The 72,089-nt window shown below is 47.1% G+C and overlaps 1 long non-coding RNA gene across 1 annotated transcript; it reads left to right on the top strand.

Annotated features, from left to right (window-relative positions):
- Nucleotides 1-40,628: 40,628 nt before the first annotated feature.
- Nucleotides 40,629-68,533, top strand: LOC134985574 (uncharacterized). The gene is made up of 3 exons (XR_010191803.1): nt 40,629-40,718; nt 64,000-64,063; nt 68,431-68,533. It is a non-coding gene; the product is annotated as an uncharacterized LOC134985574 (long non-coding RNA).
- The last annotated feature ends 3,556 nt before the right edge of the window (nt 68,534-72,089 follow it).

Raw genomic sequence — 72,089 nt, 5'->3', positions numbered from 1 at the left:
CTCGAAGCTTGATGTACAACACGTACGGCGCGATGATACATGACCCCCCCCCCAAACATGGATTCATACACACATGCTTCTACTATCTCACTAGGTTATACCCTCTTCACACCTTCTCCACTCTCCTCCCTTACCCAACCATGGAAATGTATTAACCCCTGACATATATTTTTCTCTTTTTGAAATGTTTTAGAAGGTGGCAGTTATTGTTGACTGCCAAAGGGTGGACTGTCAAAGTCAGAAAAATATCTCTATGCACACTACCATATTTGCACCTCACACAGGTCCGTGCTGCGCATGCGTACGCTCTCCCGTACGTGCGCATACTCACAGTCGCGGGCACCCGCAGGCGCACGGTATGCGTATTTACTGTAGAGTTTATGTGATCGTAGCGTGCGACTCAATCGTTACATATTTCCACTATATAATGTATTTTGTAGATCATGGTCCCTTTGATAGATTCTGAAAGTTTGGTTAATGTAGAATGTTCATGAACAGAGAAATCCCTCTTTGTTTGATACGAAGGGTCAGACAGGAGTAATACAGTGGTGTTTAGTACCCATCGGAAGAGTATTTAATTAGCAATATTCCGGTGTTGGTTTGAAGCGGATTAATCGCTCGTGCGAATAGTTATGGACATAAGAAGTTTATGAACATTTACTGTATTTGCACTTACTTATCCATGCGGCGGGAAACCCAGTTTCCCTCCCACCTGAGCTGTTGGAAATAGTCACGGCCCACCTGTATGAATCAACCTATGACCTTTTGTTATAATGTGAGGAGGAATTCCTGTGTCCAATGAACAATGAGATTGTAGGGACCATTGAATTGTATTGTGTGTGGGGCATAAATAGACAAGCCGATCACATCCAGCTCTCACTCTTCAACGGTTATCATTGCTGAAAATCGGGAGCTGGATGTCCAGAGGCGCATGCGATCGTTTCCCCTTGTGCGTAAGTGTTTCTCCGCAACCATATTGTTCTTACTGTTATTGTGGGCCATTTCTCTCTCTCTTCTCCTCTTTCTCTCATTTTCCTTTAAAACGTAATTGTATTGTATTGTATTTCCTGTGTAGTTATCTGGTTAGGTAGTCTATGTTATATTGTAGTGTATGACTTGTATTGTGTTAATTCTTTTGCAAGTATATCATTCATAATATATATATATTAGGCGTTGGACCCTAAGCCCAGGTATCTGTGTATTTCTTATAGTGTTTAGTATTCTCAGAGCGTCGGTGACGCTCGAACAGCATTTGAGTTAATAAGGTTACACTAGGTTGCATCTACACCCTATTTCTACACTAAGGTTTTACTGCATTATATACTGTTTATGGTTTAGAGATAAAGGTTCAACATTGTGAGCGTCAGCGCCGCTGGTGATCTCCTCGTGGTCCCGAGCGTCCGCTACGCTATAGCGAATCATTACGTTAGACGGCAGCCAATAGCGTGCCTGCCTGCGATCTCTTGGCCGTGAGCGAACGTGACGCTTGAGCGTCTCGACTACGGCTAAGCGATTGCTACGCAACGAGCGTACCCTTACGGTACTCCATACGTGAATAGCGTACAGTGTTCTTAGACCTCACAAAGGGTTTTATATAAGATAAATATCTAGCTTTATCAATTGGCGGCTCGCCCGTCCTTCACATATCTGCACTAGGTAATTTCAGCAGACATTATCCAGCAGCAAAGGGCGGGAGGTCATATTCCTCGTAGTGCTGTTTGGATAAGCGTCTGCTTCGCTTAGTAAAGGGTGCTGAAGGAATCCGGGACCGGAGGTAAGAACAAAACGATAGTGTCTTTTTAAAACTGTTTATTTCTGTCTTGCGTACACACGCACGCATATCTGCATTTCTTTTCATCCGTGTATTTTCATATATCACTCTCCTGTTTGCCATTGTATAATTGATAAACGTACTAAGAGAGATTTGCCGCTATTCCATAGTTAAAAGAGTAAAGGTAATACAGTTAAGGTATAGAAATACACACAGCTCTACCTAAAGGTAAAAGGAGAGATTGGTGTGGTGTGCGGTAGATGATCGAGGATCATCTACATTGATAAAACGTGTTAGTTGTGTTACGGTAGACAAAGACTGGTGTACACGTGTCTCTAACAAAGGGAGAGACTCGCGTACGCAAAGGCCGACGCACGCAGCGTAAATTACGCAACGGAGCGTCTGGGTACGCCCACGTAACTCAAGTCACACGATAGTGTTGATTTTTAAATAACGCAACAGGCGATAAGTAGCGCAAATCTATTTTAAATTCGAAATTTAAATTAATAGATCCTTCTCCTAATTTGTAACACATCTGGTCTAAAGAGAAATTTCTGCGCAGAAATAGAAATAGAAACAAAAGTGTACATGTGGTGAGTGAGTGTTTTTACATACAATTTTGAGGTTGAACCAAAAGAAATCATCGAGTTCTCGTGAGGTACATACGTGTAAGTGACATGCACGGTGGCTAGGGAGGCATCCTTGGTTAAACATAAAAAAAAATGAGCATTAGAGTATAGCAGACCAGGAGGTCATACTGTAACAGACCAGGAGGTCATAGCAGACCAGCAGGTTCAGGTACAGCAGACAAGGAAGTCCGCTATACAGTCCACAGGCACAACACCAAAAAAAGGGTTGGTGCAACACCCATATAGGCCATACAAGCTCTTGCTGAAGGAATTCGCAGCCGCAATTTTCGATTCCGCTGGTCGCTCCGTACATAAGATTAGTTGCTTATGTGCTGAACGATTGTACTGCACGTAATTGTGTGCATTAGTAAACCTGACCGGTACTATTTGTGTACGAGGGTCATAAACGCTATTTGTACATTCTGACGTGATTTGTGTAATTTTTTATTTTTACAAAGGGAAGTTCGCTGGTCACTCAGGAATTATCCAACAACCTCACCTTTACTGGAAAGAGTAAGTGTTCTGCGGATATCCCTCGCATGTTCCAGTAAACAAAGGTTAATAGGTGCCCTGGGTCGAGTACGCCAGCACCATATCGGTGTGATCAGGTCGTATTGGTCGGCGTGGGCAGAGTGAGTAAGGTGCTCGGTAAACCTTACCGTCAACCTATCGTGAATATCTTGGTTTTTTGTAAGGGACCGTAACACCTGCAAATTATGGGGGCCAGTTGTTCAGGAAGGGGGCGATCAACCTCGGTTCGGGTTGATTCCATAAACCGACCAGTCGGGTCGGCAAGGTACGTAATGTGTGAAAAGTACGGAAGTCACACAGAAGCTTTATGTGATGAATGGGAGAGAATGACAGTACATGACGGGGAGAAATTCCCAAGAGTAGGTAGCTTCAGCACAGAAGTGTTAACGAATTTAAGGAGAAGGATATGTCTCATTAAATCAGCAAAGAGACGAAACAAGCATTATGATTATTTGCAGTTGTGGCAACAGGAGGGTGACATACAGAGAGGATTGGCTCAGGCGGCGGGATCTGGCTCGATCAGGAAACTGATAGCCACGGCCCCACCGCCACCATACATATCAGGAGAGAAATTGGTTGCGGAGAATGACGCACTAAGGTGTAACAAACAAACACTTAGCAACTGTGTAAATGTTAAAGATAATGTTAACCAATTAACCAATGCAAGTATTAACCCGTGCAAGTTGTACCCTGTTTTGAACTTTCCTCAGGAGTGTGATCAAGAGGACGAATCGGCAACAATTTCAGCGCTCTCTCTAGCAGCCACCATAGCAGAGACCACAGTAGGCACAGCTCCACCCCCGAGATTAGTAACAAAGGCCCCTAGCGGAGGGATAGGTGAGGTCGTATCAACGGGTAAGTACGGCACCATACACTATGCTGAAACTATTTTACCACAGCCTGTAGAATCTACACAGAATGAGGTTGTTAGAGTTAATCCTGTTAAGGTAATAGTAGTTCCAAATGGGAAAACAGACACTTCAGGAGTCACTCCTGTTAGGAACATTGCCATGTATAGCCCATTTTCCCGAATGGAATTAAGGACCATAGTGTCTGAATTCCCTGACCCTAGAAAAGACCTAGTTGCCAGCCAAAAATACATCAGAGACCTAGGTAACACGTTAGAGCCCAACAACAAAGACTGGCAGATATTGCTGAGAGCATGTTTACCCTCCAATGTTGACGCAACTCAATTTTTAGCTGACTGTGGATTAGATCAGGATGTACCTCTTACAGAAGTGTACAACAAAGACAATGTAAAAAGAATAAGCTTACAGTTAAAAGAGTATTTCCCAGCGGTAGTTAAATGGAACAAGATATTCTCCATTAAACAAAAGGAGTCAGAAACAGCTACAGAGTATTTTCACAGAGCATTATTAGAGATGGCAAAATACACAGGCATAGAGGACATTAAAACAAACATAAACCATCGAGAAGTAGCAGTATCGGTACTGATGGATGGTTTAAAAGAGTCATTAAAGACTAGGGTACAGACCACACAACCATGCTGGCGAGGTCTGTCTGTGGCTACTTTGAGAGAGGCTGCTATTGATCACGATAGGAACATCACCAGACACAGGGAACAACAAGGTGATAAGTTAATGGCAGTAAGTATACAGGCCTTGACCACAAAACAGCCTGTGTTAATATCACCAAACCCTGTGGGTAAGTCAAATGTGGTAACATGTTATTTTTGTCACAAACAGGGACACTTTGCACGAGACTGTAGATCGAGAAATATACAAAAATCTTATCAACCCCCTAGACAACGACACGACACACGACATTGGGATCAGGGTCCGCAGAAACGGAGTTATGAGCCACATGCAGGGGAAACAAAAAGATATCCCCCGAACAGAGACTGGCAAGCCTCTGGTAGCTCCCAATTAACTCCATCACAAGTAGTTGCTGCCAGCGGGATTCAGGGAGGTCACCATACCCAATAGGGGTGTGGCCATACCTGTAATCTGCAGCCAGTAAAATTGATTGCAAGTCTTGGGAGTGAACCAGAAATTGCAATCAATGTAGCTGGTAAATCATTAAACTTTCTTGTAGATACAGGGGCGGCCAAATCAGTGATAAATTCGACAGTGGGCATGAGAACCACTGGTAAGACAATTCCAGCCATAGGGGTAACGGGAGTAGTCCAGCATTACCCTGTTAGCAAACCAGCCGAGATTACAATAGGGCCTTTACATACCAAGCATTCCTTTTTGCTGGCTGCATCGGCACCGACTAATCTCCTGGGAAGAGACTTACTGTGTAAAATGGGGTGCGTCATTTATTGTACTCCTGAAGGTGTATTCTTGGACATACCTGAGAATCACGCTCAGGAAGTGCGAGACATGTTAGACTCCCCATCAAAATTAATGTCACATACCATTAGGACAAATAGGACTCCCTCCCAAGTAGAAGAAATGACATCTCAGATACCAGAGTCACTTTGGACTAAAGATGGACAGGACACTGGATTAATGGCAAACATAGCTCCGGTAGTTGTACAAGTAAAAGATGGGAGGATAGCTCCAAAAATCCCACAGTACCCTCTGAAGCCAGAGGTGGAATTAGGAGTTTACCCAGTAATAGAGCGCTTGCTACAACAGGGCATTCTGGTAAGAACGTCCAGCACTGCCAATAGTCCCATCTTCCCTGTTAAAAAGAGTGGGGGGAGGGGTTACCAGCTAGTGCAGGATCTAAGGGGGATTAACAAAATAGTTGAGAGTCAGTTCCCCGTAGTGCCAAATCCAGCTGTCATCCTAATGCAAATCCCTCCCACTGCGAAATTTTTCACTGTTATTGACCTCTGCTCCGCTTTCTTTTCGGTACCTCTGCACCCTGACAGTCAATATTTGTTTGCATTCACATACAGAGGAGTCCAATACACATGGACTCGATTACCACAAGGATTCATAGATAGTCCAAGTATATTTTCCCAGGCTTTGCATGATTGTTTACAGTCTTTCCAACCAGAGAGTGGATCAGTATTAATACAGTACGTGGATGATCTACTACTGTGTTCTGATTCATTGGAAGCATCCCTGAAGGATACGAAACAGCTCCTGTTTCATCTTTCAGACACAGGACACAAGGTTTCCAAAGACAAGTTGCAATTATGCCAAACTAAAGTAAAATATTTGGGACACTGTCTAACACAAGGACTGAGACACCTGACCGCTGATAGAATTCAAGCAATTAGAGACATGACTCTGCCTCAAACCCAGCAACAGATCAGAACGTTTTTAGGAATGTGTGGGTATTGCCGTAACTGGATCCCAGGGTTTTCCCTTCTAGCGTTACCCTTGCAGGAGATGGTCTCCTCAAACAAACCTGAGCGGATTTCGCACACAGACGAGTCCGAGATGGCATTTGAGAGACTTAAACAGTGCCTAACGCAGGCACCAGCATTAGGTATTCCAGACTATGGGAAACCCTTCGAACTATACGGAACAGAAAGTGCTGGTTGCGCGGCAGGCGTACTAACCCAAAAGCACGGTGATGCCAGCAGGCCAGTAGCATATTACAGCGCTCAGCTAGACACGGTAGCGCGATCCCTCCCCACATGCTTGCGAAGCGTTGCTGCGATAGCATTGCTAGTAACGAAAAGCGAAGATGTAGTGCTAGGTCACAACCTCACAATTCATACACCACATGCAGTGTCAGCCTTGCTGAATTCTGCCCAAACCAGGCACGTCTCATCAGCGCGGTTTACAAGATGGGAATTGGCACTAATGGCCCCCGTAAACATCACCATAAGGAGATGCAGTGCATTAAATCCTGCAACATATCTCCCAGGTGTGCCTGGACAGGCACAAAGGGTGGAGGATGAGAGTGGTGGGGAAGGAGGATTTAATACAAAGGAAGACACACATGATTGTATGGAATATTTGACCCAAAATTTTACCGCAAGGCCTGACATCAGTGACAACCCACTGGAAGATGTAGAACTTACGTTCTACACGGACGGTAGTTGTCATAGACAGTCAGACTCGGGAGACTTGTGTACTGGATACGCAGTCGTAGATGACCAAGGCACCATAGAAGCGGAACCGCTAGGCCCACCTCACTCAGCCCAGGTTGCTGAACTGGTCGCCCTAACCAGAGCATGTGAATTGGCTAAGGGCAAATCAGCCAATATCTACACCGATTCTAGATACGCATTCGGGGTAGTCCATGATTTCGGAGCCCTATGGCGCCTCAGAAACTTCATGACAGCAGCTGGTACACCGGTAGCGCATGCAGCTCACATAAAAAGGCTTCTAACAGCGATACAGGAACCCGACAGAGTGGCTGTTATCAAATGTAAAGCACACACATATAGCCAAGACCCAGTATCACTTGGTAACAGCCGAGCAGACGAAGCTGCTAAGTTAGCAGCTGGTACCCCCAGACAGACAGACACCACACAACTGATGGTATTTAATACCATCAACACACAGAAGTTGTGTGAGATGCAAAATTTGTGTTCCACACAGGAAAAGGCAGTCTGGAAGGCAAAAGGATATGGCCAGGAGTCCTCAGGACTCTGGACGGATGGACACGGTAAACCAGTGGCCCCCAGAGCATACCTTCCATGTTTAGCTGAGGCAGCTCACGGGCTGACTCATCTGGGCAAGGAAGGGATGTGCAAGTTGGTAAGAGCATATTGGTGTGCCCCAGGATTTTCATCTCATGCGAGTAAAAGAGCAATGTCATGCCTTACCTGTTTGAGAAAGAACATCGGAAAGGCAATACCTACAGAACCATCTCATATCCCACCTGCCGGCGGCCCTTTCCAGGTAATACAGATTGACTTTATTCAATTACCCCCTTGTCGAAATTTGAAATATGTACTTGTTTGTATAGATGTTTTCTCAAATTGGGTCGAAGCATTTCCGGCGGCCACAAATACCGCTATGTTTACTGCTAAGAAAATTGTGCAGGAATTTGTATGTAGATATGGTATCCCTAGAATTATCGAAAGTGATAGGGGTACCCATTTTACAGGTGATGTCTTTCAAGGAATGTGTAAATTGATGGGAATTGATAGCAAGCTGCACACTCCATACAGTCCACAGGCGAGTGCGAAAGTGGAAAGAGTGAACAGCACTATTAAAAATAAACTGAGTAAAGTGATGGCAGAGACAGGATTGACATGGCCAGAAGCTTTACCCATTGTACTGTACAGCATCAGAACCACTCCCAGGTCCCCTCTTAATCTGTCTCCCTTTGAAATCTTGTTTGGTCGACAACCGCATGTTATGATTAACCCTCAGGATGATTTGAAGTGTAACAATGAAGTGACTGTAAAATACTTGATTAACATGAGTAAACAGTTAAGGAATCAAAATGATAATCTGAAGTTAGTGATTCCTGATTTACCAGATAGTAATTGTCATGACATTGAACCTGGGGATTATGTAATGATACGGAATTTTCTACGCTCAGGTTGCCTTATTGACAGATGGGAAGGACCATACCAGGTCTTATTGACTAGCACTACAGCATTGAAGATTGCTGAGTGAGAGACTTGGGTTCATTCGTCCCACTGTAAGAAGGTTGCTGATCCAGAGAGGTCCCGTGATAAGGAACAGACGGTAGAGGTTGTATCACTGGAGTGTCTGTTCCAGGAGGATTGAGGCGGCACCTGAGCATTGAAAATCACAAGACCAAAAGCAGTTGTCGATCCCCTGTTCCCTTTTATTGTTTTTCTCCAACTTCCCATCCCCTCTCCCTCAAATTATTTTTCCCCCTTCTCATTCTTCTCCGTTTCCTCCTACAAGATGGACTTGCCCCAAGAGACTGTGATCCGGATTTTCCTGTTGACCATGATGTTGACCAGAGCAGTCTGTTCCGGCGAGAGTACCATGGAGGTCGAGAGAGGTTCTGGAATGGGTTCTGATGATAAAGATGGAGGCGTAGTTTTCCAAGAACAACTTAACCAACAAGTAAAGGCGAGTATCAGAAAACGATCCGATAGCATTGACCATAGAAGGAATTGTGAAGGATTGTTAGCTGAAGAAAACTGTATCTGTCGGCTCTGTAACAATGTCATTGAGGATGGGTGCATAAAGAAATGCCAATCCAGTTTTAATATCCATATGGACCGGCATCCATTGAGCGACTATCACTCCTTAGTGGGTAGAGTGTTAAATAAAACAGATTGTTGGGTATGCTCTCAAGTACCTCAAGGTCATAGCAAATCAGGGCTAGTACCATTTCCTTTAACGTTAGGGGAGGTACTTGAGTTAAGTGGTGGGAGACCGGTGGACAGGAGGTTTAATATCTCCAGCCCTCCTAGTTTGAAGCTCCACCAATACCATGTGGATAGGTCCCTATTATGTTTTAACATCTCCAATCCCCGAAAGCCGGGAAATTGGGAAGTGTCATGGAGTAATCAAACCATGACCTTTTCGCATAGAGCAGATAGAATGCCTACAGATACAGAGCTTATACGCCACATAGCCAGTAGAGGAAAATCTTTCCAATATAGGTATACCTTAGGAAATAGGATTACGAGAGTTGGAGAGGTATCACCAGGATACTGTGCACATATCGTACAACCTGATACGTGTACTAAGCAGATGGAAGAATTAGGGTTAGGAGATTTCACATGGAAGGTGTGTAATATGGTTATGTCCTACTCCGTCCCATATGTTCTCCCCGATGATGCATATTTCATATGCGGGAGAAAGGCGTATAAGTGGCTTGCCCCAAACTCTGAAGGATTGTGTTATATTGGAAAAGTACTGCCTGAAGTAATGACTGTATCACATGACAAAATGAAAGACATACACTGTGTTGCCCAAACTCCTTATACTCACACCCATTACGAGCACGTAGTTAAACGGCACCTGATAGAAAGAACAGAGCATCCGGCCTCTGACATGATCCATGAATCCACCGGGATTCAGTTTCTAATCGCGTTAGACATCACTCGCACCGCCAGAGGAGTGTTGAATTATAAATACATATCTGCGCTTGCAAATTTGTTAGATAATATCACTGAAATGTATGATGACACGTTTAGGTATACTGGAAGAGAACTTCAAGCTTATAAAACAGAACTGGTACAACATAGAATGGTTCTTAATTACCTCACAGCAGTGACTGGCGGATATTGTGTCACACTGGCAACACAATACGGCGTGAAATGTTGCACATATATTACGAATAGCACCGAGGATCCGGTCGAGGTCATAGACCAAAAGATGGACGATATTCTCCAACTGAAGTGGGAATTTCGCAGGAGACACAATCTCACTCTTGCTGCTGTAGGTAATGAGCTGACTGGTTGGGTGTCATGGTTGAACCCGCGAAATTGGTTCTCTGGTTTAGGAGACTGGGCTCAAGGAGTCATAATGGATGTTGGGAAGTTTCTTCTATGTATTTTAGGTGTTGTCATATCAATTGGTTTGATATTTAGATGCGGTCAGGCTTTAATGAAGTGCAATCGTCGTACTAGGGTAATGAGTCTGAGGAGTGAGGAAACTGTAATTCCAATGGATTTGATTTATGACCCAAATGTAGAAACAATGATGTGATGAAAATGCGATTTCTACGGTCCGTTTCTTTCACCTGTTTTTCCGTTTTCTCCAAGGTAAAAAGACCCACTTGGACGAGGAATTTGATGAGCCGATATACAGACAACAGATGGATTAAAGAAGAAGTTTTGACAACCTGATACACAGATTTTTGATGAACTTTGCCATAGATCCCCAGTTTCCCTAGAAATTTTAAAATTACGCTAGCCCAACACTTTTGTAAATCTATGGACATTGACAAAGCTTTTGCTCGCACCTTATGGGCAAAAGCACAAAGAAGACTGCATTCAACAGACACCAAACAAGACCTCAATTGACGAATGTACATTTACCTGACATAGAATACCACCGCATTTACCGTAATTATGTCTTTTCTTCATTTCTACAACCCTCAGGTAATGACACACATAGTCGATAGGGAATACAGGCACAGATATCAGCAATCACATATCTCCCCCATTCATGTATCATCAACTAAAATGTGCTCCCCCATTTTTTTTACAACCAAAGCTGAAAAGAGCTCGGTAAAGTTTGACAGCCCATCCACAGACCCGTACCACGGGATAAGAAGGAATTCAAATGTATACTTCGCAATGCCTCGAAGCTTGATGTACAACACGTACGGCACGATGATACATGACCCCCCCCCCCCAAACATGGATTCATACACACATGCTTCTACTATCTCACTAGGTCATACCCTCTTCACACCTTCTCCACTCTCCTCCCTTACCCAACCATGGAAATGTATTAACCCCTGACATATATTTTTCTCTTTTTGAAATGTTTTAGAAGGTGGCAGTTATTGTTGACTGCCAAAGGGTGGACTGTCAAAGTCAGAAAAATATCTCTATGCACACTACCATATTTGCACCTCACACAGGTCCGTGCTGCGCATGCGTACGCTCTCCCGTACGTGCGCATACTCACAGTCACGGGCACCCGCAGGCGCACGGTATGCGTATTTACGGTAGAGTTTATGTGATCGTAGCGTGCGACTCAATCGTTACATATTTCCACTATATAATGTATTTTGTAGATCATGGTCCCTTTGATAGATTCTGAAAGTTTGGTTAATGTAGAATGTTCATGAACAGAGAAATCCCTCTTTGTTTGATACGAAGGGTCAGACAGGAGTAATACAGTGGTGTTTAGTACCCATCGGAAGAGTATTTAATTAGCAATATTCCGGTGTTGGTTTGAAGCAGATTAATCGCTCGTGCGAATAGTTATGGACATAAGAAGTTTATGAACATTTACTGTATTTGCACTTACTTATCCATGCGGCGGGAAACCCAGTTTCCCTCCCACCTGAGCTGTTGGAAATAGTCACGGCCCACCTGTATGAATCAACCTATGACCTTTTGTTATAATGTGAGGAGGAATTCCTGTGTCCAATGAACAATGAGATTGTAGGGACCATTGAATTGTATTGTGTGTGGGGCATAAATAGACAAGCCGATCACATCCAGCTCTCACTCTTCAACGGTTATCATTGCTGAAAATCGGGAGCTGGATGTCCAGAGGCGCATGCGATCGTTTCCCCTTGTGCGTAAGTGTTTCTCCGCAACCATATTGTTCTTACTGTTATTGTGGGCCATTTCTCTCTCTCTCTCTCTTCTCCTCTTTCTCTCTTATTTTCCTTTAAAACGTAATTGTATTGTATTGTATTTCCTGTGTAGTTATCTGGTTAGGTAGTCTATGTTATATTGTAGTGTATGACTTGTATTGTGTTAATTCTTTTGCAAGTATATCATTCATAATATATATATATTAGGCGTTGGACCCTAAGCCCAGGTATCTGTGTATTTCTTATAGTGTTTAGTATTCTCAGAGCGTCGGTGACGCTCGAACAGCATTTGAGTTAATAAGGTTACACTAGGTTGCATCTACACCCTATTTCTACACTAAGGTTTTACTGCATTATATACTGTTTATGGTTTAGAGATAAAGGTTCAACGTTGTGAGCGTCAGCGCCGCTGGTGATCTCCTCGTGGTCCCGAGCGTCCGCTACGCTATAGCGAATCATTACGTTAGACGGCAGCCAATAGCGTGCCTGCCTGCGATCTCTTGGCCGTGAGCGAACGTGACGCTTGAGCGTCTCGACTACGGCTAAGCGATTGCTACGCAACGAGCGTACCCTTACGGTACTCCATACGTGAATAGCGTACAGTGTTCTTAGACCTCACAAAGGGTTTTATATAAGATAAATATCTAGCTTTATCAATTGGCGGCTCGCCCGTCCTTCACATATCTGCACTAGGTAATTTCAGCAGACATTATCCAGCAGCAAAGGGCGGGAGGTCATATTCCTCGTAGTGCTGTTTGGATAAGCGTCTGCTTCGCTTAGTAAAGGGTGCTGAAGGAATCCGGGACCGGAGGTAAGAACAAAACGATAGTGTCTTTTTAAAACTGTTTATTTCTGTCTTGCGTACACACGCACGCATATCTGCATTTCTTTTCATCCGTGTATTTTCATATATCACTCTCCTGTTTGCCATTGTATAATTGATAAACGTACTAAGAGAGATTTGCCGCTATTCCATAGTTAAAAGAGTAAAGGTAATACAGTTAAGGTATAGAAATACACACAGCTCTACCTAAAGGTAAAAGGAGAGATTGGTGTGGTGTGCGGTAGATGATCGAGGATCATCTACATTGATAAAACGTGTTAGTTGTGTTACGGTAGACAAAGACTGGTGTACACGTGTCTCTAACAAAGGGAGAGACTCGCGTACGCAAAGGCCGACGCACGCAGCGTAAATTACGCAACGGAGCGTCTGGGTACGCCCACGTAACTCAAGTCACACGATAGTGTTGATTTTTAAATAACGCAACAGGCGATAAGTAGCGCAAATCTATTTTAAATTCGAAATTTAAATTAATAGATCCTTCTCCTAATTTGTAACACATCTGGTCTAAAGAGAAATTTCTGCGCAGAAATAGAAATAGAAACAAAAGTGTACATGTGGTGAGTGAGTGTTTTTACATACAATTTTGAGGTTGAACCAAAAGAAATCATCGAGTTCTCGTGAGGTACATACGTGTAAGTGACATGCACGGTGGCTAGGGAGGCATCCTTGGTTAAACATAAAAAAAATGAGCATTAGAGTATAGCAGACCAGGAGGTCATACTGTAACAGACCAGGAGGTCATAGCAGACCAGCAGGTTCAGGTACAGCAGACAAGGAAGTCCGCTATACAGTCCACAGGCACAACACCAAAAAAAGGGTTGGTGCAACACCCATATAGGCCATACAAGCTCTTGCTGAAGGAATTCGCAGCCGCAATTTTCGATTCCGCTGGTCGCTCCGTACATAAGATTAGTTGCTTATGTGCTGAACGATTGTACCGCACGTAATTGTGTGCATTAGTAAACCTGACCGGTACTATTTGTGTACGAGGGTCATAAACGCTATTTGTACATTCTGACGTGATTTGTGTAATTTTTTATTTTTACAAAGGGAAGTTCGCTGGTCACTCAGGAATTATCCAACAACCTCACCTTTACTGGAAAGAGTAAGTGTTCTGCGGATATCCCTCGCATGTTCCAGTAAACAAAGGTTAATAGGTGCCCTGGGTCGAGTACGCCAGCACCATATCGGTGTGATCAGGTCGTATTGGTCGGCGTGGGCAGAGTGAGTAAGGTGCTCGGTAAACCTTACCGTCAACCTATCGTGAATATCTTGGTTTTTTGTAAGGGACCGTAACACCTGCAAATTATGGGGGCCAGTTGTTCAGGAAGGGGGCGATCAACCTCGGTTCGGGTTGATTCCATAAACCGACCAGTCGGGTCGGCAAGGTACGTAATGTGTGAAAAGTACGGAAGTCACACAGAAGCTTTATGTGATGAATGGGAGAGAATGACAGTACATGACGGGGAGAAATTCCCAAGAGTAGGTAGCTTCAGCACAGAAGTGTTAACGAATTTAAGGAGAAGGATATGTCTCATTAAATCAGCAAAGAGACGAAACAAGCATTATGATTATTTGCAGTTGTGGCAACAGGAGGGTGACATACAGAGAGGATTGGCTCAGGCGGCGGGATCTGGCTCGATCAGGAAACTGATAGCCACGGCCCCACCGCCACCATACATATCAGGAGAGAAATTGGTTGCGGAGAATGACGCACTAAGGTGTAACAAACAAACACTTAGCAACTGTGTAAATGTTAAAGATAATGTTAACCAATTAACCAATGCAAGTATTAACCCGTGCAAGTTGTACCCTGTTTTGAACTTTCCTCAGGAGTGTGATCAAGAGGACGAATCGGCAACAATTTCAGCGCTCTCTCTAGCAGCCACCATAGCAGAGACCACAGTAGGCACAGCTCCACCCCCGAGATTAGTAACAAAGGCCCCTAGCGAAGGGATAGGTGAGGTCGTATCAACGGGTAAGTACGGCACCATACACTATGCTGAAACTATTTCACCACAGCCTGTAGAATCTACACAGAATGAGGTTGTTAGAGTTAATCCTGTTAAGGTAATAGTAGTTCCAAATGGGAAAACAGACACTTCAGGAGTCACTCCTGTTAGGAACATTGCCATGTATAGCCCATTTTCCCGAATGGAATTAAGGACCATAGTGTCTGAATTCCCTGACCCTAGAAAAGACCTAGTTGCCAGCCAAAAATACATCAGAGACCTAGGTAACACGTTAGAGCCCAACAACAAAGACTGGCAGATATTGCTGAGAGCATGTTTACCCTCCAATGTTGACGCAACTCAATTTTTAGCTGACTGTGGATTAGATCAGGATGTACCTCTTACAGAAGTGTACAACAAAGACAATGTAAAAAGAATAAGCTTACAGTTAAAAGAGTATTTCCCAGCGGTAGTTAAATGGAACAAGATATTCTCCATTAAACAAAAGGAGTCAGAAACAGCTACAGAGTATTTTCACAGAGCATTATTAGAGATGGCAAAATACACAGGCATAGAGGACATTAAAACAAACATAAACCATCGAGAAGTAGCAGTATCGGTACTGATGGATGGTTTAAAAGAGTCATTAAAGACTAGGGTACAGACCACACAACCATGTTGGCGAGGTCTGTCTGTGGCTACTTTGAGAGAGGCTGCTATTGATCACGATAGGAACATCACCAGACACAGGGAACAACAAGGTGATAAGTTAATGGCAGTAAGTATACAGGCCTTGACCACAAAACAGCCTGTGTTAATATCACCAAACCCTGTGGGTAAGTCAAATGTGGTAACATGTTATTTTTGTCACAAACAGGGACACTTTGCACGAGACTGTAGATCGAGAAATATACAAAAATCTTATCAACCCCCTAGACAACGACACGACACACGACATTGGGATCAGGGTCCGCAGAAACGGAGTTATGAGCCACATGCAGGGGAAACAAAAAGATATCCCCCGAACAGAGACTGGCAAGCCTCTGGTAGCTCCCAATTAACTCCATCACAAGTAGTTGCTGCCAGCGGGATTCAGGGAGGTCACCATACCCAATAGGGGTGTGGCCATACCTGTAATCTGCAGCCAGTAAAATTGATTGCAAGTCTTGGGAGTGAACCAGAAATTGCAATCAATGTAGCTGGTAAATCATTAAACTTTCTTGTAGATACAGGGGCGGCCAAATCAGTGATAAATTCGACAGTGGGCATGAGAACCACTGGTAAGACAATTCCAGCCATAGGGGTAACGGGAGTAGTCCAGCATTACCCTGTTAGCAAACCAGCCGAGATTACAATAGGGCCTTTACATACCAAGCATTCCTTTTTGCTGGCTGCATCGGCACCGACTAATCTCCTGGGAAGAGACTTACTGTGTAAAATGGGGTGCGTCATTTATTGTACTCCTGAAGGTGTATTCTTGGACATACCTGAGAATCACGCTCAGGAAGTGCGAGACATGTTAGACTCCCCATCAAAATTAATGTCACATACCATTAGGACAAATAGGACTCCCTCCCAAGTAGAAGAAATGACATCTCAGATACCAGAGTCACTTTGGACTAAAGATGGACAGGACACTGGATTAATGGCAAACGTAGCTCCGGTAGTTGTACAAGTAAAAGATGGGAGGATAGCTCCAAAAATCCCACAGTACCCTCTGAAGCCAGAGGTGGAATTAGGAGTTTACCCAGTAATAGAGCGCTTGCCACAACAGGGCATTCTGGTAAGAACGTCCAGCACTGCCAATAGTCCCATCTTCCCTGTTAAAAAGAGTGGGGGGAGGGGTTACCGGCTAGTGCAGGATCTAAGGGGGATTAACAAAATAGTTGAGAGTCAGTTCCCCGTAGTGCCAAATCCAGCTGTCATCCTAATGCAAATCCCTCCCACTGCGAAATTTTTCACTGTTATTGACCTCTGCTCCGCTTTCTTTTCGGTACCTCTGCACCCTGACAGTCAATATTTGTTTGCATTCACATACAGAGGAGTCCAATACACATGGACTCGATTACCACAAGGATTCATAGATAGTCCAAGTATATTTTCCCAGGCTTTGCATGATTGTTTACAGTCTTTCCAACCAGAGAGTGGATCAGTATTAATACAGTACGTGGATGATCTACTACTGTGTTCTGATTCATTGGAAGCATCCCTGAAGGATACGAAACAGCTCCTGTTTCATCTTTCAGACACAGGACACAAGGTTTCCAAAGACAAGTTGCAATTATGCCAAACTAAGGTAAAATATTTGGGACACTGTCTAACACAAGGACTGAGACACCTGACCGCTGATAGAATTCAAGCAATTAGAGACATGACTCTGCCACAAACCCAGCAACAGATCAGAATGTTTTTAGGAATGTGTGGGTATTGCCGTAACTGGATCCCAGGGTTTTCCATTCTAGCGTTACCTTTGCAGGAGATGGTCTCCTCAAACAAACCTGAGCGGATTTCGCACACAGACGAGTCCGAGATGGCATTTGAGAGACTTAAACAGTGCCTAACGCAGGCACCAGCATTAGGTATGCCTGACTATGGGAAACCCTTTGAGCTGTACGGAACAGAAAGTGCTGGTTGCGCGGCAGGCGTCCTAACCCAAAAGCACGGTGATGCCAGCAGGCCAGTAGCATATTACAGCGCTCAGCTAGACACGGTAGCGCGATCCCTCCCCACATGCTTGCGAAGCGTTGCTGCGATAGCATTGCTAGTAACGAAAAGCGAAGATGTAGTGCTAGGTCACAACCTCACAATTCATACACCACATGCAGTGTCAGCCTTGCTGAATTCTGCCCAAACCAGGCACGTCTCATCAGCGCGGTTTACAAGATGGGAATTGGCACTAATGGCCCCCGTAAACATCACCATAAGGAGATGCAGTGCATTAAATCCTGCAACATATCTCCCAGGTGTGCCTGGACAGGCACAAAGGGTGGAGGATGAGAGTGGTGGGGAAGGAGGATTTAATACAAAGGAAGACACACATGATTGTATGGAATATTTGACCCAAAATTTTACCGCAAGGCCTGACATCAGTGACAACCCACTGGAAGATGTAGAACTTACGTTCTACACGGACGGTAGTTGTCATAGACAGTCAGACTCGGGAGACTTGTGTACTGGATACGCAGTCGTAGATGACCAAGGCACCATAGAAGCGGAACCGCTAGGCCCACCTCACTCAGCCCAGGTTGCTGAACTGGTCGCCCTAACCAGAGCATGTGAATTGGCTAAGGGCAAATCAGCCAATATCTACACCGATTCTAGATACGCATTCGGGGTAGTCCATGATTTCGGAGCCCTATGGCGCCTCAGAAACTTCATGACAGCAGCTGGTACACCGGTAGCGCATGCAGCTCACATAAAAAGGCTTCTAACAGCGATACAGGAACCCGACAGAGTGGCTGTTATCAAATGTAAAGCACACACATATAGCCAAGACCCAGTATCACTTGGTAACAGCCGAGCAGACGAAGCTGCTAAGTTAGCAGCTGGTACCCCCAGACAGACAGACACCACACAACTGATGGTATTTAATACCATCAACACACAGAAGTTGTGTGAGATGCAAAATTTGTGTTCCACACAGGAAAAGGCAGTCTGGAAGGCAAAAGGATATGGCCAGGAGTCCTCAGGACTCTGGACGGATGGACACGGTAAACCAGTGGCCCCCAGAGCATACCTTCCATGTTTAGCTGAGGCAGCTCACGGGCTGACTCATCTGGGCAAGGAAGGGATGTGCAAGTTGGTAAGAGCATATTGGTGTGCCCCAGGATTTTCATCTCATGCGAGTAAAAGAGCAATGTCATGCCTTACCTGTTTGAGAAAGAACATCGGAAAGGCAATACCTACAGAACCATCTCATATCCCACCTGCCGGCGGCCCTTTCCAGGTAATACAGATTGACTTTATTCAATTACCCCCTTGTCGAAATTTGAAATATGTACTTGTTTGTATAGATGTTTTCTCAAATTGGGTCGAAGCATTTCCGGCGGCCACAAATACCGCTATGTTTACTGCTAAGAAAATTGTGCAGGAATTTGTATGTAGATATGGTATCCCTAGAATTATCGAAAGTGATAGGGGTACCCATTTTACAGGTGATGTCTTTCAAGGAATGTGTAAATTGATGGGAATTGATAGCAAGCTGCACACTCCATACAGTCCACAGGCGAGTGCGAAAGTGGAAAGAGTGAACAGCACTATTAAAAATAAACTGAGTAAAGTGATGGCAGAGACAGGATTGACATGGCCAGAAGCTTTACCCATTGTACTGTACAGCATCAGAACCACTCCCAGGTCCCCTCTTAATCTGTCTCCCTTTGAAATCTTGTTTGGTCGACAACCGCATGTTATGATTAACCCTCAGGATGATTTGAAGTGTAACAATGAAGTGACTGTAAAATACTTGATTAACATGAGTAAACAGTTAAGGAATCAAAATGATAATCTGAAGTTAGTGATTCCTGATTTACCAGATAGTAATTGTCATGACATTGAACCTGGGGATTATGTAATGATACGGAATTTTCTACGCTCAGGTTGCCTTATTGACAGATGGGAAGGACCATACCAGGTCTTATTGACTAGCACTACAGCATTGAAGGTTGCTGAGAGAGAGACTTGGGTTCATTCGTCCCACTGTAAGAAGGTTGCTGATCCAGAGAGGTCCCGTGATAAGGAACAGACGGTAGAGGTTGTATCACTGGAGTGTCTGTTCCAGGAGGATTGAGGCGGCACCTGAGCATTGAAAATCACAAGACCAAAAGCAGTTGTCGATCCCCTGTTCCCTTTTATTGTTTTTCTCCAACTTCCCATCCCCTCTCCCTCAAATTATTTTCCCCCTTCTCATTCTTCTCCGTTTCCTCCTACAAGATGGACTTGCCCCAAGAGACTGTGATCCGGATTTTCCTGTTGACCATGATGTTGACCAGAGCAGTCTGTTCCGGCGAGAGTACCATGGAGGTCGAGAGAGGTTCTGGAATGGGTTCTGATGATAAAGATGGAGGCGTAGTTTTCCAAGAACAACTTAACCAACAAGTAAAGGCGAGTATCAGAAAACGATCCGATAGCATTGACCATAGAAGGAATTGTGAAGGATTGTTAGCTGAAGAAAACTGTATCTGTCGGCTCTGTAACAATGTCATTGAGGATGGGTGCATAAAGAAATGCCAATCCAGTTTTAATATCCATATGGACCGGCATCCATTGAGCGACTATCACTCCTTAGTGGGTAGTGTGTTAAATAAAACAGATTGTTGGGTATGCTCTCAAGTACCTCAAGGTCATAGCAAATCAGGGCTAGTACCATTTCCTTTAACGTTAGGGGAGGTACTTGAGTTAAGTGGTGGGAGACCGGTGGACAGGAGGTTTAATATCTCCAGCCCTCCTAGTTTGAAGCTCCACCAATACCATGTGGATAGGTCCCTATTATGTTTTAACATCTCCAATCCCCGAAAGCCGGGAAATTGGGAAGTGTCATGGAGTAATCAAACCATGACCTTTTCGCATAGAGCAGATAGAATGCCTACAGATACAGAGCTTATACGCCACATAGCCAGTAGAGGAAAATCTTTCCAATATAGGTATACCTTAGGAAATAGGATTACGAGAGTTGGAGAGGTATCACCAGGATACTGTGCACATATCGTACAACCTGATACGTGTACTAAGCAGATGGAAGAATTAGGGTTAGGAGATTTCACATGGAAGGTGTGTAATATGGTTATGTCCTACTCCGTCCCATATGTTCTCCCCGATGATGCATATTTCATATGCGGGAGAAAGGCGTATAAGTGGCTTGCCCCAAACTCTGAAGGATTGTGTTATATTGGAAAAGTACTGCCTGAAGTAATGACTGTATCACATGACAAAATGAAAGACATACACCGTGTTGCCCAAACTCCTTATACTCACACCCATTACGAGCACGTAGTTAAACGGCACCTGATAGAAAGAACAGAGCATCCGGCCTCTGACATGATCCATGAATCCACCGGGATTCAGTTTCTAATCGCGTTAGACATCACTCGCACCGCCAGAGGAGTGTTGAATTATAAATACATATCTGCGCTTGCAAATTTGTTAGATAATATCACTGAAATGTATGATGACACGTTTAGGTATACTGGAAGAGAACTTCAAGCTTATAAAACAGAACTGGTACAACATAGAATGGTTCTTAATTACCTCACAGCAGTGACTGGCGGATATTGTGTCACACTGGCAACACAATACGGCGTGAAATGTTGCACATATATTACGAATAGCACCGAGGATCCGGTCGAGGTCATAGACCAAAAGATGGACGATATTCTCCAACTGAAGTGGGAATTTCGCAGGAGACACAATCTCACTCTTGCTGCTGTAGGTAATGAGCTGACTGGTTGGGTGTCATGGTTGAACCCGCGAAATTGGTTCTCTGGTTTAGGAGACTGGGCTCAAGGAGTCATAATGGATGTTGGGAAGTTTCTTCTATGTATTTTAGGTGTTGTCATATCAATTGGTTTGATATTTAGATGCGGTCAGGCTTTAATGAAGTGCAATCGTCGTACTAGGGTAATGAGTCTGAGGAGTGAGGAAACTGTAATTCCAATGGATTTGATTTATGACCCAAATGTAGAAACAATGATGTGATGAAAATGCGATTTCTACGGTCCGTTTCTTTCACCTGTTTTTCCGTTTTCTCCAAGGTAAAAAGACCCACTTGGACGAGGAATTTGATGAGCCGATATACAGACAACAGATGGATTAAAGAAGAAGTTTTGACAACCTGATACACAGATTTTTGATGAACTTTGCCATAGATCCCCAGTTTCCCTAGAAATTTTAAAATTACGCTAGCCCAACACTTTTGTAAATCTATGGACATTGACAAAGCTTTTGCTCGCACCTTATGGGCAAAAGCACAAAGAAGACTGCATTCAACAGACACCAAACAAGACCTCAATCGACGAATGTACATTTACCTGACATAGAATACCACCGCATTTACCGTAATTATGTCTTTTCTTCATTTCTACAACCCTCAGGTAATGACACACATAGTCGATAGGGAATACAGGCACAGATATCAGCAATCACATATCTCCCCCATTCATGTATCATCAACTAAAATGTGCTCCCCCATTTTTTTTACAACCAAAGCCGAAAAGAGCTCGGTAAAGTTTGACAGCCCATCCACAGACCCGTACCACGGGATAAGAAGGAATTCAAATGTATACTTCGCAATGCCTCGAAGCTTGATGTACAACACGTACGGCACGATGATACATGACCCCCCCCCCAAACATGGATTCATACACACATGCTTCTACTATCTCACTAGGTCATACCCTCTTCACACCTTCTCCACTCTCCTCCCTTACCCAACCATGGAAATGTATTAACCCCTGACATATATTTTTCTCTTTTTGAAATGTTTTAGAAGGTGGCAGTTATTGTTGACTGCCAAAGGGTGGACTGTCAAAGTCAGAAAAATATCTCTATGCACACTACCATATTTGCACCTCACACAGGTCCGTGCTGCGCATGCGTACGCTCTCCCGTACGTGCGCATACTCACAGTCGCGGGCACCCGCAGGCGCACGGTATGCGTATTTACGGTAGAGTTTATGTGATCGTAGCGTGCGACTCAATCGTTACATATTTCCACTATATAATGTATTTTGTAGATCATGGTCCCTTTGATAGATTCTGAAAGTTTGGTTAATGTAGAATGTTCATGAACAGAGAAATCCCTCTTTGTTTGATACGAAGGGTCAGACAGGAGTAATACAGTGGTGTTTAGTACCCATCGGAAGAGTATTTAATTAGCAATATTCCGGTGTTGGTTTGAAGCGGATTAATCGCTCGTGCGAATAGTTATGGACATAAGAAGTTTATGAACATTTACTGTATTTGCACTTACTTATCCATGCGGCGGGAAACCCAGTTTCCCTCCCACCTGAGCTGTTGGAAATAGTCACGGCCCACCTGTATGAATCAACCTATGACCTTTTGTTATAATGCGAGGAGGAATTCCTGTGTCCAATGAACAATGAGATTGTAGGGACCATTGAATTGTATTGTGTGTGGGGCATAAATAGACAAGCCGATCACATCCAGCTCTCACTCTTCAACGGTTATCATTGCTGAAAATCGGGAGCTGGATGTCCAGAGGCGCATGCGATCGTTTCCCCTTGTGCGTAAGTGTTTCTCCGCAACCATATTGTTCTTACTGTTATTGTGGGCCATTTCTCTCTCTCTTCTCCTCTTTCTCTCTTATTTTCCTTTAAAACGTAATTGTATTGTATTGTATTTCCTGTGTAGTTATCTGGTTAGGTAGTCTATGTTATATTGTAGTGTATGACTTGTATTGTGTTAATTCTTTTGCAAGTATATCATTCATAATATATATATATTAGGCGTTGGACCCTAAGCCCAGGTATCTGTGTATTTCTTATAGTGTTTAGTATTCTCAGAGCGTCGGTGACGCTCGAACAGCATTTGAGTTAATAAGGTTACACTAGGTTGCATCTACACCCTATTTCTACACTAAGGTTTTACTGCATTATATACTGTTTATGGTTTAGAGATAAAGGTTCAACATTGTGAGCGTCAGCGCCGCTGGTGATCTCCTCGTGGTCCCGAGCGTCCGCTACGCTATAGCGAATCATTACGTTAGACGGCAGCCAATAGCGTGCCTGCCTGCGATCTCTTGGCCGTGAGCGAACGTGACGCTTGAGCGTCTCGACTACGGCTAAGCGATTGCTACGCAACGAGCGTACCCTTATGGTACTCCATACGTGAATAGCGTACAGTGTTCTTAGACCTCACAAAGGGTTTTATATAAGATAAATATCTAGCTTTATCAATTGGCGGCTCGCCCGTCCTTCACATATCTGCACTAGGTAATTTCAGCAGACATTATCCAGCAGCAAAGGGCGGGAGGTCATATTCCTCGTAGTGCTGTTTGGATAAGCGTCTGCTTCGCTTAGTAAAGGGTGCTGAAGGAATCCGGGACCGGAGGTAAGAACAAAACGATAGTGTCTTTTTAAAACTGTTTATTTCTGTCTTGCGTACACACGCACGCATATCTGCATTTCTTTTCATCCGTGTATTTTCATATATCACTCTCCTGTTTGCCATTGTATAATTGATAAACGTACTAAGAGAGATTTGCCGCTATTCCATAGTTAAAAGAGTAAAGGTAATACAGTTAAGGTATAGAAATACACACAGCTCTACCTAAAGGTAAAAGGAGAGATTGGTGTGGTGTGCGGTAGATGATCGAGGATCATCTACATTGATAAAACGTGTTAGTTGTGTTACGGTGGACAAAGACTGGTGTACACGTGTCTCTAACAAAGGGAGAGACTCGCGTACGCAAAGGCCGACGCACGCAGCGTAAATTACGCAACGGAGCGTCTGGGTACGCCCACGTAACTCAAGTCACACGATAGTGTTGATTTTTAAATAACGCAACAGGCGATAAGTAGCGCAAATCTATTTTAAATTCGAAATTTAAATTAATAGATCCTTCTTCTAATTTGTAACACATCTGGTCTAAAGAGAAATTTCTGCGCAGAAATAGAAATAGAAACAAAAGTGTACATGTGGTGAGTGAGTGTTTTTACATACAATTTTGAGGTTGAACCAAAAGAAATCATCGAGTTCTCGTGAGGTACATACGTGTAAGTGACATGCACGGTGGCTAGGGAGGCATCCTTGGTTAAACATAAAAAAAATGAGCATTAGAGTATAGCAGACCAGGAGGTCATACTGTAACAGACCAGGAGGTCATAGCAGACCAGCAGGTTCAGGTACAGCAGACAAGGAAGTCCGCTATACAGTCCACAGGCACAACACCAAAAAAAGGGTTGGTGCAACACCCATATAGGCCATACAAGCTCTTGCTGAAGGAATTCGCAGCCGCAATTTTCGATTCCGCTGGTCGCTCCGTACATAAGATTAGTTGCTTATGTGCTGAACGATTGTACCGCACGTAATTGTGTGCATTAGTAAACCTGACCGGTACTATTTGTGTACGAGGGTCATAAACGCTATTTGTACATTCTGACGTGATTTGTGTAATTTTTTATTTTTACAAAGGGAAGTTCGCTGGTCACTCAGGAATTATCCAACAACCTCACCTTTACTGGAAAGAGTAAGTGTTCTGCGGATATCCCTCGCATGTTCCAGTAAACAAAGGTTAATAGGTGCCCTGGGTCGAGTACGCCAGCACCATATCGGTGTGATCAGGTCGTATTGGTCGGCGTGGGCAGAGTGAGTAAGGTGCTCGGTAAACCTTACCGTCAACCTATCGTGAATATCTTGGTTTTTTGTAAGGGACCGTAACACCTGCAAATTATGGGGGCCAGTTGTTCAGGAAGGGGGCGATCAACCTCGGTTCGGGTTGATTCCATAAACCGACCAGTCGGGTCGGCAAGGTACGTAATGTGTGAAAAGTACGGAAGTCACACAGAAGCTTTATGTGATGAATGGGAGAGAATGACAGTACATGACGGGGAGAAATTCCCAAGAGTAGGTAGCTTCAGCACAGAAGTGTTAACGAATTTAAGGAGAAGGATATGTCTCATTAAATCAGCAAAGAGACGAATCAAGCATTATGATTATTTGCAGTTGTGGCAACAGGAGGGTGACATACAGAGAGGATTGGCTCAGGCGGCGGGATCTGGCTCGATCAGGAAACTGATAGCCACGGCCCCACCGCCACCATACATATCAGGAGAGAAATTGGTTGCGGAGAATGACGCACTAAGGTGTAACAAACAAACACTTAGCAACTGTGTAAATGTTAAAGATAATGTTAACCAATTAACCAATGCAAGTATTAACCCGTGCAAGTTGTACCCTGTTTTGAACTTTCCTCAGGAGTGTGATCAAGAGGACGAATCGGCAACAATTTCAGCGCTCTCTCTAGCAGCCACCATAGCAGAGACCACAGTAGGCACAGCTCCACCCCCGAGATTAGTAACAAAGGCCCCTAGCGGAGGGATAGGTGAGGTCGTATCAACGGGTAAGTACGGCACCATACACTATGCTGAAACTATTTCACCACAGCCTGTAGAATCTACACAGAATGAGGTTGTTAGAGTTAATCCTGTTAAGGTAATAGTAGTTCCAAATGGGAAAACAGACACTTCAGGAGTCACTCCTGTTAGGAACATTGCCATGTATAGCCCATTTTCCCGAATGGAATTAAGGACCATAGTGTCTGAATTCCCTGACCCTAGAAAAGACCTAGTTGCCAGCCAAAAATACATCAGAGACCTAGGTAACACGTTAGAGCCCAACAACAAAGACTGGCAGATATTGCTGAGAGCATGTTTACCCTCCAATGTTGACGCAACTCAATTTTTAGCTGACTGTGGATTAGATCAGGATGTACCTCTTACAGAAGTGTACAACAAAGACAATGTAAAAAGAATAAGCTTACAGTTAAAAGAGTATTTCCCAGCGGTAGTTAAATGGAACAAGATATTCTCCATTAAACAAAAGGAGTCAGAAACAGCTACAGAGTATTTTCACAGAGCATTATTAGAGATGGCAAAATACACAGGCATAGAGGACATTAAAACAAACATAAACCATCGAGAAGTAGCAGTATCGGTACTGATGGATGGTTTAAAAGAGTCATTAAAGACTAGGGTACAGACCACACAACCATGTTGGCGAGGTCTATCTGTGGCTACTTTGAGAGAGGCTGCTATTGATCACGATAGGAACATCACCAGACACAGGGAACAACAAGGTGATAAGTTAATGGCAGTAAGTATACAGGCCTTGACCACAAAACAGCCTGTGTTAATATCACCAAACCCTGTGGGTAAGTCAAATGTGGTAACATGTTATTTTTGTCACAAACAGGGACACTTTGCACGAGACTGTAGATCGAGAAATATACAAAAATCTTATCAACCCCCTAGACAACGACACGACACACGACATTGGGATCAGGGTCCGCAGAAACGGAGTTATGAGCCACATGCAGGGGAAACAAAAAGATATCCCCTGAACAGAGACTGGCAAGCCTCTGGTAGCTCCCAATTAACTCCATCACAAGTAGTTGCTGCCAGCGGGATTCAGGGAGGTCACCATACCCAATAGGGGTGTGGCCATACCTGTAATCTGCAGCCAGTAAAATTGATTGCAAGTCTTGGGAGTGAACCAGAAATTGCAATCAATGTAGCTGGTAAATCATTAAACTTTCTTGTAGATACAGGGGCGGCCAAATCAGTGATAAATTCGACAGTGGGCATGAGAACCACTGGTAAGACAATTCCAGCCATAGGGGTAACGGGAGTAGTCCAGCATTACCCTGTTAGCAAACCAGCCGAGATTACAATAGGGCCTTTACATACCAAGCATTCCTTTTTGCTGGCTGCATCGGCACCGACTAATCTCCTGGGAAGAGACTTACTGTGTAAAATGGGGTGCGTCATTTATTGTACTCCTGAAGGTGTATTCTTGGACATACCTGAGAATCACGCTCAGGAAGTGCGAGACATGTTAGACTCCCCATCAAAATTAATGTCACATACCATTAGGACAAATAGGACTCCCTCCCAAGTAGAAGAAATGACATCTCAGATACCAGAGTCACTTTGGACTAAAGATGGACAGGACACTGGATTAATGGCAAACGTAGCTCCGGTAGTTGTACAAGTAAAAGATGGGAGGATAGCTCCAAAAATCCCACAGTACCCTCTGAAGCCAGAGGTGGAATTAGGAGTTTACCCAGTAATAGAGCGCTTGCTACAACAGGGCATTCTGGTAAGAACGTCCAGCACTGCCAATAGTCCCATCTTCCCTGTTAAAAAGAGTGGGGGGAGGGGTTACCGGCTAGTGCAGGATCTAAGGGGGATTAACAAAATAGTTGAGAGTCAGTTCCCCGTAGTGCCAAATCCAGCTGTCATCCTAATGCAAATCCCTCCCACTGCGAAATTTTTCACTGTTATTGACCTCTGCTCCGCTTTCTTTTCGGTACCTCTGCACCCTGACAGTCAATATTTGTTTGCATTCACATACAGAGGAGTCCAATACACATGGACTCGATTACCACAAGGATTCATAGATAGTCCAAGTATATTTTCCCAGGCTTTGCATGATTGTTTACAGTCTTTCCAACCAGAGAGTGGATCAGTATTAATACAGTACGTGGATGATCTACTACTGTGTTCTGATTCATTGGAAGCATCCCTGAAGGATACGAAACAGCTCCTGTTTCATCTTTCAGACACAGGACACAAGGTTTCCAAAGACAAGTTGCAATTATGCCAAACTAAGGTAAAATATTTGGGACACTGTCTAACACAAGGACTGAGACACCTGACCGCTGATAGAATTCAAGCAATTAGAGACATGACTCTGCCACAAACCCAGCAACAGATCAGAACGTTTTCAGGAATGTGTGGGTATTGCCGTAACTGGATACCAGGGTTTTCCATTCTAGCGTTACCTTTGCAGGAGATGGTCTCCTCAAACAAACCTGAGCGGATTTCGCACACAGACGAGTCCGAGATGGCATTTGAGAGACTTAAACAGTGCCTAACGCAGGCACCAGCATTAGGTATGCCAGACTATGGGAAACCCTTCGAACTATACGGAACAGAAAGTGCTGGTTGCGCGGCAGGCGTACTAACCCAAAAGCACGGTGATGCCAGCAGGCCAGTAGCATATTACAGCGCTCAGCTAGACACGGTAGCGCGATCCCTCCCCACATGCTTGCGAAGCGTTGCTGCGATAGCATTGCTAGTAACGAAAAGTGAAGATGTAGTGCTAGGTCACAACCTCACAATTCATACACCACATGCAGTGTCAGCCTTGCTGAAATCTGCCCAAACCAGGCACGTCTCATCAGCGCGGTTTACAAGATGGGAATTGGCACTAATGGCCCCCGTAAACATCACCATAAGGAGATGCAGTGCATTAAATCCTGCAACATATCTCCCAGGTGTGCCTGGACAGGCACAAAGGGTGGAGGATGAGAGTGGTGGGGAAGGAGGATTTAATACAAAGGAAGACACACATGATTGTATGGAATATTTGACCCAAAATTTTACCGCAAGGCCTGACATCAGTGACAACCCACTGGAAGATGTAGAACTTACGTTCTACACGGACGGTAGTTGTCATAGACAGTCAGACTCGGGAGACTTGTGTACTGGATACGCAGTCGTAGATGACCAAGGCACCATAGAAGCGGAACCGCTAGGCCCACCTCACTCAGCCCAGGTTGCTGAACTGGTCGCCCTAACCAGAGCATGTGAATTGGCTAAGGGCAAATCAGCCAATATCTACACCGATTCTAGATACGCATTCGGGGTAGTCCATGATTTCGGAGCCCTATGGCGCCTCAGAAACTTCATGACAGCAGCTGGTACACCGGTAGCGCATGCAGCTCACATGAAAAGGCTTCTAACAGCGATACAGGAACCCGACAGAGTGGCTGTTATCAAATGTAAAGCACACACATATAGCCAAGACCCAGTATCACTTGGTAACAGCCGAGCAGACGAAGCTGCTAAGTTAGCAGCTGGTACCCCCAGACAGACAGACACCACACAACTGATGGTATTTAATACCATCAACACACAGAAGTTGTGTGAGATGCAAAATTTGTGTTCCACACAGGAAAAGGCAGTCTGGAAGGCAAAAGGATATGGCCAGGAGTCCTCAGGACTCTGGACGGATGGACACGGTAAACCAGTGGCCCCCAGAGCATACCTTCCATGTTTAGCTGAGGCAGCTCACGGGCTGACTCATCTGGGCAAGGAAGGGATGTGCAAGTTGGTAAGAGCATATTGGTGTGCCCCAGGATTTTCATCTCATGCGAGTAAAAGAGCAATGTCATGCCTTACCTGTTTGAGAAAGAACATCGGAAAGGCAATACCTACAGAACCATCTCATATCCCACCTGCCGGCGGCCCTTTCCAGGTAATACAGATTGACTTTATTCAATTACCCCCTTGTCGAAATTTGAAATATGTACTTGTTTGTATAGATGTTTTCTCAAATTGGGTCGAAGCATTTCCGGCGGCCACAAATACCGCTATGTTAACTGCTAAGAAAATTGTGCAGGAATTTGTATGTAGATATGGTATCCCTAGAATTATCGAAAGTGATAGGGGTACCCATTTTACAGGTGATGTCTTTCAAGGAATGTGTAAATTGATGGGAATTGATAGCAAGCTGCACACTCCATACAGTCCACAGGCGAGTGCGAAAGTGGAAAGAGTGAACAGCACTATTAAAAATAAACTGAGTAAAGTGATGGCAGAGACAGGATTGACATGGCCAGAAGCTTTACCCATTGTACTGTACAGCATCAGAACCACTCCCAGGTCCCCTCTTAATCTGTCTCCCTTTGAAATCTTGTTTGGTCGACAACCGCATGTTATGATTAACCCTCAGGATGATTTGAAGTGTAACAATGAAGTGACTGTAAAATACTTGATTAACATGAGTAAACAGTTAAGGAATCAAAATGATAATCTGAAGTTAGTGATTCCTGATTTACCAGATAGTAATTGTCATGACATTGAACCTGGGGATTATGTAATGATACGGAATTTTCTACGCTCAGGTTGCCTTATTGACAGATGGGAAGGACCATACCAGGTCTTATTGACTAGCACTACAGCATTGAAGGTTGCTGAGAGAGAGACTTGGGTTCATTCGTCCCACTGTAAGAAGGTTGCTGATCCAGAGAGGTCCCGTGATAAGGAACAGACGGTAGAGGTTGTATCACTGGAGTGTCTGTTCCAGGAGGATTGAGGCGGCACCTGAGCATTGAAAATCACAAGACCAAAAGCAGTTGTCGATCCCCTGTTCCCTTTTATTGTTTTTCTCCAACTTCCCATCCCCTCTCCCTCAAATTATTTTTCCCCCTTCTCATTCTTCTCCGTTTCCTCCTACAAGATGGACTTACCCCAAGAGACTGTGATCCGGATTTTCCTGTTGACCATGATGTTGACGAGAGCAGTCTGTTCCGGCGAGAGTACCATGGAGGTCGAGAGAGGTTCTGGAATGGGTTCTGATGATAAAGATGGAGGCGTAGTTTTCCAAGAACAACTTAACCAACAAGTAAAGGCGAGTATCAGAAAACGATCCGATAGCATTGACCATAGAAGGAATTGTGAAGGATTGTTAGCTGAAGAAAACTGTATCTGTCGGCTCTGTAACAATGTCATTGAGGATGGGTGCATAAAGAAATGCCAATCCAGTTTTAATATCCATATGGACCGGCATCCATTGAGCGACTATCACTCCTTAGTGGGTAGTGTTAAATAAAACAGATTGTTGGGTATGCTCTCAAGTACCTCAAGGTCATAGCAAATCAGGGCTAGTACCATTTCCTTTAACGTTAGGGGAGGTACTTGAGTTAAGTGGTGGGAGACCGGTGGACAGGAGGTTTAATATCTCCAGCCCTCCTAGTTTGAAGCTCCACCAATACCATGTGGATAGGTCCCTATTATGTTTTAACATCTCCAATCCCCGAAAGCCGGGAAATTGGGAAGTGTCATGGAGTAATCAAACCATGACCTTTTCGCATAGAGCAGATAGAATGCCTACAGATACAGAGCTTATACGCCACATAGCCAGTAGAGGAAAATCTTTCCAATATAGGTATACCTTAGGAAATAGGATTACGAGAGTTGGAGAGGTATCACCAGGATACTGTGCACATATCGTACAACCTGATACGTGTACTAAGCAGATGGAAGAATTAGGGTTAGGAGATTTCACATGGAAGGTGTGTAATATGGTTATGTCCTACTCCGTCCCATATGTTCTCCCCGATGATGCATATTTCATATGCGGGAGAAAGGCGTATAAGTGGCTTGCCCCAAACTCTGAAGGATTGTGTTATATTGGAAAAGTACTGCCTGAAGTGATGACTGTATCACATGACAAAATGAAAGACATACACCGTGTTGCCCAAACTCCTTATACTCACACCCATTCCGAGCACGTAGTTAAACGGCACCTGATAGAAAGAACAGAGCATCCGGCCTCTGACATGATCCATGAATCCACCGGGATTCAGTTTCTAATCGCGTTAGACATCACTCGCACCGCCAGAGGAGTGTTGAATTATAAATACATATCTGCGCTTGCAAATTTGTTAGATAATATCACTGAAATGTATGATGACACGTTTAGGTATACTGGAAGAGAACTTCAAGCTTATAAAACAGAACTGGTACAACATAGAATGGTTCTTAATTACCTCACAGCAGTGACTGGCGGATATTGTGTCACACTGGCAACACAATACGGCGTGAAATGTTGCACATATATTACGAATAGCACCGAGGATCCGGTCGAGGTCATAGACCAAAAGATGGACGATATTCTCCAACTGAAGTGGGAATTTCGCAGGAGACACAATCTCACTCTTGCTGCTGTAGGTAATGAGCTGACTGGTTGGGTGTCATGGTTGAACCCGCGAAATTGGTTCTCTGGTTTAGGAGACTGGGCTCAAGGAGTCATAATGGATGTTGGGAAGTTTCTTCTATGTATTTTAGGTGTTGTCATATCAATTGGTTTGATATTTAGATGCGGTCAGGCTTTAATGAAGTGCAATCGTCGTACTAGGGTAATGAGTCTGAGGAGTGAGGAAACTGTAATTCCAATGGATTTGATTTATGACCCAAATGTAGAAACAATGATGTGATGAAAATGCGATTTCTACGGTCCGTTTCTTTCACCTGTTTTTCCGTTTTCTCCAAGGTAAAAAGACCCACTTGGACGAGGAATTTGATGAGCCGATATACAGACAACAGATGGATTAAAGAAGAAGTTTTGACAACCTGATACACAGATTTTTGATGAACTTTGCCATAGATCCCCAGTTTCCCTAGAAATTTTAAAATTACGCTAGCCCAACACTTTTGTAAATCTATGGACATTGACAAAGCTTTTGCTCGCACCTTATGGGCAAAAGCACAAAGAAGACTGCATTCAACAGACACCAAACAAGACCTCAATCGACGAATGTACATTTACCTGACATAGAATACCACCGCATTTACCGTAATTATGTCTTTTCTTCATTTCTACAACCCTCAGGTAATGACACACATAGTCGATAGGGAATACAGGCACAGATATCAGCAATCACATATCTCCCCCATTCATGTATCATCAACTAAAATGTGCTCCCCCATTTTTTTTACAACCAAAGCCGAAAAGAGCTCGGTAAAGTTTGACAGCCCATCCACAGACCCGTACCACGGGATAAGAAGGAATTCAAATGTATACTTCGCAATGCCTCGAAGCTTGATGTACAACACGTACGGCACGATGATACATGACCCCCCCCCCAAACATGGATTCATACACACATGCTTCTACTATCTCACTAGGTCATACCCTCTTCACACCTTCTCCACTCTCCTCCCTTACCCAACCATGGAAATGTATTAACCCCTGACATATATTTTTCTCTTTTTGAAATGTTTTAGAAGGTGGCAGTTATTGTTGACTGCCAAAGGGTGGACTGTCAAAGTCAGAAAAATATCTCTATGCACACTACCATATTTGCACCTCACACAGGTCCGTGCTGCGCATGCGTACGCTCTCCCGTACGTGCGCATACTCACAGTCGCGGGCACCCGCAGGCGCACGGTATGCGTATTTACGGTAGAGTTTATGTGATCGTAGCGTGCGACTCAATCGTTACATATTTCCACTATATAATGTATTTTGTAGATCATGGTCCCTTTGATAGATTCTGAAAGTTTGGTTAATGTAGAATGTTCATGAACAGAGAAATCCCTCTTTGTTTGATACGAAGGGTCAGACAGGAGTAATACAGTGGTGTTTAGTACCCATCGGAAGAGTATTTAATTAGCAATATTCCGGTGTTGGTTTGAAGCGGATTAATCGCTCGTGCGAATAGTTATGGACATAAGAAGTTTATGAACATTTACTGTATTTGCACTTACTTATCCATGCGGCGGGAAACCCAGTTTCCCTCCCACCTGAGCTGTTGGAAATAGTCACGGCCCACCTGTATGAATCAACCTATGACCTTTTGTTATAATGCGAGGAGGAATTCCTGTGTCCAATGAACAATGAGATTGTAGGGACCATTGAATTGTATTGTGTGTGGGGCATAAATAGACAAGCCGATCACATCCAGCTCTCACTCTTCAACGGTTATCATTGCTGAAAATCGGGAGCTGGATGTCCAGAGGCGCATGCGATCGTTTCCCCTTGTGCGTAAGTGTTTCTCCGCAACCATATTGTTCTTACTGTTATTGTGGGCCATTTCTCTCTCTCTCTCTCTTCTCCTCTTTCTCTCTTATTTTCCTTTAAAACGTAATTGTATTGTATTGTATTTCCTGTGTAGTTATCTGGTTAGGTAGTCTATGTTATATTGTAGTGTATGACTTGTATTGTGTTAATTCTTTTGCAAGTAGATCATTCATAATATATATATATATATATTAGGCGTTGGACCCTAAGCCCAGGTATCTGTGTATTTCTTATAGTGTTTAGTATTCTCAGAGCGTCGGTGACGCTCGAACAGCATTTGAGTTAATAAGGTTACACTAGGTTGCATCTACACCCTATTTCTACACTAAGGTTTTACTGCATTATATACTGTTTATGGTTTAGAGATAAAGGTTCAACATTGTGAGCGTCAGCGCCGCTGGTGATCTCCTCGTGGTCCCGAGCGTCCGCTACGCTATAGCGAATCATTACGTTAGACGGCAGCCAATAGCGTGCCTGCCTGTGATCTCTTGGCCGTGAGCGAACGTGACGCTTGAGCGTCTCGACTACGGCTAAGCGATTGCTACACAACGAGCGTACCCTTACGGTACTCCATACGTAAATAGCGTACAGTGTTCTTAGACCTCACAAAGGGTTTTATATAAGATAAATGTCACAACTGAGGGCCTGAGCTGACGGGAGGCAGCCTCAGTTGTAGGGGCTGAGATGTACCGGAACCTGGGAGGTTGTATCAGACCCCTGGACATGTAAGTAACATGAATAATAACTGCCCGAAGGCGTGACCACGACAACTTGGATAAAAGTCAATGATGTTTATTATGACAACTCCGCAACAGTAAAAGAAAACGTAAAAGTCAGCAAATAATAAATACAGTTCCTGGGTACTACAGGATGGCAGGAGCCACAGGGCACTGGTAGTGTGAGATAGTTCTTATGATCTTCTAGATGGAAAGTCCTTACCAGGCCCGACTGTAGCAATGGAGATAACCCAGGATTGTGCCAGCTGGTGTTCCAGGAAAAGCTGGGTTGCTGAAGGTAAAACAGCTGCTGTGGATACTGGCTGGAACCAGACTGTTGTTAGCACGGAGTGGATACTGGCTGGAACCAGTTAAATAATAGATGAACTTGGGAGCGATGAAATATGAACTGAAATGTAGAACTTGAGAGCGGAGAAATAATAATACCGGTGGAGAGTGGTAAAGTGTAGAAAGGACACCGGCCCTTTAAGGGAAGCTGTACTCTGCTGGAAGCTGAGCTGGAAGCAGGTAATGTTGTAGCTGGAAACAGATGAATCCACAATGGATTGGAGAGTCAGGCTACACCGCAGGTGGAATGCTGGTGCGGGTCTCTATGGTGGAAGTCTTGAGACAGGAGCTGGAACCTGGAAGACAATCACAGGAGAGAGACAAACAGGAACTAGGTTTGACAACCAAAGCACTGACGCCTTCCTTGCTCAGGCACAGTGTATTTATACCTGCAGCAAGGAAGGGATTGGCTAGGCAATTATGCAGATTATCAATACTGAGAACAGATTAGTGGAAATGATCAGCTGACAGAATCCAAGATGGCTGCGCCCATGCAGACACTTGGAGGGAAGTTTGGTTTGTAATCCATGTGGTAATGAAAACAGTAATGGCGGCGCCGGCCACCGGAGACAGGAGGCGCCAGGCTGACAGATGCACATCCAACCACGCGGACACAGCGGAGGCCGCGGCTGACGTAATCGCCACTCAGACACTCTGCATGCAGAAGTTCAGGGACGGCGGCGGAGGCCGCGGGAGACGCCATGCCAGGTGTAATATGGCGTTTACTGTGACAGCGCCCCAGAGTGACAGGAGAGGATACAGGAATGTACACATCAGGATAACAGATGGGATCCGGTCCTGGAGCGCTGAGCCAGCCTTAGGAGGCATCTGATGGGTAAGAAATGGCGTCCAGATACCCGGATCGTGACAATAAATATCTAGCTTTATCAAGTATGAACAACAACAGAGCATCAGACAAACCTGATGCAACTATAACATATAACATAACCCTTATTTAAGCAATAACTATATACAAGCATTGCAGAAGTAGTCGGCACTTTGGACGGGCGCCCAGCGTCCAATACGGACTACGAGAAATAGATTTACCGGTGAGTAAAATCTTATTTTCTCTAACGTCCTAGTGGATGCTGGGGACTCCGTAAGGACCATGGGGATTATACCAAAGCTCCCAAATGGGCGGGAGAGTGCGGATGACTGCAGCACCGAATGAGCAAACTCAAGGTCCTCCTCAGCCAGGGTATCAAACTTGTAGAACTTTGCAAAAGTGTTTGAACCCGACCAAGTAGCTGCACGGCAAAGCTGTAATGCCGAGACCCCTCGGGCAGCCGCCCAAGAAGAGCCCACCTTCCTTGTGGAATGGGCTTTTACTGATTTTGGAGGCGGCAAGCCAGCCGCAGAATGAGCCAGCTAAATCGTGTTACAGATCCAGCGAGCAATAGTCTGCTTTGAAGCAGGAGCACCCAGCTTGTTGGGGGCATACAGGATAAACAGCGAGTCAGTCTTCCTGACTCCAGCCGTTCTGGCTACACAAATCTTCAAAGCCCTGACTACATCTAGTAACCTGGAATCCTCCAAGTCACGAGTAGCCGCAGGCACCACAATAGGTTGGTTCAAATGAAAAGATGACACCACCTGTGGAGAGAAAATGGCGCTGGTGAGTGCTGAGGAAGAAGGCCCCGCCCCCTCAGCGGCGGGCTTCTGTCCCGCGATTTTGTGTAAAATTAATGGCGGGGGCTCATGCATATTACAGTGCCCAGCTGTATATATGCTGCTTTTAGCCAGGAGGTAATCAATTGCTGCCCAGGGCGCCCCCCCCTGCGCCCTGCACCCTACAGTGACCGGCGTGTGTGGGTTAGTGTGGGCGCAATGGCGCACAGCTGCAGTGTTGTGCGCTACCTCATATGAAGACAGGAGTCTTCTGCCGCCGATTTTGACGTCTTCGTGCTTCAACCCGCCGGCTTCTGTCTTCTGGCTCTGCGAGGGGGACGGCGGCGCGGCTCCGGGAACGGACGACCAAGGTTAGGTTCCTGTGTTCGATCCCTCTGGAGCTAATGGTGTCCAGTAGCCTAAGAAGCGAACCTAGCCGCAGTTAGTAGGTTTGCTTCTCTCCCCTCAGTCCCACGTAGCAGAGAGTCTGTTGCCAGCAGAAGCTCTCTGAAAATAAAAAACCTAACTAAAATACTTTATTAGCAAGCTCAGGAGAGCTCACTAAATTGCACCCAGCTATGTCCGGGCACAGATTCTAACTGAGGTCTGGAGGAGGGGCATAGAGGGAGGAGCCAGTGCACACCAGTAGTACTAAATTTTTCTTAGAGTGCCCAGTCTCCTGCGGAGCCCGTCTATTCCCCATGGTCCTTACGGAGTCCCCAGCATCCACTAGGACGTTAGAGAAATTACGTTGGTCAGAGCTGTGCAGCTAAGCCCCGCCCACTACATGGCGCGCTTCAGTCCTGCTCAAATTATGTTTATACTGGCGGGGGTCCCTTAACTAGTGCCCGGAGCACTGTTACCACTCATGCCAGTCTGATCTGAGGTCTCATGCTGCCCAGGGCGCCCCCCCTGCGCCCTGCAGTGCTGTAATATGTGTGGGAGCATGGCGCGCAGCGCGGTACCTCTCCTGCCGTCACTGAAGTCTTCTGTTCTTCTCATACTCACCCGGCTTCTATCTTCCGGCTTTGTGAGGGGGGTGACGGCGCGGCTCCGTGAACAAGCAGCTAGGCGTACCGTAGTGATCGAACCCTCTGGAGCTAATGGTGTCCAGTAGCCAAAGAAGCAGAGTCCTTGAACTCAGAAGAAGTAGGTCTGACTTCTCTCCCCTCAGTCCCACGATGCAGGGAGCCTGTAGCCAGCAGGTCTCTCTGAAAATACCAAACCTAACAAAGTCTTTTTCTGAGAAACTCTGGAGAGCTCCTCAGTGTGCATCCAGTCTCACTGGGCACAGAATCGAACTGAGGTCTGGAGGAGGGGCATAGAGGGAGGAGCCAGTTCACACCTATTCAAAGTCTTAAAGTGCCCATGTCTCCTGCGGATCCCGTCTATACCCCATGGTTCTTGAAGCATCCCCAGCATTCTCTAGGACGTATGAGAAAAGCCGGACAAACTTTCTCCGTCTTTTTGCCATCCGGCAAGGTCTTTCACCCACAGCGGCTTTGAGCCGTGTGTAATGCTGTGCACATGCGCAGCAGCGGCGGCTAAAAAACCCGTTGTGTGTGAAAGCTCCCCTTCACAAACACACGGTTCACTGCCTGCAAAGACGGCACGGCCCCGGCCCGGCAGCTGGACCTTCCAGTGGATATTTCTGGCTGCAAACCGGCAACCATGTTGTGTGAAAGGACATATTGCTCTGAATGTGTCTCAGCAGCACGGCCGTGTGTGTTACAGCCCACTATAGACCCAACCAGCAATGCAGCTGCTTACTGAGGAGGAGGAGGACGTTTCCCCATTCAAGACTATTCTGTTTAAATTATGTTTGTTGTCAATAAAGTTTGGTGAAAGCTCACTGAGAGCAAGGTGTGTAGTCCTGGTCTGAGTCACTCCGAAGCACGTTTTACTATGCTTGTCAATCAGAAGCAGATCGTCCAATCACAAAACAGCATAGGGCCGCCCCTTCCTTCTGCCGGATGGGGAATTTTAACAGGAACCGTCCAGATAAACACTGACGTCAGCTGGTGGGCGTGACAGCCTCTACATGTGGGCAGGAATAGAGCGGCAACACGCAATCAGCCAATAGCAATGTATGAGTGACACGAAAAACGTCCAATCAGCGATCAAATTCACTCACGAGTCACCACCAAACAATAAGGAAACCAGAGACTGCTGCGTGCGGAGTGTGAAACTCCAAGTACAGAGTGTGAGAGACAGCTGGGCACAGAGAGACCGCAGAGTGTGAGAGACAGCAGGGTATACAGAGAACATGCAGAATATGAGAGACAGCTAGGTATAAAGAGACTGCAGAGTGTGAGAGACAGCTAGGTATAAAGAGACTGTAGAGTGTGAGAGACAGCTGGTTATATAAAGAGACTGCAGAGTGTGAGAGACAGCTAGGTATAAAGAGACTGTAGAGTGTGAGAGACAGCTGGTTATATAAAGAGACTGCAGAGTGTGAGAGACAGCTAGGTATAAAGAGACTGTAGAGTGTGAGAGACAGCTGGGTATAAAGAGACTGCAGAGTGTGAGAGACAGCTAGGTATAAAGAGACTGTAGAGTGAGAGACAGCTAGGTATAAAGAGACTGTAGAGTGTGAGAGACAGCTGGTTATATAAAGAGACTGCAGAGTGTGAGAGACAGCTAGGTATAAAGAGACTGTAGAGTGTGAGAGACAGCTGGGTATAAAGAGACTGCAGAGTGTGAGAGACAGCTAGGTATAAAGAGACTGTAGAGTGTGAGAGACAGCTAGGTATAAAGAGACTGTAGAGTGTGAGAGACAGCTGGTTATATAAAGAGACTGCAGAGAGTGAGAGACAGCTGGGTATAAAGAGACTGTAGAGTGTGAGAGACAGCTGGGTATATAGAGGGACTGCAGAGTGCGAGAGACAGCAGGGTATACAGAGAACATGCAGAATATGAGAGACAGCTAGGTATAAAGAGACTGTAGAGCGTGAGAGACAGCTGGGTATATAGAGGGACTGCAGAGTGTGAGAGACAGCTGGGTATAAAGAGACTAGAGTGTGAGAGACAGCTGGGTATAAAGAGACTGCACAGTGTGAGAGACAGCTGGGTATAAAGAGACTGCAGAGTGTGAGAGACAGCTAGGTATAAAGAGACTAGAGTGTAAGAGACAGCTGGGTATAAAGAGACTGTAGAGTGAGAGACAGCTGGTTATATAGAGAGACTGCAGAGTGTGAGAGACAGCTAGGTATAAAGAGACTGTAGAGTGAGAGACAGCTGGGTATAAAGAGACTAGAGTGTGAGAGACAGCTGGGTATAAAGAGACTAGAGTGAGAGACAGCTGGTTATATAGAGGGACTGCAAAGTGTGAGAGACAGCTGGCTATATAGAGGGACTGCAGTGTGAGAGACAGCTAGGTATAAAGAGACTGTAGAGTGTGAGAGACAGCTGGGTATAAAGAGACTGCAGAGTGTGAGAGACAGCTAGGTATAAAGAGACTGTAGAGTGAGAGACAGCTGGTTATATAGAGGGACTGCAGAGTGTGAGAGACAGCTGGGTATAAAGAGACTGCAGAGTGTGAGAGACAGCTAGGTATAAAGAGACTGTAGAGTGTGAGACAGCTGGGTATAAAGAGACTGCAGAGTGTGAGAGACAGCTAGGTATAAAGAGACTGCAGAGTGTGAGAGACAGCTGGTTATATAGAGGGACTGCAGAGTGTGAGAGACAGCTGGGTATAAAGAGACTAGAGTGTGAGAGACAGCTGGGTATAAAGAGACTGCACAGTGTGAGAGACAGCTGGGTATAAAGAGACTGCAGAGTGTGAGAGACAGCTGGTTATATAGAGGGACTGCAGAGTGTGAGAGACAGCTGGCTATATAGAGGGACTGCAGAGTGTGAGAGACAGCAGGGTATACAGAGAACATGCAGAATATGAGAGACAGCTAGGTATAAAGAGACTGTAGAGTGTGAGAGACAGCTGGGTATAAAGAGACTGCAGAGTGTGAGAGACAGCTAGGTATAAAGAGACTGTAGAATGTGAGAGACAGCTGGTTATATAGAGGGACTGCAGAGTGTGAGAGACAGCTGGTTATAAAGAGACTGCAGAGTGTGAGAGACAGCTAGGTATAAAGAGACTGTAGAGTGTGAGAGACAGCTGGGTATAAAGAGACTGCACAGTGTGAGAGACAGCTAGGTATAAAGAGACTGTAGAGTGTGAGAGACAGCTGGTTATATAGAGGGACTGCAGAGTGTGAGAGACAGCTGGGTATAAAGAGACTGCAGAGTGTGAGAGACAGCTGGTTATATAGAAAGACTGCAGAGTGTTAGAGACAGCTAGGTATAAAGAGACTACAGAGTGTGAGAGCTGGTTATATAGAGAGACTGCAGAGTGTTCGAGACAGCTGGGTATAAAGAGACTGCAGAGTGTGACAGCTGGTTATATAGAGAGACTGCAGAGTGTTAGAGACAGCTGGGTATAAAGAGACTGCAGAGTGTGAGAGACAGCTGGCTATATAGAGGGACTGCAGAGTGTGAGAGACAGCTGGGTATACAAAGAAAATGCAGAGTGTGAGAGACAGCTGGCTATATAGAGAGACTGCAGAGTGTTAGAGACAGCTGGGTATAAAGAGACTGCAGAGTGTGAGAGACAGCTGGGTATAAAGAGACTGCAGAGTGTGAGAGACAGCTGGGTATAAAGAGACTGCAGAGTGTGAGAGACAGCTGGCTATATAGAGGGACCGCAGAGTGTGAGAGACAGCTGGCTATATAGAGGGACTGCAGAGTGTGAGAGACAGCTGGCTATATAGAGGGACAGCAGAGTGTGAGAGACAGCTGGCTATATAGAGGGACTGCAGAGTGTGAGAGACAGCTGGTTATATAGAGAGACTGCAGAGTGTGAGAGACAGCTAGGTATAAAGAGACTGCAGAGTGTGAGAGACAGCTGGCTATATAGAGGGACAGCAGAGTGTGAGAGACAGCTGGTTATATAGAGACTGCAGAGTGTGAGAGACAGCTGGTTATATAGAGAGACTGCAGAGTGTGAGAGACAGCTAGGTATGAAGAGACTGCAGAGTGTGAGAGACAGCTGGCTATATAGAGAGACTGCAGAGTGTGAGAGACAGCTAGGTATGAAGAGACTGCAGAGTGTTAGAGACAGCTGGTTATATAGAGACTGCAGAGTGTTAGAGACAGCTAGGTATAGAGACTGCAGAGTGTGAGAGACAGCTGGTTATATAGAGAGACTGCAGAGTGTGAGAGACAGCTGGCTATATAGAGGGACTACAGAGTGTGAGAGACAGCTGGCTATATAGAGGGACTACAGAGTGTGAGACAGCTGGCTATATAGAAGGACTGCAGAGTGTGAGAGACAGCTGGCTATATAGAGGGACTGCAGAGTGTGAGAGACAGCTGGCTATATAGAGGGACTACAGAGTGTGAGAGACTGCTGGCTATATAGAGGGACTACAGAGTGAGAGACAGCTGGCTATATAGAGGGACTACAGAGTGTGAGAGACAGCTGGCTATATAGAGGGACTGCAGAGTGTGAGAGACAGCTGGCTATATAGAGGGACTGCAGAGTGTGAGAGACAGCTGGGTATACAAAGAAAATGCAGAATGTGAGAGCAGTGTGTGACACAAATGGCTATATAGGGAGACTGCTGAGTGAGCGACAGCTAGGTATAAAGAGACTGCAGAGTGTGAGAGAGCTGGGTATATAGAGAGACTGCAGAGTGTGAGAGACAGCTGGGTATAGAGAGACTGCCTGCTAAATAGAGAGACTGCAGAGTGTGAGAGACAGCTGGGTATAAAGAGACTGCAGTGTGAGAGACAGCTGGTTATATAGAGAGACTGCAGAGTGTGAGAGACAGCTGGCTATATAGAGGGACTAGAGTGTGAGAGACAGCTGGGTATACAAAGAAAATGCAGAATGTGAGAGACTGCAGAGTGTGACACAACTGGCTATATAGGGAGACTTCTGAGTGAGACAGCTGGGTATACAGAGAGACCGCAGAGTGAGAGACAGCTAAGTATAAAGAGACTGCAGAGTGTGAGAGACAGCTGGCTATATAGAGGGACTGCAGAGTGTGAGAGACAGCTGGCTATATAGAGGGACTGCAGAGTGTGAGAGACAGCTGGCTATATAGAGGGACTGCAGAGTGTGAGAGACAGCTGGCTATATAGAGGGACTGCAGAGTGTGAGAGACAGATGGCTATATAGAGAGACTGCAGAGTGTGAGAGACAGATGGCTATATAGAGAGACTGCAGAGTGTGAGAGACAGATGGCTATATAGAGGGACTGCAGAGTGTGAGAGACAGATGGCTATATAGAGAGACTGCAGAGTGTGAGAGACAGATGGCTATATAGAGGGTCTGCAGAGTGTGAGAGACAGCTGGCTATATAGAGGGTCTGCAGAGTGTGAGAGACAGCTGGCTATATAGAGGGACTGCAGAGTGTGAGAGACAGCTAGATAAAGAGACTGCAGAGTGTGAGAGCTGGGTATATAGAGAGACTGCAGAGTGTGACAACTGGCTATATAGAGAGACTTCAGAGTGTGAGAGACAGCTGGGTACTAAATGAGAGAGTTACACAGTAGAGGTTGGAAGAGTAGGATTGGAGGATGTAGACAGAATGCAGATTTTAGACGGCTGGATAGAGCGTGTATAGTATGAGACTAGGGGTCTGCAGTGTGAGAGACGGTTGCACAGGAGAGGAGCTGACCTCTGATTGTGTCTGCATGTTGATAGATATGGGGCTGAGTATGTGAGAGTGTATGGTCTAGAATAAGAAACATCTGGAAGTAGAAACTGGGAAATCACTTATTCTGCAGCGGGTTACACTGGTATTCCACAGGGAATAACATCGGGGTGTAGAGTTGGATCTCGATCCGAGGCACCAACAGGCTAAAAGCTTTGACTGTTCCCAGGATGCATAGCGCCGCCTCCTCTATAGCCCCGCCTCCAGGCACTGGAGCTGAGTGTGTGAGTTGGTGCTGGCAGTGCAGGCAGGTAACAGGGAGGGCTGCGCTAGGCTGCCCTGAAAAGAGCTTTTACAGAAGACTTCACAGGCACTTACATGTGCTATATATCATGCTGCGGCTCCCTCGCCTCCCCCGGCGGCGCTGTATACTCCCGAGCTCTGGTTCCTGGGTACTTACAGCGGAGGGCTTCGGTTTTCTTCAGGGCACACACACTTGCCGCTGCTCTCCAGGATCGTGTGGCCGCATCATAGGGATGAGGTAAGAGGATCCCCCAGGCAGGACCCGCTGAAAACCGCGATCCGGCGCGGTCTCTAGGAGACGGGCCGCACGCTGGCGTGGACACTCTGGCCGTACGGGGACCCCACTAGACCACCAGGGCAAGGGGCACGGGTCGGATTTACAAAAAATCCGTTTTAATAGGCCCCGCAGTACCCGGTGGTGAAGTCCAGCAGAGGGGATAAGGCGCTGACCTGTAGCCCCTCCTCCAGCCCCAGGCGCCAACTACAGCGGATGTTCCCGCCCTGGAGCTGCATCTCGCTCTCTCCCTCACTCCCTGTCGGCTGCGCGGATACTGGGACTGCTGGGTGATGTCTCCTCTGTAAAGCCGCCTGTCTCATCAGCGCTGTGCATTTACAGGACACTTAAGTATTCTACATTTCTCTATCGTCCTAGTGGATGCTGGGGTTCCTGAAAGGACCATGGGGAATAGCGGCTCCGCAGGAGACAGGGCACAAAAAGTAAAGCTTTAGGATCAGGTGGTGTGCACTGGCTCCTCCCCTTATGACCCTCCTCCAAGCCTCAGTTAGATTTTTGTGCCCGGCCGAGAAGGGTGCAATCTAGGTGGCTCTCCTAAAGAGCTGCTTAGAAAAGTTTAGCTTAGGTTTTTTATTTTACAGTGAGTCCTGCTGGCAACAGGATCACTGCAACGAGGGACTTAGGGGAGAAGAAGTGAACTCACCTGCGTGCAGGATGGATTGGCTTCTTTGGCTACTGGACATTAGCTCCAGAGGGACGATCACAGGTACAGCCTGGATGGTCACCGGAGCCTCGCCGCCGGCCCCCTTGCAGATGCTGAAAAGAGAAGAAGGTCCAGAATCGGCGGCAGAAGACTCCTCAGTCTTCTTAAGGTAGCGCACAGCACTGCAGCTGTGCGCCATTGCTCTCAGCACACTTCACACGGCAGTCACTGAGGGTGCAGGGCGCTGGGAGGGGGGCGCCCTGGGAGGCAATGTAAACCTATTTTTTGGCAAAAAATACCTCACATATAGCCTCCGGGGGCTATATGGAGATATTTAACCCCTGCCAGAATCCGTTGAAGAGCGGGAGACGAGCCCGCCGAAAAAGGGGCGGGGCCTATCTCCTCAGCACACAGCGCCATTTTCCCTCACAGAAAGGCTGGAGGGAAGGCTCCCAGGCTCTCCCCTGCACTGCACTACAGAAACAGGGTTAAAACAGAGAGGGGGGGCACTAATTTGGCGTTAGAAATATATAAAAAGATGCTATAAGGGAAAACACTTATATAAGGTTGTCCCTATATAATTATAGCGTTTTTTGGTGTGTGCTGGCAAACTCTCCCTCTGTCTCTCCAAAGGGCTAGTGGGTCCTGTCCTCTATCAGAGCATTCCCTGTGTGTGTGCTGTGTGTCGGTACGTGTGTGTCGACATGTATGAGGACGATGTTGGTGAGGAGGCGGAGCAATTGCCTGTAATGGTGATGTCACTCTCTAGGGAGTCGACACCGGAATGGATGGCTTATTTAGGGAATTACGTGATAATGTCAACACGCTGCAAGGTCGGTTGACGACATGAGACGGCCGACAAACAATTAGTACCGGTCCAGACGTCTCAAAAACACCGTCAGGGGTTTTAAAACGCCCGTTTACCTTAGTCGGTCGACACAGACACGGACACTGAATCCAGTGTCGACGGTGAATAAACAAACGTATTCCTTATTAGGGCCACACGTTAAGGGCAATGAAGGAGGTGTTACATATTTCTGATACTACAAGTACCACAAAAGAGGGTATTATGTGGGATGTGAAAAAACTACCTGTAGTTTTTCCTGAATCAGATAAATTAAATGAAGTGTGTGATGATGCGTGGGTTCCCCCCGATAGAAAATTATTGGCGGTATACCCTTTCCCGCCAGAAGTTAGGGCGCGTTGGGAAACACCCCTTAGGGTGGATAAGGCGCTCACACGCTTATCAAAAAAATATCATATAAAAGTATATACACACATACTGGTGTTATACTGCGACCAGCGATCGCCTCAGCCTGGATGTGCAGAGCTGGGGTGGCTTGGTCGGATTCCCTGACTAAAAATATTGATACCCTTGACAGGGACAGTATTTTATTGACTATAGAGCATTTAAAGGATGCATTTCTATATATGCGAGATGCACAGAGGGATATTTGCACTCTGGCATCAAGAGTAAGTGCGATGTCCATATCTGCCAGAAGATGTTTATGGACACGACAGTGGTCAGGTGATGCAGATTCCAGACGGCACAAAGGTGTATTGCCGTATAAAGGAAGAGGAGTTATTTGGGGTCGGTCCATCGGACCTGGTGGCCACGGCAACTGCTGGAAAATCCACCGTTTTTACCCTAAGTCACATCTCTGCAGAAAAAGACACCGTCTTTTCAGCCTCAGTCCTTTCGTCCCTATAAGAGTCATATTTGCCCAGGGATAGAGGAAAGGGAAGAAGACTGCAGCAGGCAGCCCATTCCCAGGAACAGAAGCTTTCCACCGCTTCTGCCAAGCTCTCAGCATGACGCTGGGAACGTACAGGACCCCTGGATCCTACAAGTAGTATCCCAGGGGTACAGATTGGAATGTCGAAACGTTTCCCCCTCGCAGGCTCCTGAAGTCTGCTTTACCAAGGTATCCCTCCGACAAGGAGGCAGTATGGGAAAAAATTCACAAGCTGTATTCCCAGCAGGTGATAATCAAATTACCCCTCCTACAACAAGGAAAGGGGTATTATTCCACACTATGGCCCTCATTCCGAGTTGATCGGTCGCAAGGCGAATTTAGCAGAGTTACACACGCTAAGCCGCCGCCTACTGGGAGTGAATCTTAGCTTCTTAAAATTGCGACCGATGTATTCGCAATATTGCGATTACTAACTACTTAGCAGTTTCAGAGTAGCTTCAGACTTACTCTGCCTGTGCGATCAGTTCAGTGCTTGTCGTTCCTGGTTGACGTCACAAACACACCCAGCGTTCGCCCAGGCACTCCCACCGTTTCTCCGGCCACTCCTGCGTTTTTTCCGGAAACGGTAGCGTTTTCAGCCACACGCCCCTGAAACGCCGTGTTTCCGCCCAGTAACACCCATTTCCTGTCAATCACATTACGAGCGCCGGAGCGATGAAAAAGCCGTGAGTAAAATTACTTTCTACATAGCAAAGTTACTTGGCGCAGTCGCAGTGCGAACATTGCGCATGCGTACTAAGCGGATTTTCATTGCGATGCGATGAAAAATACCGAGCGATCAACTCGGAATGAGGGCCTATATTGTGGTACTGAAGCCAGAAGGCTAGGTGAGACCTATTCTAAATCTAAAAAAATTTGAACACTTACAAAGGTTCAAATCAAGATGGAGTCACTCAGAGCAGTGATAACGAACCAGGAAGAAGGGGACAATATAGTGTCCCGGGACATCAGGGATGCTTACCTCCATGTCCCAAATTTGCCCTTCTCACTAAGGGTACCTCAGGTTCGTGGTATAGAACTGTCACTGTCAGTTTCAGACGCTGCCGTTTGGATTGTCCAAGGCACCCCGGGTCTTTACCAAGGTAATGGCCGAAATGATGATTATTCTTCGAAGAAAAGGCGTCTTAATTACCCCTTACTTGGACGATCTCCTGATAAGGGCAAAGTCCAGGGAACAGTTGGAGGTCGGAGTAGCACTATCTCGGATACTGCTACAACAGCACGGATGGATTCTAAATATTCCAAAATCGCAGCTGATCCTGACGACACGTCTGCTGTGCCTAGGGATGATTCTGGACACAGTCCAGAAAAAGGTGTTTCTCCCGGAAGAGAAAGCCAGGGGGGAGTTATCCGAGCTAGTCAAGAACCTCCTAAAACCAGGAAAAGTGTCAGTGCATCATTGCACAAGGGTCCTGGTAAAAATGGTGGCTTCCTACGAAGCAATTCCATTCAGCAGATTTCACGCAAGAACTTTTCAGTGGGATCTGCTGGACAAATGGTCCGGATCGCATCTTCAGATGCATCAGCGGATAACCCTATATCCAAGGACAAGGGTGTCTCTCCTGTGGTGGTTACAGAGTGCTCATCTTCTAGAGGGCCGCAGATTCGGCATTCAGGATTGGATGCTGGTGACCACGGAGGCCAGCCCGAGAGGCTGGGGAGCAGTCACACAAGGAAAAAAAATTTTCCAGGGAGTGTGATCAAGTCTGGAGACTTTTCTCCACATAAATATACTGGAGCTAAGGGTACATTTATAATGCTCTAAGCTTAGCAAGACCTCTGCTTCAAGGTCAGCCGGTATTGATCCAGTGGGAAAAACATCACGGCAGTCGCCCACGTAAACAGACAGGGCGGCACAAGAAGCAGGAGGGCAATGGCAAAAACTGCAAGGACTTTTCGCTGGGCGGAAAATCATGTGATAGCACTGTCAGCAGTGTTTCATTCCGGGAGTGGAAACTCGGAAGCAGACTTCCTCAGCAGGCACGACCTCCACCCGGGAGAGTGGAAACTTCATCGGGAAGTTTTTCCACATGATTGTGAACCGTTGGGAAATACCAAAGGTGGACACGATGGCGTCCCGTCTGAACAAAAAACGGGACAGGTATTGCGCCAGGTCAAGAGACCCTCAGGCAATAGCTGTGGACGTTCTGGTAACACCGTGGGTGTACCAGTCGGTGTATGTGTTCCCTCCTCTGCTTCTCATACCTAAGGTACTGAGAATTATAAGACGTAGAGGAGTAAGAACTATACTCATGGCTCCGGATTGGCCAAGAAGGACTTGGTACCCGGAACTTCAAGAGATGCTCACAGAGGACTTATGGCCTCTGCCGCTAAGAAGGGACTTGTTTCAGCAAGTACCATGTCTGTTCCAAGACTTACCGCAGCTGCGTTTGACGGCATGGCGGTGGAACGCCGGATCCTAAGGGAAAAGGCATTCCGGAAGAGGTCATTCCTACCCTGGTCAAAGCCAGGAAGGAGGTGACCGCACAACATTATCACCACATGTGGCGAAAATATGTTGCGTGGTGTGAGGCCAGGAAGGCCCCACGAAGAAATTTCAACTCGGTCGATTCCTGCATTTCCTGCAAACAGGAGTGTCTATGGGCCTCAAATTGGGGCCCATTAAGGTTCAAATTTCGGCCCTGTCGATTTTCTTCCAGAAAGAATTGGCTTCAGTTCCTGAAGTCCAGAAGGTTGTCAAGGGAGTATTGCATATACAACCCCCTTTTGTGCCTCCAGTGGCACTGTGGGATCTCAACGTAGTTCTGGGATTCCTCAAATCACATTGGTTTAAAACCAGTCAAATCTGTGGATTTGAAGCATCTCACATGAAAAGTGACCATGCTCTTGGCCCTGGCCTGGGCCAGGCGAGTGTCAAATTGGTGGGTTTTTTCTCAAAAAAGCCCATATCTGTTTGTCCATTCGGACAGGGCAGAGCTGCGGACTCGTCCCCAGTTCTCTCCCTAAGGTGGTGTCAGTGTTTCACCTGAACCAGCTTATTGTGGTGCCTTGCGCCTACTAGGGACTTGGAGGACTCCAAGTTGCTGGATGTTGTCAGGGCCCTGAAAGTATAGGTTCCAGGACGGCTGGAGTCAGGAAAACTGACTTGCTGTTATCCTGTATGCACCCAACAAACTGGGTGCTCTTGCTTCTAAGCAGACTATTGCTAGTTGGATGTGTAATACAATTCAGCTTGCACATTCTGTGGCAGGCCTGCCACAGCCAAAATATGTAAATGCCCATTCCACAAGGAAGGTGGGCTCATCTTGGGCGGCTGCCCGAGGGGTCTCGGCTTTACAACTTTGCCGAGCGGCTATTTAGTCAGGGGCAAACACGTTTGTAAAATCCTACAAATTTGATACCCTGGCTAAGGAGGACCTGGAGTTCTCTCATTCGGTGCTGCAGAGTCATCCGCACTCTCCCGCCCGTTTGGGAGCTTTGGTATAATCCCCATGGTCCTTTCAGGAACCCCAGCATCCACTAGGACGATAGAGAAAATAAGAATTTACTTACCGATAATTCTATTTCTCGGAGTCCGTAGTGGATGCTGGGCGCCCATCCCAAGTGCGGATTATCTGCATTACTTGTACATAGTTACAAAAATCGGGTTATTATTGTTGTGAGCCATCTTTTCAGAGGCTCCGCTGTTATCATACTGTTAACTGGGTTCAGATCACAGGTTGTACAGTGTGATTGGTGTGGCTGGTATGAGTCTTACCCGGGATTCAAAATCCTTCCTTATTGTGTACGCTCGTCCGGGCACAGTATCCTAACTGAGGCTTGGAGGAGGGTCATAGGGGGAGGAGCCAGTGCACACCACCTGATCCTAAAGCTTTACTTTTTGTGCCCTGTCTCCTGCGGAGCCGCTATTCCCCATGGTCCTTTCAGGAACCCCAGCATCCACTACGGACTCCGAGAAATAGAATTATCGGTAAGTAAATTCTTATTTTCTCTAACGTCCTAAGTGGATGCTGGGGACTCCGTAAGGACCATGGGGAATAGCGGCTCCGCAGGAGACTGGGCACAAAAGTAAAGCTTTAGAACTACCTGGTGTGCACTGGCTCCTCCCCCTATGACCCTCCTCCAAGCCTCAGTTAGATTTTTGTGCCCGAACGAGAAGGGTGCACACTAGGTGGCTCTCCTGAGCTGCTTAGTGAAAAGTTTAGTTTTAGGTTTTTTATGTTCAGTGAGACCTGCTGGCAACAGGCTCACTGCACCGAGGGACTAAGGGGAGAAGAAGCGAACTCACCTGCGTGCAGAGTGGATTGGGCTTCTTAGGCTACTGGACATTAGCTCCAGAGGGACGATCACAGGCCCAGCCATGGATGGGTCCCAGAGCCGCGCCGCCGGCCCCCTTACAGAGCCAGAAGACAGAAGAGGTCCGGAAAAATCGGCGGCAGAAGACATCAGTCTTCAACAAGGTAGCGCACAGCACTGCAGCTGTGCGCCATTGTTACTCAGGCACACTTCACACTCCGGTCACTGAGGGTGCAGGGCGCTGGGGGGGGGGCGCCCTGAGACGCAATAAAAACACCTTGGATGGCAAAAAAAATACATCACATATAGCTCCTGGGCTATATGGATGAATTTAACCCCTGCCAGAATACACAGAAAAACGGGAGATAAGGCCGCCGAGAAGGGGGCGGAGCCTATCTCCTCAGCACACTGGCGCCATTTTCCCTCACAGCTCCGTTGGAGGGAAGCTCCCTGGCTCTCCCCTGCAGTCACTACACTACAGAAAGGGTTAAAAAAAGAGAAGGGGGGCACTAATTACGCGCAGTATTAAAGATACAGCAGCTATAAGGGGAAAAACACTTATATAAGGTTATCCCTGTATATATATATATATATAGCGCTCTGGTGTGTGCTGGCAAACTCTCCCTCTGTCTCCCCAAAGGGCTAGTGGGGTCCTGTCCTCTATCAGAGCATTCCCTGTGTGTGTGCTGTGTGTCGGTACGTTTGTGTCGACATGTATGAGGAGAAAAATTATGTGGAGACGGAGCAGATTGCCTGTAATAGTGATGTCACCCCCTAGGGGGTCGACACCTGAGTGGATGAACTGTTGGAAGGAATTACGTAACAGTGTCAGCTCTGTATAAAAGACAGTGGTTGACATGAGACAGCCGGCTACTCAGCTTGTGCCTGTTCAGACGTCTCATAGGCCGTCAGGGGCTCTAAAGCGCCCGTTACCTCAGATGGCAGATATAGACGCCGACACGGATACTGACTCCAGTGTCGACGGTGAAGAGACAAATGTGACTTCCAGTAGGGCCACACGTTACATGATTGAGGCAATGAAAAATGTTTTCTCTATCGTCCTAGTGGATGCTGGGGTTCCTGAAAGGACCATGGGAGGGGGGGGGGGGGGTAGCGGCTCCGCAGGAGACAGGGCACAAAAAGTAAAGCTTTCCGATCAGGTGGTGTGCACTGGCTCCTCCCCCTATGACTCTCCTCCAAGCCTCAGTTAGATTTTTGTGCCCGGCCGAGAAGGGTGCAATCTAGGTGGCTCTCCTAAAGAGCTGCTTAGAAAAGTTTAGCTTAGGTTTTTTATTTTACAGTGAGTCCTGCTGGCAACAGGATCACTGCAACGAGGGACTTAGGGGAGAAGAAGTGAACTCACCTGCGTGCAGGATGGATTGGCTTCTTGGCTACTGGACATCAGCTCCAGAGGGACGATCACAGGTACAGCCTGGATGGTCACCGGAGCCTCGCCGCCGGCCCCCTTGCAGATGCTGAAACAAGAAGAGGTCCAGAATCGGCGGCAGAAGACTCCTCAGTCTTCTAAAGGTAGCGCACAGCACTGCAGCTGTGCGCCATTTTCCTCTCAGCACACTTCACACGGCAGTCACTGAGGGTGCAGGGCGCTGGGAGGGGGGCGCCCTGGGAGGCAAATGAAAACCTATTTGGCTAAAAAATACCTCACATATAGCCTCCGGGGGCTATATGGAGATATTTAACCCCTGCCAGAATCCACTAAAGAGCGGGAGACGAGCCCGCCGGAAAAGGGGCGAGGCCTATCTCCTCAGCACACAGCGCCATTTTCCTTACACAGCTCCGCTGGTCAGGACGGCTCCCAGGTCTCTCCCCTGCACTGCACTACAGAAACAGGGTAAAACAAGAGAGGGGGGGCAAAATAGTGGCAAAAATTATATTATAAAAGCAGCTATACAGGGAGCACTTATTATAAGGCTATCCCTGTCATATATAGCGCTTTGGTGTGTGCTGGCAGACTCTCCCTCTGTCTCCCCAAAGGGCTAGTGGGGTCCTGTCTTCGTTAAGAGCATTCCCTGTGTGTCTGCTGTGTGTCGGTACGTGTGTGTCGACATGTATGAGGACGATATTGGTGTGGAGGCGGAGCAATTGCCAAATATGGGGATGTCACCTCCTAGGGGGTCGACACCAGAATGGATGCCTTTATTTATGGAATAACGGGATAGTGTCAACACGCTAAAGCAGTCGTTTGACGACATGAGACGGTCGGACAATCAATTAGTGCCTGTCCAGACGCCTCAAACACCGTCAGGGGCTGTAAAACGCCCTTTGCCTCAGTCGGTCGACACAGACCCAGACACAGGCACTGATTCCAGTGGCGACGGTGACGAATCAACCGTATTTCTCTATCGTCCTAGTGGATGCTGGGGTTCCTGAAAGGACCATGGGGAATAGCGGCTCCGCAGGAGACAGGGCACAAAAGTAAAGCTTTCCGATCAGGTGGTGTGCACTGGCTCCTCCCCCTATGACCCTCCTCCAAGCCAGTTAGATTTTTGTGCCCGGCCGAGAAGGGTGCAATCTAGGTGGCTCTCCTAAAGAGCTGCTTAGAAAAGTTTAGCTTAGGTTTTTTACTTTACAGTGAGTCCTGCTGGCAACAGGATCACTGCAACGAGGGACTTAGGGGAGAAGAAGTGAACTCACCTGCGTGCAGGATGGATTGGCTTCTTGGCTACTGGACATCAGCTCCAGAGGGACGATCACAGGTACAGCCTGGATGGTCACCGGAGCCTTGCCGCCGGCCCCCTTGCAGATGCTGAAGTAAGAAGAGGTCCAGAATCGGCGGCAGAAGACTCCTCAGTCTTCTAAAGGTAGCGCACAGCACTGCAGCTGTGCGCCATTTTCCTCTCAGCACACTTCACACGGCAGTCACTGAGGGTGCAGGGCGCTGGGAGGGGGGCGCCCTGGGAGGCAAATGAATACCTATTTTGGCTAAAAATACCTCACATATAGCCTCCGGAGGCTATATGGAGATATTTAACCCCTGCCAGAATCCGTTAAGAGCGGGAGACGAGGCCGCCGAAAAAGGGGCGGGGCCTATCTCCTCAGCACACAGCGCCATTTTCCCTCACAGAAAGGCTGGAGGGAAGGCTCCCAGGCTCTCCCCTGCACTGCACTACAGAAACAGGGTTAAAACAGAGAGGGGGGGCACTAATTTGGCGTTGGAAATATATAAAAAATGCTATAAGGGAAAACACTTATATAAGGTTGTCCCTATATAATTATAGCGTTTTTGGTGTGTGCTGGCAAACTCTCCCTCTGTCTCTCCAAAGGGCTAGTGGGTCCTGTCCTCTATCAGAGCATTCCCTGTGTGTGTGCTGTGTGTCGGTACGTGTGTGTCGACATGTAGGAGGACGATGTTGGTGAGGAGGCGGAGCAATTGCCTGTAATGGTGATGTCACTCTCTAGGGAGTCGACACCGGAATCGATGGCTTATTTAGGGAATTACGTGATAATGTCAACACGCTGCAAGGTCGGTTGACGACATGAGACGGCCGACAAACAATTAGTACCGGTCCAGACGTCTCAAAAACACCGTCAGGGGTTTTTAAAACGCCCGTTTACTTTAGTCGGTCGACACAGACACAGACAGGGACACTGAATCCAGTGTCGACGGTGAATAAACAAACGTATTCCTTATTAGGGCCACACGTTAAAGGCAATGAAGGAGGTGTTACATATTTCTGATACTACAAGTACCACAAAAGAGGGTATTATGTGGGATGTGAAAAAACTACCATAGTTTTTCCTGAATCAGATAAATTAAATAAAGTGTGTGATGATGCGTGGGTTCCCCCCGATAGAAAATTATGGGCGGTATACCCTTTCCCGCCAGAAGTTAGGGCGCGTTGGGAAACACCCCTTAGGGTGGATAAGGCGCTCACACGCTTATCAAAACAAGTGGCGGTACCGTCTATAGATAGGGCCGTCCTCAAGGACCAGCTGACAGGAGGCTGGAAAATATCATAAAAAGTATATACACACATACTGGTGTTATACTGCGACCAGCGATCGCCTCAGCCTGGATGTGCAGAGCTGGGGTGGCTTGGTCGGATTCCCTGACTAAAAATATTGATACCCTTGACAGGGACAGTATTTTATTGACTATAGAGCATTTAAAGGATGCATTTCTATATATGCGAGATGCACAGAGAGATATTTGCACTCTGGCATCAAGAGTAAATGCGATGTCCATAACTGCCAGAAGATGTTATGGACACGACAGTGGTCAGGTGATGCAGATTCCAGACGGCACAAAGGTGTATTGCCGTATAAAGGAAGAGGAGTTATTTGGGGTCGGTCCATCGGATCTGGTGGCCACGGCAACTGCTGGAAAATCCACCGTTTTTACCCTAAGTCACATCTCTGCAGAAAAAGATACCGTCTTTTCAGCCTCAGTCCTTTCGTCCCTATAAGATCATATCTGCCCAGGGATAGAGGAAAGGGAAGAAGACTGCAGCAGGCAGCCCATTCCCAGGAACAGAAGCGTTCCACCGCTTCTGACAAGTTCTCAGCATGGCGCTGAGACCGTACAGGACCCCTGGATCCTACAAGTAGTATCCCAGGGGTACAGAGTGGAATGTCGAGACGTTTCCCCTTCGCAGGCTCCTGAAGTCTGCTTTACCAAGGTCTCCCTCCGACAAGGAGGCAGTATGGGAAAAAATTCACAAGCTGTATTCCCAGCAGGTGATAATTAAATTACCCCTCCTACTACAAGAAAAGGGGTATTATTCCACACTATATTGTGGTACTGAAGCCAGAAGGCTAGGTGAGACTTATTCTAAAAAATTTTTTGAACACTTACAAAGGTTCAAATCAAGATGGAGTCACTCAGAGCAGTGATAACGAACCAGGAAAAAGGGGACTATATAGTGTCCCGGGACATCAGGGATGCTTACCTCTATGTCCCAAATTTGCCCTTCTCACTAAGGGTACCTCAGGTTCGTGGTGCAGAACTGTCACTATCAGTTTCAGACGCTGCCGTTTGGATTGTCCACGGCACCCCGGGTCTTTACCAAGGTAATGGCCGAAATGATGATTCTTCTTCGAAGAAAAGGCGTCTTAATTATCCCTTACTTGGACGATCTCCTGATAAGGGCATAGTCCAGGGAACAGTTGGAGGTCGGAGTAGCACTATCTAGGATACTGCTACAACAGCACGGGTGGATTCTAAATATTCCAAAATCGCAGCTGATCCCGACGACACGTCTGCTGTGCCTAGGGATGATTCTGGACACAGTCCAGAAAAAGGTGTTTCTCCCGGAAGAGAAAGCCAGGGAGTTATCCGAGCTAGTCAGGAACCTCCTAAAAACAGTGCATCATTGCACAAGGGTCCTGGTAAAAATGGTGGCTTCCTACGAAGCAATTCCATTCGGCAGATTTCACGCAAGAACTTTTCAGTGGGATCTGCTGGACAAATGGTCCGGATCGCATCTTCAGATGCATCAGCGGATAACCCTATATCCAAGGACAAGGGTGTCTCTCCTGTGGTGGTTATAGAGTGCTCATCTTCTAGAGGGCCGCAGATTCGGCATTCAGGATTGGATGCTGGTGACCACGGAGCCCAGCCCGAGAGGCTGGGGAGCAGTCACACAAGGAAAAAATTTCCAGGGAGTGTGATCAAGTCTGGAGACTTTTCTCCACATAAATATACTGGAGCTAAGGGTAAATTTATAATGCTCTAAGCTTAGCAAGACCTCTGCTTCAAGGTCAGCCGGTATTGATCCAGTGGGAAAAACATCACGGCAGTCGCCCACGTAAACAGACAGGGCGACACAAGAAGCAGGAGGGCAATGGCAAAAACTGCAAGGACTTTTCGCTGGGCGGAAAATCATGTGATAGCACTGTCAGCAGTGTTTCATCCCGGGAATGGAAACTGGGAAGCAGACTTCCTCAGCAGGCACGACCTCCAACCGGGAGAGTGGAAACTTCATCGGGAAGTTTTTTCCACATGATTGTAAACCGTTGGGAAATACCAAAGGTGGACATGATGGCGTCCCGTCTGAACAAAAAACGGGACAGGTATTGCGCCAGGTCAAGAGACCCTCAGGCCATAGCTGTGGACGTTCTGGTAACACCGTGGGTGTACCAGTCGGTGTATGTGTTCCCTCCTCTGCTTCTCATACCTAAGGTGCTGAGAATTATAAGACGTAGAGGAGTAAGAACTATACTCATGGCTCCGGATTGGCCAAGAAGGACTTGGTACCCGGAACTTCAAGAGATGCTTACAGAGGTCTTATGGCCTCTGCCGCTAAGAATGGACTTGCTTCAGCAAGTACCATGTCTGTTCCAAGACTTACCGCAGCTGCGTTTTGTCGGCATGGCGGTGGAAAGCCGGATCCTAAGGGAAAAAGGCATTCCGGAAGAGGTCATTCCTACCCTGGTCAAAGCCAGAAAGGAGGTGACCGCACAACATTATCACCACATGTGGCGAAAATATGTTGCGTGGTGTGAGGCCAGGAAGGCCCCACAAAGAAATTTCAACTCGGTCGTTTCCTGCATTTCCTGCAAACAGGAGTGTCTATGGGCCTCAAATTGGGGTCCATTAAGGTTCAAATTTCGGCCCTGTCGATTTTCTTCCAGAAAGAATTGGCTTCAGTTCCTGAAGTCCAGAAGTTTGTCAAGGGAGTATTGCATATACAACCCCCTTTTGTGCCTCCAGTGGCACTGTGGGATCTCAACGTAGTTCTGGGATTCCTCAAATCACATTGGTTTAAAACCAGTCAAATCTGTGGATCTGAAGCATCTCACATGAAAAGTGACCATGCTCTTGGCCCTGGCCTGGACCAGGCGAGTGTCAAATTGGTGGTTTTTTCTCAAAAAAGCCCATATCTGTTTGTCCATTCGGACAGGGCAGAGCTGCGGACTCGTCCCCAGTTCTCTCCCTAAGGTGGTGTCAGTGTTTCACCTGAACCAGCTTATTGTGGTGCCTTGCACCTACTAGGGACTTGGAGGACTCCAAGTTGCTAGATGTTGTCAGGGCCCTGAAAATATGTTCCAGGACGGCTGGAGTCAGGAAAACTGACTTGCTGTTATCCTGTATGCACCCAACAAACTGGGTGCTCTTGCTTCTAAGCAGACTATTGCTAGTTGGATGTGTAATACAATTCAGCTTGCACATTCTGTGGCAGGCCTGCCACAGCCAAAATATGTAAATGCCCATTCCACAAGGAAGGTGGGCTCATCTTGGGCGGCTGCCCGAGGGGTCTCGGCTTTACAACTTTGCCGAGCAACTACTTGGTCAGGGGCAAACACGTTTGCTAAATTCTACAAATTTGATACCCTGGCTAAGGAGGACCTGGAGTTCTCTCATTCGGTGCTGCAGAGTCATCCGCACTCTCCCGCCCGTTTGGGAGCTTTGGTATAATCCCCATGGTCCTTTCAGGAACCCCAGCATCCACTAGGACGATAGAGAAAATAAGAATTTACTTACCGATAATTCTATTTCTCGGAGTCCGTAGTGGATGCTGGGCGCCCATCCCAAGTGCGGTTTATCTGCAATACTTGTACATAGTTACAAAAATCGGGTTATTATTGTTGTGAGCCATCTTTTCAGAGGCTCCGCTGTTATCATACTGTTAACTGGGTTTAGATCACAAGTTGTACGGTGTGATTGGTGTGGCTGGTATGAGTCTTACCCGGGATTCAAAATTCCTCCCTTATTGTGTACGCTCGTCCGGGCACAGTACCTAACTGGCTTGGAGGAGGGTCATAGGGGGAGGAGCCAGTGCACACCACCTGATCGGAAAGCTTTACTTTTGTGCCCTGTCTCCTGCGGAGCCGCTATTCCCCATGGTCCTTTCAGGAACCCCAGCATCCACTACGGACTCCGAGAAATAGAATTATCGGTAAGTAAATTCTTATTTTACCCTATTCTGACCACTTGGTTGACATACATCAGGAATCTTGGGAATATCCAGGATTGAAATTTTCCCTATCTAAAAAGATGCTAGCTCGTTATCCTCTCGCTGCATAGTTAAGTAAAAATTGGGAAACCACCGCCGGTCTGGTGATGTCCTCTGCTCTGCCTGTCACTACCGTCACTTCGCTGAAGGAACCGACGGATAAGCGTGTGGAGAATTGCTTGAAGTCCATTTGCACTCTTGCAGCAGCTGTGCATAGGCCTACTCTTGCGGCTTCTTGGGCGGCAAAAGCTATTGAAGCCTGGGTTCAGGAAGTTGAAGCGGAACTATTGTCTGATTTTCCTGATAATGCTAGACAATATCTTTCAAATATTGTTATAGCATCTCATTATATTCAGGAGGCGGCATCTGTTGCAGGTGTCCTGGCAGCCAAAGCGTCTTCTTAGTCACTTCTGGCTCGCCGGATTCTCTGGTTGCGGTCCTGGTCTGTAGATCAGGACTTTAAAAAGAGCTTGGAGGTGATCCCTTTTAAGGGAAACATACTTTTTGGGGAAGATCTCAAGATTGTTGCTGAGTTGGCATCAGCTATGACTGCATGTCTGCCTAGTACTTCTCCTTCGGCTCTGAAGGCTAAGTACTTCCTTTCATTCCTTTCGACCTCCAGTAAAGCAAAAGGTCGGGTGTACCCGAAACAGGCTCGCACTTCCAGATCCACTAAGCCCAAACCTTAACGTGCCTGGGCTGCCCGTCGGCCTGCTTCCAAAACAGACAAGCCTGCTATATGACGGGGCGAGCCTCCCCCTGGGGGATGCCAGGGTTGGAGGCCGACTTCTATGGTTTGCCCAGGTGTGGTTACAGACCACTTTGGACGCTTGGGTAAGGGAAGTAGTCATTCACGGATACGCCATCTCTTTCAAGAAACATCCCCCTCGCCAGTTTTGCTCAACAAACAGCCCTACGGATCAGGTAAAAGCAAAAACTCTCTGTGACAGGACGGTACCGTACGAAAGCACTCGCCGCTTTCGCGTCCCGTTGACTGCGCACAGATTGGAAGGTCAAGCCGCACGAGGCCTGACCACATAGGGGATTCCCGCTTACCGTCAGTAACCGCCTGTTACTGACTCCACCCACTGCGCTGTGGGCGGGTTCTCGCTGCCACCACCAAACTCCTAACCTGCCGTGGCGTTTGGAACCACGGTTCTGCTCTGTATGTGCCGACGCACTGCTTTACCACAGCTGTGTGGTGCTGACGAATCCCCCACTAGCCACTTGCTAGGCCTCTACCGGTAGCTGGCGGAAGGCGGAGCTTGGAGACGCTAGGTGCTTCCCTGGACAGCCGGAGAACGGAGCTAGGTTTGGCCTAACCCTGTTGGTCACAAGATGAAGCAGTCTTCTTGAGGCAAAGATGTTTATTGCTCAAATAACCTTTAAAAAGGCTCCTCCCTATTGCTAGGGGTAACAGCATACAATCAGATGTTTTCAGCAGAATAAGATGGAATAACACAACTCTGGAGGCACGCAGGTCTCCTTTTTATGTCAGTTTTCCACACAGTATCACAGGGGGGTAAGCCCTCCCTGTCTTCTCCAACCAATCAGGTTATTTTACAAAATACCAATAAATTACATTTTACAAGGATATAAGTGCAATAAAACAATATCCTCCTTCCTGTCACCCAGACAACGTTTGGTATCAGATTAACATTCACTATTGATAAATTTATCACATATCTTCAAAATACAAATGTGTCTGGTCATTCCCATCTGCAGGCAATCCCAGTGTTTAAGATTACAACAGGAATAGCTACAATACAAACAAACGGTCTTCCTTCCTTTATCTGCCATTCACGGATCGTATATCAATTACATCCCCTACATGAAACAGATTCCAAGCCCATAGACCCAGTGATTAGTATCTCTCTCTAAGGAACTTACACATCAAAAGGTATTGTCCTTCACACCTCACTGCTAGGACAGGGCCCTTAGCATGCCACTTCCTATTTCCAGAGGATAAGAGTTGCTTATTCAGACAGCTATAGTAACTGCATTTTTCCTTTAAATATACACCAAGCCTGTCTTGAATATAAAATAGATACAGTTAAACATGCCTTCCTGCAATGGTGCAAAGAGCACTACATATGACATGTTAAAAGTAAAACACATCATTAAACAAACTTTTAAACAGTCCGTAACATGGCGCCGGGCACGAGGGTTAACCCCTTCAGTGCTGCAGACGCCATTACACGTGTGGCTGGCTAGTCTCTCCGGCCACACTCTCCATTTGGTGGTACAATCTCTCCTGGATACAGGAGTGATAGTGCCGGTGCCTATGGCTCAGAGAGGCAGGGGGTACTAGTCCACGCTGTTCCTAGTCCCGAAACCAAATGTGTCATCTCGGCCCATTCTCAGCCTCAAGTCTTTGAACAGTTTTGTGAAAGTTTCCAAATTCCGTATGGAAACGCTTTGCTCTATTGTTCTGGCTTTGGAGCCCAAGGACTATATGTTATCCCTGGACATACAGGGTACTTACCTGCATATTCCTATTGCCGTGTCGCATCAGCAATACCTGAGGTTTGCTATTGGCAACCTACATTTTCAATTCCAGGCCTTACCTTTTGGTCTGACCACGGCTGCACGAATTTTCACCAAGGTCACGACGGCTCTGCTCTGCCGTCAGGGTATCAGGATCCTGCCGTATCTGGACGATTTGTTGATCCTGGTGAGCTCACCAGAGGTTCTACTTCGTCATCTGGAACTGACGGTCCAATTCCTACAAGCCCACGGGTGGCTCATCAACGAAGAAATCCTCTCTGGTCCCTGCTCAGAGCATGGTGCACCTGGGGGCATTGTTGGACACCCACAACCAATGGTTGTTTTTGTCTCCGGAGAAGATCCTTAAACTTCAGGACAAAATAACGACACTTCCTATCCCGCCCACGTGTGTCGATACACTCTGCGATGCAAGTACTGGGCCTCATGGTGTCGCCTTTCGACATGTTAGAGTACGCTCAATTTCACTCCCGTCCTCTCCAGAGGTTAAATCTTTCCAAATGGGACGGCCTGCCTCACTGGATCAGGACTCGCAGGATCTCCTTAACTCCGGAGGTTCGCCTGTCACTGACCTGGTGGCTACAGGACCAGCAATTGAGCAGGTGTCGTCCCTTCTGGATCTCCAACTGGGTCCTTCTGACGACGGATGCCAGTCTGCGCGGTGTTGGAGCAACACTCTCTTCAGAGTTGGTGGACCAGGGAGGAATCTCTCCTCCCGATAAACATTCTGGAATTGCGGCAGTGTTCAATGCATTGACACGAACAGGCCTTTTCTGTACCAGAGGCAGGGCTAAAGTACAGTCAGACAACGCCACCACTGTGGCGTACATAAATCATCAAGGTGGCACTCGAAGTCGCATGGCAATGTGGGAAGTGTCACAGATACTTCAATGGGCGGAACGCCATCTGCCAGCCATATCGGCAGCGTTCATTCCGGGAGTCCTCAACTGGGAAGCGGACTTCCTCAGTCGTCAGGATGTACACGCCGGAGAGTGGAGCCTTCATCCAGAAGTCTTTCAACTCCTAGTGGACAATTGGGGCCTACCAGACGTAGACCTGATGGCGTCTCGATACAATCACAAGGTTCCGTTCTTCGGAGCAAGGACAAGGGATCCTCAAGCAGCGTTCGTGGATGCACTGGCAATTCCATGGAACTTTCAGCTGCCGTACGTGTTCCCTCCGGTGTCACTTCTGCCCAGGGTAATACGGAAGTTCAAGCAAGAAGGAGGAATCCTATTTCTAATCGCTCTGGCATGGCCCAGACGACATTGGTTCTAACACCTGCAGGGTCTCTCGATAGAGCATCCCCTTCTACTTCCGCAGCGCCCAGACCACCTTGTTCAGGGCCCTTGTGTCTACCAGGATCTGCCCCGGCTGGCTTTAACAGCATGGCTCTTGAAGCTTCAGTACTGAGGGCCAAAGGGTTTTTCTGAGGCGGTCATTCAAACTATGTTGAAGGCCCGTAAACCGGCTTCTGCTCGGATTTATTATAGGGTCTGGAATTCTTACTTCACATGGTGTGCTGCTAAGAATTTTGATGCATTCAAGTTCAGTACTGCCAATCTTTTGGCTTTCCTACAACATGGCCTGGACTTAGGCCTTGGTCTGGCCTCCCTCAAGGTTCATATTTCTGCCTAGTCGATATGGTTTCAGAGAAAAATTGCGACTCTGCCTAATGTTCATACATTCATTCAGGGTGCTTTACGGATTCAGCCTCCCTATGTTCCTCCTGTGGCTCCTTGGGATTTGTCAGTTGTTCTGGACGCCTTACAAGAGTCTCCGTTTGAACCTCTTTAGTCTGTGCACCTTAAGTGGCTTACTCTTAAGGTCCTATTTTTGCTGGCTATCGCCTCTGCTAGACGGGTTTCAGACTTAGGTGCCTTGTCCTGTTGGTCACTTTTTCTGATTTTTCACCGTGACCGGGCACTTCTTAGAACTCGCCCTGGTTATCTGCCTAAGGTGGTGTCGTTCTTCCACCTTAACCAAGAGATTGTGGTTCTGGCCTTTACCTCTCCAGGTTTATCCTCCAAAGAGAGGTTTTTGTATGTGGTACGGGCTCTCCGTATCTATGTGAAGAGGACAACCTCCATTAGGAAGTCTGATTCTCTCTTTGTACTGTTTGGTTTTCACAAACGTAGCTGGCCTGCTAATAAGCAGACCTTGGCCAGATGGATTAGAATGGTGATTGCACATGCTTATGTACAGGCTAATCTTCCAGCTCCTGCTACCATCAAAGGCCATTCTACTCGGTCTGTTGGACCTTCTTGGGCGGCCTGCCGTGGTGCGACCTTTGAACAATTGTGCAAGGCGGCTACGTGGTCCTCAGTGAACACGTTCATATGGTTCTATGCTTTCGATACTTCCGCCTCCCAGGACGCCTCCTTTGGACGCCGGGTTCTTGTGCCTGCTACAGTGCATTATTCCCTGTGGAATACCAGCGTATCCCACTGCAGAAAAAGAGATTTATGGTTAGAACCTACGTTTGTTAAATCTCTTTCTGCGAGGTACACTGGGATCCACAGGGCGCCCACCCTGACGCACTTAGCTTCTTTGGGTTTGTATGGCATTAGCCGCTGGTACCTTCTCCTGTCGTGAGAGTGTGGTGTATGTGGCTACTAACACCTGCCGTCTCTTTACCTGCTGCTGCATTGCACTGGTTAACAAAACTGAGCTCCTGTGCCTGGAGGCGGGGTTATAGAGGAGGCGGTGCAGTGCATCCTGGGAACAGTCAAAGCTTTAGCCTGTTGATCAAGATCCAACTCTACACCCCGATGTTATTCCCTGTGGAATTCAGTGTACCTCGCAGAAAAAGATTTAACAAAGGTAAGTTCTTACCATAAATCTCCTTTTTTCAGAGCGTGACCTGCGGAACATCTCCTGAGTGCACGTTTAGCGATGGAAGCATCTGCAGAACATGGGGTGAGACAGTAGGGACTTGTTAGGTTGATGTCTCTATCTTTACACAGCACTAATGTTTAGTTGCCCCCTGGATTGCACATGATGGCTTCTAATTCTAATACAATAAATAGGTGACCAGTCCATCCGGTTATTGCAGCCAGAGAACCCTCAGTCACCTGTAGTTAGATGGATCCATGTGTGTGACAGACGGTGGGATATCCATGTCATTCTCCGGTCTTATCTTGCACTGGGGACTGTACGGCTCCCATAGGTGTCAGTCAGAGGCGGATTGGCCATAGGGTCTATAGGGAAGATTCCCGGTGGGCCGACGCACCCGCGGGGCCTGTTTTGTCTGAGGACATGTGGTCCTATTTATAGACATAATGAATAATTTGCATATATGAAAATGACTTTGCCACTTCGCCTGTGATTGCAGATAATCTAGTGTATGGTCTGTCTGCCTGCTTGGCTGACCTATAAGATTGTGTGAAGAGTGATTGGGATACGGTTGGTGTAATAAGTAAGAAAATATATATTTCTAAAGAATGATATAGTTTCCTAAATTCTGAAGGTGTATCATATAATGTGCTCATAATATTTAATTTTATTTCTTTTTAACTCCCCCCTTGATGCTGGACATGCCCACTATCTGGAAGGTCTTGGGGGGAGGGTGCTGCTGCCATGGCCCATGGATAGACCTTACACCTCTGGTGCCGCCCATGTGGGGCCACTAGTACAACTTTTTCCAGGGCCGCTTTTATTTCCCAATCCGCCCCTGGTGTCAGTACATGACATTTTCTAGAGATGGAGCAGACTCTCCAGCTCCCACTGGTGGTTAGACTCCCCTACTGACACAGGTGCTAGTTCTGATAGATGGGATGACTCACCTGCTAAACGTCACCAAGTGGAAGCGGTGGTGGGGACTCCTCTGCTCACACAGGTGTCAGTTGCTGGGGGTGTAGTGCAGACACATGTCAGTAAATGGCGGTGGTGGGGACTCCTCTGCTCACACAGGTGTCAGTTGCTGGGGGTCTAGTGGAGACACATGTCAGTAAATGGTGGTGGTGGGGCCTCCTCTGCTCACACAGGTGTCAGTTGCTGGGGATGTAGTGCAGACACATGTCAGTAAATGGTGGTGGTGGGGCCTCCTCTGCTCACACAGGTGTCAGTTGCTGGGGATGTAGTGCAGACACATGTCAGTAAATGGTGGTGGTGGGGCCTCCTCTGCTCACACAGGTGTCAGTTGCTGGGGATGTAGTGCAGACACATGTCAGTAAATGGCGGTGGTGGGGACTCCTCTGCTCACACAGGTGTCAGTTGCTGGGGGTGTAGTGCAGACACATGTCAGTAAATGGCAGTGGTGGGGACTCCTCTGCTCACACAGGTGTCAGTTACTGGGGGTGTAGTGCAGATACATGTTAGTAAATGGCAGTGGTGGGGACTCCTCTGCTCACACAGGTGTCAGTTACTGGGGGTGTAGTGCAGATACATGTTAGTAAATGGCAGTGGTGGGGACTCCTCTGCTCACACTGGTGTCAGTTACTGGGGGTGTAGTGCAGATACATGTTAGTAAATGGCAGTGGTGGGGACTCCTCTGCTCACACAGGTGTCAGTTGCTAGGGGTGTAGTGCAGACACATGTTAGTAAATGGCAGTGGTGGGGACTCCTCTGCTCACACAGGTGTCAGTTGCTGGGGGTCTAGTGCAGACACATGTCAGTAAATGGCAGTGGTGGGGACTCCTCTGCTCACACAGGTGTCAGTTGCTGGGGGTGTAGTGCAGACACATGTTAGTAAATGGCAGTGGTGGGGACTCCTCTGCTCACACAGGTGTCAGTTGCTGGGGATGTAGTGCAGACACATGTTAGTAAATGGCAGTGGTGGGGACTCCTCTGCTCACACAGGTGTCAGTTGCTGGGGGTGTAGTGCAGACACATGTTAGTAAATGGCAGTGGTGGGGACTCCTCTGCTCACACAGGTGTCAGTTGCTGGGGGTGTAGTGCAGACACATGTTAGTAAATGGCAGTGGTGGGGACTCCTCTGCTCACACAGGTGTCAGTTACTGGGGGTGTAGTGCAGATACATGTTAGTAAATGGCAGTGGTGGGGACTCCTCTGCTCACACTGGTGTCAGTTACTGGGGGTGTAGTGCAGATACATGTTAGTAAATGGCAGTGGTGGGGACTCCTCTGCTCACACAGGTGTCAGTTGCTAGGGGTGTAGTGCAGACACATGTTAGTAAATGGCAGTGGTGGGGACTCCTCTGCTCACACAGGTGTCAGTTGCTGGGGGTCTAGTGCAGACACATGTCAATAAATGGCAGTGGTGGGGACTCCTCTGCTCACACAGGTGTCAGTTGCTGGGGGTGTAGTGCAGACACATGTTAGTAAATGGCAGTGGTGGGGACTCCTCTGCTCACACAGGTGTCAGTTACTGGGGGTGTAGTGCAGACACATGTCAGTAAATGGTGGTGGTGGGGACTCCTCTGCTCACACAGGTGTCAGTTACTGGGGGTGTAGTGCAGACACATGTCAGTAAATGGTGGTGGTGGGGACTCCTCTGCTCACACAGGTGTCAGTTGCTGGGGGTGTAGTGCAGACACATGTCAGTAAATGGCAGTGGTGGGGACTCCTCTGCTCACACAGGTGTCAGTTACTGGGGGTGTAGTGCAGACACATGTCAGTAAATGGTGGTGGTGGGGACTCCTCTGCTCACACAGGTGTCAGTTGTGTTAGGTTCCTGGTGCTCAGAACAAGGGAGATGTTATGAAGCGAGTCCAGAGCACCAGGACGGAATGCTGGGAAAGGGGAATGGAAAGGGAATAGCCCCTGGCGCCCTATCTCCGTTGTCTCACCCGTGCTGTCAGTACACTCTTGCGAGACTATGGTTGCTTGAGCCCATGGCAGCCGCGTTTGAAGGGCGGATTACGTCTGCCCAACTTCGATGCCCCCTCAGGTCTTAATGAGAGACAAAGAGTGAACCGAGACAGGGTGATAACAAGGGGCCCTCTGACTAAACAACAAGGCCAGGGGCTACTAACAAACCTAAAACCAAAGTATGTGCGGCTTGCCGCCAAAGGAAAAGAACAACAAAGGAAATGCTGACCACACGCCGACACAATACTTTTGTGTACCGGCGGTGACAGCATAAGCAGAACCCTCTGCAAAACACCAGTGACAGAAATAATAAGGGAATACAGCGGCCTAAGCCAACGGACGCGGCCGTGCCGCTACTCACGGAACCGGTACGAATACTGGCAAACGGACAGGAACTCCCAATGCTGCTGACACAGACTCTCAGAACTGGAGGACAGGCAGAATCCCAAACGACAGACCGGTGGACACCAAGAAGCCAGAAACTTGCACAGGCAAAGGTACTGGACCTCAGGACAGGAACGCCTCACGGCAGGACACGGGATCAGACATAGGAATCGACACAGGGACTGACACAGGAATCGACACAGGAAGTTCAGGAACTAGCAGGAACCAAGCTCAGAACTCAAGCAGACTGAAAACCCAGGAATATCACCAGCATCTGTGAATTGCAAACAGCCAGCATATAACAGAGAGGCCTAATTAATAATCCCATGTAGCTGCCTTGTTGCATGATTCCAAACTGACCAGATGCAATTAGCAGCCAGGTGAGGCTGAACACAAGGGAACAAGCTGCAATTACACAGACTCACCAGCGGCAGCAGACAAGAGTATTCTAAAACAGAGCAACAGGAAATCCTGGCATGCAAGACAACTTTATAAACATAAAATGGGAATGAACCACTACCTGTGGTTCATAACAAGTTGCTGGAGGTGTAGTGCAGATACATGTTAGTAAATGGCGGTGGTGGGGACTCCTCTGCTCACACAGGTGTCAGTTGCTGGGGGTGTAGTGCAGACACATGTCAGTAAATGGCGGTGGTGGAGACTCATCTGCTCACACAGGTGTCAGTTGCTGGGGGTGTAGTGCAGACACATGTTAGTAAATGGCAGTGGTGGGGACTCATCTGCTCACACAGGTGTCAGTTACTGGGGGTGTAGTGCAGACACATGTCAGTAAATGGCAGTGGTGGGGACTCATCTGCTCACACGGGTCAGTTGCTGGGGGTGTAGTGCAGACACATGTCAGTAAATGGCAGTGGTGGGGACTCATCTGCTCACACAGGTGTCAGTTACTGGGGATGTAGTGCAGACGCATGTCAGTAAATGGTGGTGGTGGGGACTCCTCTGCTCACACAGGTGTCCGTTACTGGGGATGTAGTGCAGACACATGTCAGTAAATGGCGGTGGTAGGGCCGTCTGGCAGCAGTGGGACGTAGTGTGATATGGCGCAGTAAGTGATGGGAGGGGTCATGTGGTAAGTTTCTGTTAGAGTCACATTGTTCCCTCTTCTTGCAGACAATTGGACAGCTCTTTCTGGCTCTGTATGAGATGGGCTTCGAGGAGTCGCAGGTGCAGGCTGCCCTCAGAGCAGGGTGTTTCAAGGTTCAGGATGCTGCAGAGTGGTAAGTCCATGACAGTGATCCGTCTGCTCTTCCTCTGCAATAATACTGCTCCTGATATTGCTGTACCACATCTTATCAGAAGATAATATAGTTCTAACTACATACCTCACTTTTACTTTGATGTCACAATGGCATACTAACGTTACACAACATTTTCAGAAATGGTTTTTGTAAAGTAGAACGTAATCGGTATAAACCTCAAACTCATGACGTTCTCACTTACAGATGTGTCCACCTACATCTATCCTCATATTGCACCAAATAGTCCCAGTTCTGCAGCAGGGTACATAGGTTTCCACAGGGAACATCGGGGTTGTAGGTGGTGGATCAGGAATCCGAGCACCAAACAGTTAACGCTTTCAGCATATCCCAAGATGCACGGCTTCCCTCCTCTATAACCCCGCCTCCAGACACAGGCCATCAGTTTTGAGTTGGTGCCTGCAGCAAGCAGGAGCACTGAACAGGGGGCTGCTACTGCAGCCCCAAAAGCTTATTCTCCTCCTTCAGGGTCCACAGAATCTACCTGGGTTGTAGGTGGCGTCAGAGGAACGGTCAAAGCTTTTGTGCTCCCAGGATGCAACGGTCCAGCCTCCCTATAACCACGCCTTCTGGATCAGTGAATTCCGTTTTTCGTTTGGTACGGCAGGAGCCGGACCACTGCCTTTTTGCAGCCAAAAGCTTTCAGTGTTCTCCCCAGAAAACTTTTCCAGCTGGGTGGCATCAAGAAGTAGCCAGCTGGGGATCTTTGCAAGAATAAAGTGTTTAAATCCTGACCTTATAATTAATATGTAATATTATACTTAATACTGCACAACTAGTCTGTCACGGACACAATGACTATTTTTAGTGGCCAAATTCTGCGCAATTAGTTTGTCACAGACACAATTACTGCCCTGCCACAGAACGCTGAGCAGTTCCCAGAACACATAATGCCCCCGCACAATGCTGAGCAGCTCGCAGAATAGATAATGCCCCCGCACAATGCTGAGCAGCTCGCAGAATAGATAATGCCCCCGCACAATGCTGAGCAGATCCCAGAATAGATAATGCCCCCGCACAATGCTGAGCAGATCCCAGAATAGATAATGCCCCCACAGAATGCTGAGCAGCTTCCAGAATAGATAATGCCCCCACAGAATGCTGAGCAGCTCCCAGAATAGATAATGCCCCCGCACAACGCTGAGCAGCTCCCAGAATAGATAATGCCCCCGCACAATGCTGAGCAGCTCCCAGAATAGATAATGCCCCCGCACAACGCTGAGCAGCTCGCAGAATAGATAATGCCCCAGCACAATGCTGAGCAGATCCCAGAATAGATAATGCCCCTGCACAATGCTGAGCGGCTCCCAGAATAGATAATGCCCCGCATAATGCTGAGCAGCTCCCAGAATAGATAATGCCCCCGCACAATGCTGAGCAGCTCCCAGAATAGATAATGCTCCCACAGAATGCTGAGCAGCTCCCAGAATAGATAATGCTCCCAGAATAGATAATGCCCCCGCACAATGCTGAGCAGCTCCCAGAATAGATAATGCCCCCGCACAATGCTGAGCAGCTCCCAGAATAGATAATACCCCCACAGAATGCTGAGCAGCTCCCAGAATAGATAATGCCCCGCATAATGCTGAGCAGCTCCCAGAATAGATAATGCTCCCAGAATAGATAATGCCCCCGCACAATGCTGAGCAGCTCCCAGAATAGATAATGCCCCCGCACAATGCTGAGCAGCTCCCAGAATAGATAATGCCCCAGCACAATGCTGAGAAGCTCCCAGAATAGATAATGCTCCTAGAATAGATAATGCCCCCGCACAATGCTGAGCAGCTCCCAGAATAGATAATGTTCCCAGAATAGATAATGCCCCCGCACAACGCTGAGCAGCTCCCAGAATAGATAATGCCCCCGCACAATGCTGAGCAGCTCCCAGAATAGATAATGCCCCTGCACAACGCTGAGCAGCTCCCAGAATAGATAATGCCCCCGCACAACGCTGAGCAGCTCCCAGAATAGATAATGCACCCGCACAACGCTGAGCAGCTCCCAGAATAGATAATGCCCCCGCACAATGCTGAGCAGCTCCCAGAATAGATAATGCCCCCGCACAATGCTGAGCAGCTCCCAGAATAGATAATGCCCCCGCACAATGCTGAGCAGCTCCCAGAATAGATAATGCCCCCGCACAATGCTGAGCAGCTCCCAGAATAGATAATGCCCCCGCACAACACTGAGCAGCTCCCAGAATAGATAATGCCCCCGCACAATGCTGAGCAGCTCACAGAATAGATCATGCCCCCGCACAACGCTGAGCAGCTCCCAGAATAGATAATGCCCCCGCACAAAATGCTGAGCAGCTCCCAGAATAGATAATGCCCCCGCACAATGCTGAGCAGCTCCCAGAATAGATAATGCCCCCACAGAATGCTGAGCAGCTCCCAGAATAGATAATGCCCCACAGAATGTTGAACAGCTCCCAGAATAGATAATGCCCCCGCACAATGCTGAGCAGCTCCCAGAATAGATAATGCCCCCACAGAATGCTGAGCAGCTCCCAGAATAGATAATGATCCAAGAATAGATAATGCCCCCACACAATGCTGAGCAGCTCCCAGAATAGATAATGATAATGCCCCCGCACAATGCTCAGCAGCTCCCAGAATAGATAATGCCCCCGCAGAACGCTGAGCAGCTCCCAGAATAGATAATGCCCCCGCACAATGCTGAGCAGCTCCCAGAATAGATAATGCCCCCACAGAATGCTGAGCTGCTCCCAGAATAGATAATGCTCCCAGAATAGATAATGCCCCCGCACAATGCTGAGCAGCTCCCAGAATAGATAATGCGCCTGCACAACGCTGGGCAGCTCCCAGAATAGATAATGTTCCCAGAATAGATAATGCCCCCGCACAATGCTGAGCAGCTCCCAGAATAGATAATGCCCCCGCACAATGCTGAGCAGCTCCCAGAATAGATAATGCCCCCGCACAACGCTGAGCAGCTCCCAGAATAGATAATGCCCCCGCACAATGCTGAGCAGCTCCCAGAATAGATAATGCCCCCGCACAACGCTGGGCAGCTCCCAGAATAGATAATGCCCCCGCACAACGCTGAGCAGCTCCCAGAATAGATAATGCCCCTGCACAACGCTGAGCAGCTCCCAGAATAGATAATGCCCCCGCACAATGCTGAGCAGCTCCCAGAATAGATAATGCTCCCGCACAATGCTGAGCAGCTCCCAGAATAGATAATGCCCCCGCACAACGCTGAGCAGCTCCCAGAATAGATAATGCCCCCGCACAACGCTGGGCAGCTCCCAGAATAGATAATGCCCCCGCACAATGTTGAGCAGCTCCCAGAATAGATAATGCCCCCGCACAACGCTGAGCAGCTCCCAGAATAGATAATGCCCCCGCACAACGCTGAGCAGCTCCAAGAATAGATAATGCCCCCGCACAACGCTGAGCAGCTCCCAGAATAGATAATGCCCCCACAGAATGCTGAGCAGCTCCCAGAATAGAGAATGCTCCCAGAATAGATCATGCCCCCGCACAACGC

This window comes from Pseudophryne corroboree, assembly GCF_028390025.1.
Source record: "Pseudophryne corroboree isolate aPseCor3 chromosome 5 unlocalized genomic scaffold, aPseCor3.hap2 SUPER_5_unloc_1, whole genome shotgun sequence".
NCBI classification, from domain to species: Eukaryota; Metazoa; Chordata; class Amphibia; order Anura; family Myobatrachidae; genus Pseudophryne; species Pseudophryne corroboree.
The sequence above is the reverse complement of the archived record's forward strand: the minus strand, read 5'-3'. Positions and strand labels throughout refer to the sequence as shown.